The following is a 72,089-nucleotide window of genomic DNA, read 5'->3' as shown; positions in this document are numbered from 1 at the left end:
AAATTGATTCAGAGAGCACGTAGTGATTACTAGATGAACCAAAATTTTTATTTACAATCGGATAATGATCTAACAAACTACCCAACACACACATAGATTCATTGTTGTCTAGTTCTTTGAGAATTGGAATGATTTTGTAAACCCAAGAAATGCACTAGATGAAGTTGGTTTTTGACACAAAATTAGGTTGCCTTGAAATAGGAATCGGACGGATAATGGCAGTTGAATCAGCTAGAGAGATTCGGTGCAGTAGTGGTTGTTGTACAATAAATAAAGATAATGGACATTTGATTTGATTGGATTAGTTGTGGAAATTAACTAAATTAAATCTTGTATTATCACGCGGGTATGCGTTATTGACCGACGGGGATTAATAATAAGAAGTAGTCGGAGAAATCAATCAACGATAAAGTAGTTATCAGATTTTGACTTTTGTTCAGGCCTAGATTCATTGGTCTAACTTAATTCATTTTAATTATTATTATTGTTGTTGTTGTTGATTCTAGAGATTAATATTTAGGTGTATTTGTTTGTTGTCGGTCCCAACAAACAAACTAACTGGTAAGAGTCCCAACTTATATCATGTTTTCTTCCACAGACCCCGACTAAATGAGTACCAACTTCGTTAACTTCTTGCTGACATGTCATGTTTACGTGTCATAAAACCTCTTATGTGGAAAATTAGGTGGCATATCTTTTGACTTTAAACCTTATTACAAACCAAAAAAAAAAAACCTTTTGGTTGATTCATATCTTTTACTTATGTGAATCGAACCATTAGATGTATAAGGGCATTTGTTTTGGTTGCTGGGCAACCAACCCAAAGATATGTTAGCGATGGTTTATTGGTTTGCGTCTCCTCAATAAAAACTTTGTAACTAGATGATATATAAGTTGTGTTCAGATTCATTAATTCAACTCGTCAACTCATTAACCGGATGGATTGAAGCTGCCAATTGTTAAGAGAGAACGAAAACTAGAAAGAGAAGAAAATCAGATGCATTTCCTTCAAATTTAGAGGTGTTTTGGTTTACGAAATCCAGTGACATGAAATTTATATACCCCCTTCAATGGAAAACTCAACAAGAAACAAAAAAACTTGGTGCTGCAGTCTGCACTCTCCTGCCATTTAAATGGTTCTACAGGTTATTCAAATGTTTGACTTGCTAATAGGTTATTTTTAATGATTTCATTTGTAATGTATATCCAAACTTCCATACAATAAAACTGAAGGAAAATCATTACAATAACCTTTTCTATATGTGAACTTATTTTTTCCATTATCATGCATGTAAACATAGTTATCATATCCCATAATGTAATGTATGAGTGCTATTTCTAAACGATTTAGTATTGCTATTTAAAAGGAACCAACTTGCTCGCTTGTTTTCTGTGTCGATGCAAGCTTACTTTTTAATAAAATACATTTGATATAAAAAAAATTACTAAATAACCGTTGTGTCCAAGACTATATGAGCACGACAAATAATGAGATCGCGCCCATACATTGAGACAATGGCGTTTGTTAACTTCTAAGTTATGATAGGAGCATGCCATGCTTATAAGTGTAAAATCACACCGGCAAATGAATGACCCTTTTCGTCTGAAGAACAAAATGTGATGATTGACCCACCCACCCCTCATGCCTCAACTGAGAAAACCTCTTAGCACAACCGGAAACAAATTGCTTCACGTGTGACTCGAACCCATAACCTTGAACTCCTGCTAGATCAATTGCGTTTTGGTGACATGTTCCGATTGGGCGATTGTGATAGTTATTTATTAAATATAAAAGAATAGTCATATTAATATAGTACACACTTTGGTTTTTGGTCAAAGTGATTATTATGGATATGCCCATAAATTTAATGCAGTCTGTTATTTAATGTGAGTTTGTATAGTAATAATAATATATAAAATGGAAATGAGTTAGTGGAGTGGGGTTAATGATGGAAGAATTGACGGAAGCTAGTCCGGGTCGGGTAAAAGCATTATAAGCATGTGTGCATTATTGGAAAGAAGAAACCAACATAAACACACTTCCACCAACCAATGTCCCCATCTCCTTGTTTTTTTAATCTCATAATATACAAGTTTTTTGGTTAGACTTTGATAAAGAATACGTATGTTATAATCCTTAGTCTATAACAAAAGAATCCAGTGCACTTATATATAGTGTATATATAAAAGAGAACAATTAATAGTAGGTGAGAGAAACACAAGTTATAACATTACCTGATTATCGTATTGTGTATAATGGTCTCTTGATCTAGTGGCATCAAGTTTAAGTTTTTATCCCTACCAAATTGGTGCCATTCGAGTTTCACAAAGTGGACATTAGATTGATTTAGAAGTAGATTTTAGGGCAATGTGTAAAAAAGCATAACCGTGCCGTATATTGCAATTTTAAAAATAATAAATACAAATGCATTATGATTTTATTCCTAAAAGAAACACCACTATTATAGACGAAAGAATGACATAAATATCCATATTTATAACGTAGCGTATACAATATTTTTTTACTTATTTTATTTATGCGTACGTCTGTCGTTAAAAGAAAAACTATACGCACACATAATTTTTAAATCATAGAAAAAGGAAAACACATATCTAAAGATGTATTAATTTGCTTTTTTTAAATAAAAAAATTTACATAATAAACTTTTCATCTTGTTTCAAGGTAGCCACACAATCATAGAAACTCAACAAAATATGGCATATGCCCAAATATTATACAATATATATATGTAAAATAGGGCTATTGATTTTGAAAAGGCAATCTTTTCGAACTTAATTTATCTATGTTGTAAAATGGGTTATGTATTATGTTTGATAAGCACATTTGACCTAGAATTACCAAGGTGCTCACTAAAGTTGTAACTTAAAATAGTGATGGTTGGTTTATGTATTATGGTTGTTCAAAAATGTATAATTTATGAATAGAATTTAGTACGTGTACGTTTGATAGATATTGTAAAAATATGCATCATAATGCGTAAGCCTTTATAATAAAATAAAACTTTTATCTAAAACAATGGAAGAATTTAGGAAATAGCACATGCATATTGGTGATTTTATGCGGAAGAATGTTTGTGCTAGTTTAAATAAACTTAGTTGTATTAACAATATATATTGAAAGTTGGACACGCCATGCATGTAATGTATTAGACATATCTTTGTGATGGAGAAATTTCACGTGCATATCAAAAACTCATTAGAACGACAAAGCAGAACTGTCAAGGTGAATTGATAATCACAATAATAATGAATTGGACGTATCAGTATAAAACATTGTTGTAACAAAGTTAGATGTATCCATAAATGTTAAACGTTACATGCCTCTTCAAAAATATTGTTTTTAAAAGAAAGTATAGAAAAAACTAAATATATGTTCGAACAGAATAAGTGATGGATTTTATGACATAATTTCTTTAATAATAATAATGTATATTAAATAATTAGTTCAGGTTTTTAACTTCTTTTTGGTACACTAACAAGTAATAACACAAGATATTAATATTTTATTATTGGGTTTAAATTAATGTTTAACATAGGTAAACATGCTCAGGTACTTGGGTGGATACCACCTGCTAAAAAACTGACAATGCGATCTTTATTTTACAAATATAGTTGTACTACTGTATGATGAAGCTTTATTAGACTTAATTGAGTTAATGCAACATTTTTGTTATATAATGCGGCTGCTTCTTTCAAATGCAACATTTTCAAAAGGTTGTATTTGATTGTATTTTAAAGAAACAATTGCATCTTGCAACAAAAATGTTGTATTATCATACCCCGTATAAAATCCATGAAAATTTATAAAACTAATCCTAACTCGAATATCTTCTGAATATTTTGAATTGAATTCTGCCTAGTTTGCATCCCTGTTATAAGTACAGACTACTAGAAACATATCGTTTTTGTTATTTTATGTTTGTTAAAACACTTAACGAATATAACTATTTTACCAAAAATAATTGAGAAGAAAAGGATGAACCAGAGCAAGGTGGGTCCCACCTCCACGGGCGGCCTACCGTTGATACAGTTTAATCCATATTTTTCATGGAAATGAACCAACATTCTGAGGCTCCACTCACTCCTTTCTATTTATATGTTTTTTCCACTTTCAACCTCTTTTTCTTGTAGCACATATTTATGGATAAATAATAATTTTCAATAACACTACACGTATATTCGAACCTTTCATAGTTCTATCACTATATACTAATTAGTTGATATGTGTTGTGGGTCAAAACGAACACGATTCAACCCACGATAAAATAATTATATTGGGTATATGAGATGCTTTGCAAGTGTTCTTTCCACTAGGAGGTGTCGAGCAGACTAGTCTGGTTGTCATGTCATCGAGCTTTCGACCCTTTCAATTCCTCTTCATCCTATGACAATTAGACTCGTCCTCCTTTCACCTACGTACTCATTCATGTGCACAACGGTAGAATGACCTACAATACAACCGTCAAGTATAAGACAAAAACATGGAAAACCTAGTGTGTATCTTTCAAAACTGTTCAAATTACTCAAAAAGTAACTATTTTGAAGTTTGAACACATAGCGATCTTGTATCCTCCATGAAAGTTGATATTTGAAACTCACTTGTACTTGTCTCACCATTGAAGCCGAAATGTTGTTGCAACAATGACCCATCCAGTGTTTAAGGGGTGGAATAAGTGTAATAGGCTTGTGCACGTTCAAAGAATATACCAGTTAGCTTGTTATCAAGTGAAATATTTTTAATTAATGTGCGCAGCAAATGTGTATCATGACGTACTTTCATACCTGTGGGAGTTGTCTTGTCATCCCTTGTGGGACTCAACTTTTTTCTTTTTAAGCTTGAAGCTTCAGCCATAAGTAGTGTCGAACTTTTGAGTTTTCACTGGAGTTGGTTATTCTAGTGTTAAGATGTCTCTTACTCGATGCAAATTTTGATCCTTGTTGGTTAGGTTACATAAATATTTGATAACTTGTCTTTGCAACAAGTGTAATTAAGAGTTACCGTTTAGTTTTTTAGTCGATCATGACCATGAAAATATAATGTTTCATTCTTTATAACAATTTAAAAAGAATAACTAAAATATTTAATAAAATTCAATACTCTTGTTTGGTTCACTTTGTTTTTAAAATGAAAAATGTATAGTTTATATTTTATAAATTCTAAGAGTGTTCAAAACTCTCAGGGGTTGGCGTCCAAAAATCTTGGGATAGATTGAAAAACTGTTATACACATTACATATAGAAAAACTATGGCTTGATTGACCCACATCATATATACCGGTCCGTCCATAAATAAATGTCACAATCCCTGACGTATTAGTTGTACTAAGGGGGTGTTTGGATGAGTTTTTGAAATTGCTTTTTTGCTGATTTATTTTTTAAAAAGCAAAAGCAACTTTTGAAAAGCTTTAATTTGAAGCTTTGAAGGAGCCTTGCCAAACACATTTTGCGTTTCAACAAGCAAACAAGCAAGTTTTAAAAGCTCACTCAAACACCCACTAAGCATCATACAGTGATAACCGAGGATTTTTTTTATCATCTTTCAGTGATTTTAATGTGTTAATTTTTGTGTAAAAACATAACTCTTAGGGGGTGTTTGGTAGAGAGATTTGAGGGTGGAGAATTAGGTTTCTCTTGTTTGGGAGAATTAGGCGGAGAATTGGGCGGAGAATTGGTTTTCTCTGAGAATTGGGTGTAGGCAAAAAGTAGAGAAATCCAATTCTCTCCATTTGGAAGAGAAATGGAATTCTCTCTGCTTCTAAATCGCGTCTCTGCTCTACTCCGTTCGCGTATGATGATGATGATGCTCCGACCGGCGATGGTGATGATGATGCCGACGTCCGGCACGGCGGCCGACGCCGCAGCCACGTCCGTTCGCGTCTCTGAGCCAAAACGAAACCCTAAATCGCGAGGCGGTGTTGCGAGGCGGAACCCTAAATCGCGGTGTTGATGTTGCGCGGCGATGATGATGACGCTCTACTCCGTTCGCGGTGTTGCGACGCGTCTCTGAGCCACCATTTCTCCACCATGATGATGCCGAGGCGGAACCCTAATCACGTCTCTGCTCCCGTTTCTCCACCCATTTCTCTATTGTACCAAACAAAGGAAATGATTGTCAATTCTCCACCCATTTCTATTTCTCTCCAATTCCATTTCTCTCCCATTTCTATTTCCATTTCTTCCCATTCTTTTTCTCTGTACCAAACACCCCCTTATTAGAAAAATGCGATGATACTAAAAAATAAAATGTTTAGTCGTGCAGGGTCGTTTGATATGGGCTCTCGACAAAAGATGTTACAACGAAATCGTCTTTCGGACATTTTTTGGGCTGAATATGGATTAGGTAATTTTATGTTCGATTAGTTTAATCCATTAATTAAAGACCCAAAATCTGTTGGGCTTTCTTTCTGGGTCGTTCAAACACTTTTAAATTTAGCCCCAAGTTGATTCACTATTTTTGTATCCGTCGTCCTTTAAATTGATTATTATTATTATTATTATTATTATTATTATAAAACCGCTTGAATTTATTCGCGTCCCTATTCATATAATAAATAAAATCTAAGTAACAAACATAAACTATCTGATAAAATCTAATTTACATTCACTTTAATCATGTAACATATCTCGATCTTTCAAAAGATGAACGTTTATTAATTTACTCACATTTTAGGCTACTAGGTCAATGAGCTAATTAAGAAAGGATTATGGGCCTTAAGGAAGGTCATTAGTATAAATACATAGCCTTAAAATCAAGAAAAGCCCTTCACCATAATCCAATTTTCACCATCTTCAATACTTCATCTTTCAACAAAAGCTCAGATTAAAGTTTCTTGGAGCACAGGATCTTTCATATCACCCTCAGAATCATTCAGATATGGATTTCGGGTTTCATTAAAGGTATTGTACGTCTTGGTAAAAACCTTCACTTTTGATAGTAAAATTGTATGGAAAGCTCTATAGTAACTAATCAAACCCCCTAGATCATCACTAAGTATGAAATTTGATCCAAAACAAGACTTGGGACATAGTTTCGCAAAGAACCAAAACCAAGCAGACTTTTGGATTGCATTCTTAAATGATTCGCATAAAAGGTTGAGCCACAGAATAAGTACCTCACTTAGTGATTCGCATAAAAACTCGTATTTCGTATGTAGTAGTATTTCGCTAAAAAAATAGTAGTTTGCCTTTATTGTAGTTTGCATAGGTAGGTGATTCACATATGTATAGTGGTTCGCATAACCATCCATTCAAAAGGATGTCCATGTGGGGAGCCTTTATGCGAAGTACCTAACCATGCGAAGTGTCTAAAGTATGTGAAGTACATATCATGCGAAGTGTAAGTATCCTTTATGCAAAGTGTAAATCATGCGAGGTATCTTATATGCAATAAAGTACTCCGTTTCACATTTTATGTTAGCTTTAATATTTGAATCCGGGACAGTTGTTTAAGATTCCAATTCGTTCGAAGTAGACTAGTTGAAAAGTCTTTGCAGTCCAATTGAGTTATAGATCCCCACTTCTTTAAATGTTTTGGGGCTGATGTGCATATGTAAAAATAAGTTTTTTGTGTTAAAGCAATCAGTCTGTTTGTCATGTTTGGCCCTTATATGGGTACAATATAGACCCCTTGTATGGGTACCATGGTTAGGCCCTTGTATGGGCACAATATTGGCAGCACCTTTGTGGCGTGTGTCGGTAATTGCAACTGCATATGTGAGGAACTTGGGTCATGTCACGTTCAATGAAGGTTAGGATGATTGACAAATTAGATTGATTTACATGGCATAGGTAAGTTAAGTATCATTAGATACCAATGTTTTGTGTTTTGGGCACGTAACATGTGATATTATTATCTTTATAATAGTTGTTAGTGTAAGGATAGTAAGTTAGAACTCACTTAGTCAGTGGCGAAGTTTGGGCTTCGTTACGGGGGGACCGAAGTCACGGACCCAAAAATTTTCGGGTCGGGGATTCGGTTCGTGTCGGTGATTCAGTTCTGGTCGGATCAAATAATATGACATCTATATATCTATTTTTATGGCAATGGCAACGGGCGGTAGGCGGTGGACGTCGGATGGCAATGGCTAGTGGTTTCCGGTGGGAACAGGAGCGCAAGTGAAGTGAGGTAACAAGTTTATTAGTTTTCAAAATCCAAATCCTAATCAATCCACGTTTTTTTATGTTGTTTTTAAAAAAGGTTTTTATTTTTACAAATAGCTCCCTCCAATTTTGAGTTTTATAAAAACAAAGCTTTTTTACTTATTCGACTACTATTTTGTAACTTTTGTTTATAAAAACTACGATGTTTTATAAAAAAATCAAATGATGGGGTTTTATATATATAAAAAAATCAGTGGTGACCGTAAATTTTTGAAAAAATACCTCGGGGGTGACCACGGTTAATACCTAAAAAAATTAAAAAAAAATCGCAAAATTTATCCTACTAACCGAAAAAACGGCAGTGACCGGGACCACCCCGGGTCCCCAGAGAGCTTCGCCCATGCACTTAGCGATGCCGATATTTGTACACACATCAGGTTGATAGGTATGCTGAAGGTTTGAATATGGAATGGTTGGCCTTTGGATGGGTTATCCGAGCAAAAGATAAGTATCCAATTGAGTTGATTTTTAGTTTAGAATGTTTATTTTAAGACAAAGTACTTGTTGATGTTAAAGATTAACTTGTGTCCGAATTTCCGCTGCTTGTATGTTATTTTAAGACAAAGTACTTGTTGATGTTAACGATTAACTTAGCTTGCATGAGTAAAGCTAAGTTCTGAGACACCCTGGGTTCAAGACGTTTCATTTAACTTCAAATTTATTTAAGTTTTAATTAATTTTTCATATTCTAGTTTCATACATAAATTTTGTGAACCAGACGCCTTTGTTGTTAGACTCAAATTTCTTAAATGGGTTTACTAATTGGTATTTATTTTAACTAGACTTTTGTTTGCAATCGCATTAGGAAAATCTTATGGAAATCTTATGGTTAGCCTATTAAAAATGCAATGTATTAAGAGGATTAAAAATCTTGGGTATAAACTTGTGAGGTATTATCAAGAGCTGGACACACACAAGAAAACAACGGTGTTGGATACCGACAACTAATGCTCGAACAATTTCCCAATTTAACAAGGAGATGCCAAAGCTATTAAAAGAACACATAGGATGGTACAAATGTATAAAGTCGACATTTTGCACATTTATTTTGCTTTGGTTTGGTGGTTGAATAACTGGAAAGTACACATTTCACTTAATGGTGGGACCTGTAAATGACTTTTATCACCTTCTTGGTTTCTAACAAGTTAAAGGTGTTACATCTGAAAAAAGAGAATGATTACACTTACTAAACAAGGAATGTACCAATTGAACAAGAGTGGTACATGTTTTTCCAGGATGGACAGAAAATAAGAGACTGATATTAGTCAATAATGATGGACTTAGGTGGTGTTTTTTTTTGCTTAAAACATCTGCAGGAGGCTTATGTCTGCGGTCGCGCAGACATAAGCTTCTGAAGACTGTTTGTTTTTTTTTAAATAAGATCTTAAAACTACTTTTATAGTCTTAAAAAAGAAGCTATTGTTTAACTTCTTCACACTTCTTAATATCCTATCAACATCCAATGTCCAACACCACCACCATCCATCGTGCGCCGCAACCACCACCACCGTCCACCACCACCCACCATCCGCCACCACCACCCACCGTCCGCCACCATCACCGTCCATCACCACCACGTCCACCGCCACCACCACCGTCCATCACCACCACCACTCACTGTCCGCCACCACCACCGTCCACCGCCTACCACAACTATTTTACTAGTCTACAAACGTTAAATGACTTCTATCTACTGTGATATGTATGATAGGTAACTAATTTTCAGCTTATGGAGACGATACCCAGTTTATAAAACAAACAGTATTATATTTTCAGATTGCAGACCTTCAGACCACATCTTCAGTTGCAGACATGAAATCAGATTACAGACAGTTTTTGTCTTAAAAAACAAACAGCACCTTATTCTACTTTAGCTAGCGACTAGCTTAGTCTTTTAAAGGAAGTTGAACCGAGCAGAAGCACAAATCACAAAACTATAAACATATACTTGAAAATTGACAACCAGTTATTAACTACTGAAGTTAAATATGTAAATAAGTGCGTAAATTGAGACAATGAATGATTTAGGCGTTCTTACACCGAATGGAAAAAAAGATGGCAATTCCAAAAACTAACGAAAAACTTTTAGTGATGAAATCGGAGCCCCATATGATAAAATTTTATGGTCTGACAACTGAGTCTCGTAACTTCACTCATGGTCTAGTTTATACTACTAATTTTATATTGGGCCCCCATCAGTCTCGTTTCCCATGTCTCGCTAATTGCTTGTTATCAAACCAAAATAAATAAACCAACTAATAGTCTATTGTTCTGACCCAAAGCCGTTTTGACATTAGTTTTAACTTGTTAGCTAACCACCCAACCCATCTTACCATCTCTTATCATGTTGTCTCAATGAATTTAAAGATATTTGATGCATGGTACGGCTGCTACAGTCTAAGATCAAGGTGAAACAGTTGTCATGCAAAGATCAACACCAAATTCAACAGAAAATGATACAGTGAAAAATAAAGGCAAGTGCAGTAGCAGCTTTTTTATTTAAAAAACATGAGAAAAGATAGTGGCATAAGGTGGCCTTATATTTATATACCAAGAAACAAATATTCCTTCTGTGACTTATTTAGTGCGCTCATGATTAACATGTTACATTGTGCACATTTCAATTCAATAATAGGACTACTTATTACTTGTAGAAGTCAAATTCCCTCTTTCTTTTTTGCTACTAAAAGGAACAAAAAGAAAGTGAAAAAGTCTTTATCTTTTTCAGCATTTTGTGTGGATTGCTAGGTCTTATCAGGCTACCTAGACGCGTGCTAACACTACTCGGGTTTTGTTTTATTTAACGCGTCAAATGGGCAAAACGAAGAAACCTATCTAAAAGAAAACAATTAAATAGGCAGAAAGTAACGTAGTTTGATTGTATTTATAACTCATACAAATTTCTGTATAGTTGTATTCAAAATAATTTGACTGTTATATTGAATAATACGATTTTTGTAATTATAACTAATTATTTATGAAAAAAGATTTGGAAAAAAACAATTTAATCCGTTAACCAACCCGTACCACCGCTCCATAGTGATTCATATTTCGGGTTTGTGTTTTAGCTAATGGCTAAAGAATAGTAGCCTTTAAATGCTTCTTTGATTCCTTTTTGGTTCTTTGGTTGTGTATGATGGGATAGGTAGGAGTGGGAGAGTGATGGTTTTAAATAATTTGGCTTTTTTGTTGCTTTATTTGGTCACCTTCCTCAAGTTGGAGTTATTTATAAACTATATGACAATACATTCAAGTGCCCCAACTTTTCTAGATATGTTCCACTTGTTGAAGATGGGTTTTATGTAATTCATGGGCGGTTCAACAGTTTTGAGGTTTCTTATCGTGCCCCTTTGGACACAAAATAAATAAAACAATTTGCTGATGAGTTTGCAAACCTGTGGAAGTGAGGAAACTTTGCCGAGTCATTTCACTATAACTTTTAAACAAAGGGGAAGCATGGATGCAATGGAAAAGCATACTTATTCTTAGGAAATATGCCTAACTTTACACTATTGAAAATAAATAAACCTTTGTTATTTGTGTAAACAATATATAAATACTTATTACGTAAACGTAATGAATTCAAACCAATGTTAGCAGTTCCAAGAACCGAGCAAAATAAGAAGATTTAGTTGATTGGCACAATATGTTAGACACATGATTTTTAAAACAGATTTTACTTCTCTATACGGAGAACATTTTGTTTTTAAATGTACAACAATCATAACATTATTTGTGCTGTCGTAGATGAACTGATCACGACTTCAAGATAGAATCAAGGTCTTTGTGGTTGATCGTTTGTGGATAAAGGAGAATAAGTAGAGGGTTTCTCATGAATAAAAGACCTTGGGTTTGTGAAATGGAAAAAGAGAGTTTTTACCTCTATTTTCTTGAGTGTTATGCTTTATAGCCTCAAACTATAACCGTTCGATGGTTTTTAATATCATAATGCACTTTATTATGCAAGGAAATACATCCAAAGAAACCATCATATACAACACTTCATCATAGTTTTAGGTCATTCGAAGTTTTTTTTGATAAGAGTTAAGAGAAAAACAAAAATTATTAAGGTTACAAAGACCACCCGTAGTGGCCGTTCCCCCTCCCCCCCCCCATCCCTCCCCAAAAAAAATAAAAATGGGACCCTCTATGAAAACCGCCCCTCAAAGTTTTGGCCTTCAACGTTTTCTGTAAAACGCCCCACCTCTAATCCTCCAACCAATCAAATATTTATGTTGTTTATATTTAATTTAATTTATAATAAACGTGTAGTTATTACAAGACTTTTAACAACTATACCACTTTTTACAAAACTCTGCATTGCTGACTGGAACGCTACGCGTCGCATAACGCTCTTACATGGAAAGTTTTTATTACATATGGTCTGATCCTATTATAAGAATTTTTTCCTTCCATAAATGCCTTCCTTGAAGCATGTGCCGCGACACAAACTTAGCTTATGTTTTTCATAATAGTGAGTATATAGTAGTTATTTTCTTTCTAATTTACCCATTAACATTTTGAGAGTTCCATCGATGTACTTTATTATGAAAGAGGTTAAATTTTATTCTCACTTTGGTGTGTCATTAAAGTAATTATGGTGTGAAATAGAAGGTCAATTATTTAAACTTTACATAGTACAACATTTAGTCATTCAAAAATAAAAAAAAAATGAAAGGGATTGAATCCAAAGATAACTAGGACTTTAACTACTACGAAACCTACGTAAAATTGGTTTCACCCTTCTTCTTTGTTGATTAGACATGTGGCGCTTATTCGTATGTGAATTATCCGTCGCTAGGTTGTTTGTATTAATATCACCTCAATAACAGCTGGTTTTTCCGTATGTGAAATATAATCACTAATCTGACAGCAAAACTATCAATGATCCATTTGTGATGTATTTACACACAATCGGTTTCCCACAACCTTCATTCAGGGGCTACCAACAAATAAATTTGTAAACGAAAGATCTAATTTGTATGTACCCAGATTTGAGTTGTGTTGATCCCTAGGAGTCTAATACATCTTCGTATATTGCTTAATTATTAGGAAAATTCCTAAAATAGGCCATTTGAGGAGAGAGAGTCTCGAAATAGGCCACAAGTTTCAAAAACTTTCATTAATAATCCACCGAATCCATCTCCGTCGTGACATATGGTTTCCCGTCGATGATTTTCGTCACCCAATGAAATAGTGACACGTGTAAAGATGTTGACCACCACCCATAAGATTTCAAAGGAAATTCGTCTGATCCGTGAGATTTCAAAGAAAATCCTGTAGTGAGATTTCAAATCAAAACAGTCTCCTCTTTGAGTTTTTGAAAAAAATTAAATCCACCTCATTCCACCATTGATTCACCACCACCACCGCCACCTGCCGGAAAATGGAGAAGACGACGGAACCATTGATTCACCACCACCACCACCATCGCCACTTGCCGGTAACATGAGAGGATGACGGAACCATTGATTCACAACCACCAGCAGCACTGCCACTTGCCGGAAACCGGAGAAGACGACGTGATGCAGGTATGTTGATGTTGGAAGACGACGGAGTTGATTCACCACAAAATGGAGGCTAGCACGAAGACAACGGTGGCCGGATATGTTGATGTTGGATGGTGAAGGCGATGGTGGCCGGATATGATTGTAACATCTCGGATTTTTCGTATTTGTATAAACCAATTCGGGAACATAATTTGGATCTTTTAAACTATTTAAAACTTGTATTTGTTGGTATTTAACTTGGTTTAACTTATTTTATAATTTTATAACTTTCAATTGTGCCAAATAGCCCTTAGAAACCTTTAAAATCGCTTAAAACGGCTAAAAATCGCATTTTCGGGAACTACATGGACTAATTTTGCCAATTCTTTCTATTTTCGATTAAATTAAGAAAACTTAAACTCCAAGAAATGTTATAGCTGGTTCAATTTCGTTTTCTTGGTATCCAAGCCAAATTTTGTTAGTTATCATACTAGATTTTCTCATTATATAGCTTATTTTGTTCCCTAATTTGTTTTTAGCATCCAAATCGTTTATTTTTGGCATAAATCGAGTAAATTAAGGTCCAAGAAAAGGATTATAACCAAAATACAAGAACATACTCTTATATTACTGATCAAGAACGAATTTTCGATGATATTATATCGGTTTTCTCATTAAAACAGTATTTTGTAACTTAAACGAGTAAATCTTCCAAATATGGTTCGTTTTTGTAATCTCTATATAAACAAATCATAATTCTCTGCTGTAAACTTTAATCTAGCCCTAATACACCTCCTCCAGCCATCACCTACCTTTGGTCGTCCCTAAACCCTTTGGTTTTTGCATATTCGTTGAAGATACAAGACTTGTTCGTTGACTTTGCTTGCTTTAAGACCTTTGACTTCCGTTTCCCATCGATTCTTTCACTTTTCGGGTAAGTTGTAAATATAGGAATCATTCATATATATTCCTTAGTCAATAACCTTCAATCAATTTCAGTGGTTGAAGGGTGTTGACTGGTCAATTCGTTTAAAAATCGTTAAAGGGCAAAACAGTCAACAAGTTTGACTTTATGTTTTCTCATACTTCTGATCGGATTCAACATTCGGTCCAGAAGACTTTTATTTTCATAACGATATTTTAAGGCTACTGACCAAAACCCGACTTCCAACTCGCTGTTCGGATTCTGGTCAGTACCAGCTCACTTAAACGTTTAATTCAACATAACTAGAGTTCTGCTCACCCGTTTGGATTGATTCCAGCGGCATTAAGTTCGTTTTTATTTATAGTTTCATATCACAAAGTTTCAGGTTCTGATCACTAATCTCGTTTGACGGATATTGGACGACTCGCTTATCCGTTGACTCGTTTATTCTTAATTATACTCGCTTGCCTTTAAACTAAGGTGAGTTTTATCATTCCCCTATTTTACTCAGTTTCTAAAATGTTTTGGGGACATATGCGTATATCATACTATATATATATATATACCTATACATATATATCAACATATAGCAAACTTGTAATTGTGTGTAATTAATCAACTCTACTTGTTATGTGCTTATTTGTCTTTGTATGCAATCTTTTGACGTATGCCCTTGGAGAGGGTTCTCATTCTATTGACCACCGCCCGATTCGCTTGGCAACGGTTTTATTCTATTTATTTACTCATGGTTGATTTACCGGCGCCCGATTCGCTTGGCAATGGTTTAATCGACAATCTATTTGTTTATGGTTTGATTTCATTACCGCATTTATTACGTTTTGATTATTTATTATATTAACATTATTTTTGGTTTCAAAACTTGGTGATAAACTCACTCAACATGTTTGTTGACAAAACTTCATTTTCTATGCATATTCAGGTTGCCTAAGTTGAAGGATGGACACTTAGAAAGACCTTAGGGTTATTGAAGACAAACTTGAATTTAAATGATTGTACTTATTTACTTGAATGGTTTTGTTGTATTTGATTATTGTGTGTATCATTTGAACAAAATAATTAATTAGATATTGTCATTTATAATTATGATGGTATCTTCGAGTTGTGAGCAATCGGATCACACCCCGACATTTCCGCCTTAGGTTGGGGTGTGACAATGATGATGTTGGATGGTGATTACAACGGTGGCCGGAGATGGTGATGTTGGATGTTGAAGGACAGAGATGGTGACGAAGATTATTGAGATTATTTCAAAGAAATGAGGTGGTGGTGGTTGTAAATCATTGGGGGAAAGAGGTGAATTCAAACTTTTTCCAAATCTAACGGAGGAAATAGTTTTGGTATCAAAACTCACGGGTCAGACGGATTTGGCTTGAAATCTCACGGGTCAGACGGATTTGGCTTGAAAATCTCAATGGTCAGACCGATTTGGCTTGAAATCTCACGGATTTGGTGTCACAGCCCCGACCTCTATACACCGAGAGGGGAGCCCTGAACATCGAGTGATGGTATCGGTGTTTATTAAAATAATTTGCAGCATGATATTACATAAGAACCGTAGATTGGAAAAATGATCAAAGTTATAAAAACACCATGATTCTTATTTTATAAACCGGGATTAAAACCCATTTTTTATACAAACATAGGTTTTATAGGGATAAACCCTAATTTACAAAACACGTTTCTTTATTCTGGTGACAAGCCACTTCTTTAAGCTGGAAGCCCGCATGCATCATTCCCTTGTCTCTAACAAGTCATCTGAAACATGTTTAAAAATATTTGATCAGCAAGAAATACTGGTGAGTACATTCATTTGTAAATGACGGATTTGACAGTTACAGCATTAAGATGTTTTTACATTTTCATGATACAAATTACCGAAAGGTACTTATCACTCGACCGTATCTGTGACTGTGGTTATATTACTTATTGGCTAACACTTATTCAATAAGTAACGTGTAATAGCCCAGTAGGCAAGCCTTGTATACAAAACCCCACAATACCAGTAGTAACCATACCGTAAGTGTACAGAGACTTAATCATTGTAATGTACTTAAGATTCTTTAAAAATATATTTGAAAACATTTGGATTATCTGTCATGAGTTTAAAGGTGTTTAGAAAATCATCATGACAGTATTGGAAAATCAGTTGTATCACACAAATGTGAGTTGTATAAGAATTCGAATGTCTCACCTTAAAAGTTTATGATTAACACGCCTCCTGATATTAAGCACCTAGGTTAAGCACAATATAGTATATCTAAGTTAATATAAACCCCATAAGCATAGCGATAATCACGAGACTAGAAACTTTACACGATGACACAATGTCTTTCCTTGTTCAGGAAGAGCTTTCGGATTCGCGTATTAAAGATTCTTTCAATCGGAAAGGGGATCGTTAAGATTACTCGGGTATTATACTAGCTTCTAAATAAAAGAAAAGTGAGAGGAACATGAGAATTGTGTGAAGAAGGAAGTATGAATTTCAATCCTATTTATACATGAAATTGGGCTCGTTTGCGTAGCACGAAGTAAACCTAAACAATTGGTTCACGTAGCGCGAAGTAGATACAGGGTTGTCGAGTCAGCCCTAGATATACCACGTGACAGGGGACAAAGATTTTCTGGATAACTTCTATTGTTTCGCGTAGCGCGAAGAAACAAAAATACTAACGCGGCCACTTCGCCTGAGCCTGTGTGCGTCGGGTGCTTCGCATCTTCCGCTAGCACTACTGGGTGTGATTTGGCACATAAGAATATTATCATGTGAGCTCTCTTACTTATAAAGAACTTACAAGTTTTGTAATCTAGCGATGTAAGAAAATAATTCAAAATCTTATTTATATCATAGTGGAAACCTTACATTTTCTTTCCTCTACCAAAGTGAGATGAAATTTTTGCTTCTTTTATTTTTCTTCATTCTTCCTTTTGCTTAATTTATTTCTTTCTAATTGTTTATGGTTTGTTATATTTGGCACGAACCCAAATGCCACGGGTCAGACAGATTTGGTTTGAAATCTCACGAGTCAATAGATCATTATTAGATTTTCAAAATTGGCCTAAATTAGGAATCTCTCTTTTCACTTGGCCTATTTTGAAAATTTTCCCTTAATTATTCCTATGAACTAACTCGTAAACTACAAGCAAGTGTTAAATGTAATGTAAGTTCTTTTTAGAACGCACGTAAGCATAATTCGGTTGTAAGATAACTGTATAAATATATATTATACTTGAATGATTGATATGTTTTTGCGTTGTCATATAATATATTCATACTAAAGATACTGATAAAGCATTCACTTATAATATTTTAATAATTTCTTAAAAATAAAATTTCCTTTTTCTCTATACTTTTATGTACAACTTTTGATCTTTTATAATGTGATAAAAGCTAGATAACGATTTTCTAAATTCTTTTTTGATGACTATGTTTATTCATTGATTAATCCAATTAGTATGCTTTTCACCATTATCGTTATAATTATATATTTTAAACCTTGTGTGGGTCCTCAAAACGGGATCTCACAACGTGTTCTTAAATCAATCTTGGTTGTTGTTTAGCGAAAATTATCAATAACTTAACCAAGATCTCAAATCTTATATATGTTTTAGTTATTTGCAAATATGAAAACTTAAAAAGATGAGAGAGAGAGAGTGAGTTGGTGGGAGTTGATATTAGACAAAAGGTTATGTATGTATGAGAAACTTTTACTCATGCACCAATCTTTATTATCATCAGCCCAATAGGCTTGTTTACAAGAGGCATCGGGTTCAAACATATATACATAATAAAATGAAAGCTCACAAAATACAACCGCAAATAAACCTACAAATAGAGGTGCACAAATCAGGTTTTTCAATTACCCGGGTTCGGGTATGGAACCGGGTTCAGGTATGACCGGGTATTAGAAAATTAGGTATTAGAAATACCCGGGTTGGGCTTGGGTCCGGGTATTCTCTCTAAAAACCATACCCTATGCATCGGGTTCGGGTAGGGTATAGAACGGGGTATTCTAAAACGGGTATTTGAATACCCTATTTTTGGGTATTGAAAAAAACCCTATTTTTGGGTTTTTTTGGGCATTTTCCGGGTTTTTTTCCCAGATATAAATTGGATTTTTTTAAGGGATTACGATTTTTATGGGTATTTTCGGGTATTTTCAAGTTTTTTTCCGGGTAATTTCGGGTATTTGAAAAACCCAGCTTCGGGTATTAGAAAAACCCGATTCCGGGTATGGAACTGGTTCCAGTTTTTGGGTATTACCGGGTATAAATTGGGCCCGGTTCCGGGTACGGGTTTGGTATTGAAATGCATACTCTATCCATACCTTACGGGTAGGGTCGGGTATGGGTTCGGGTATTAAAAACCCGGGTATAAAAAAACCGGTTCTGGATATTTTTTCGGGTCCGTGTTCGGTTTTTTGTGCACCTCTACCCACAAATACAAAAGACTTAACACATCGAAATGGGCTCTACACATTGTTTAAAAACCCTCATTGTAAAATTTTTAGAGGATATTATGGAAATCAGTTGAAATGGACATATTTTATATAAACTCTTAGAAGGATATGCTAATGACTTGCCAAGATCACACGTTTCGTTTTTGTAGTGATGGTTGTGAATGAGACAAGTATGCTCGGGTTGGAGTAATAGGTGACCTAGGAATATTTTCACTCAGGCCAATAAAAAACAAAATCTGCGAGCTTCTTGTTTTTAAGCGGACAATATATATTAATTGGTTGATGTGTGTCAGATTTTATAAATGATATTAATGCTGATACTATTCTAATCTTTTTTTGATTGTTGACAAACTTCATTGGGACGATCATGAGTCCCAAAGGGGTCTTTGTAACACGTTGGGTAAATCTAATATCGTTTTATTTCTTTCTATACGGAACAGGTACTAAACCATACGAAGAAATAATAATAATAATAATCTTACAGAAAAATTGGTCAGCATCAGTTATAGTCGGATAAAATTGGTCCAAATTGCCCAACTGAGTGTCGGTCAAAATTGGTCGTAGTCTGCCCAACTCGGCCCAATATGTCCAAAAGCTTTTTAATAAAATCAGGCACAACAAAATCAGCCAAAATGCGCCTTGACCTAGATGACTAGACCAGAAGATTTTCAGTACTTGATTTGTTACATTAAAGGTTAAATGCTTGAATTTTAAACTATTTTGAAATATTGTATTCATATTGATCCCGCGCGCACGTGTGTATGTATGTATGTATATGAAAAACTACACATAAAAATTTCAACATGATTAATCCCTATCAATCATAGGCGGTATCCGGTTGCTCGACTGGCACCTATCGACTTTCTACAGCACCATGGTTAAGTGATTGGATGTAATGAGAATAAAACCAAACTAAATGACTAAAATGACAAAATAAACAAATAAATCTTTTGATTGAACTAAAAGCGAAAATCTTAGTAAATCACATAGACTAAAACGGTGCTTACCTTGATCGGTAAATTATTATAGAAACAAACAACATTCTACTAATAGTGCAATGAGGCTAACCCTAACCCTAATAATGCTATACTGAAAGAAAAAAAAAACCTCCTACTTAGTTTAACACCCTCAAATCAAGGAAACAACCAAACTGCATTTGTTTTGTACCAAAAACATTTTCCCCACCTTTTTTTGTGCCACACTTTTTTTGTAATACAGCTAAAAGCTAAAGAACAATATTGTATTTTATTACAGAAAACAAATAAATTATTAAACTAAAGAAAAGATATAGAACTTCCAACCCCACTGCTTCAAAATTTACTTTGTTGATAGAGACATATATTTAAGGGGTGGGGTAGAGACCAATTTAATCTCATCTAATCTGATATGAATCATGATGACTAGAAAGTAAAACAAAAACCCTAAGGCTTGTTAATTTTGATGGCTAATTAAACAAGGAAATTATTAAAGATTTTATGACAAAAGTTTTTTCTTTAAAGCAAAAGAACCCCTTAAAGAAGTTTTGTTTTTTTGTTTTCTTTAGACAAGGCATGAGGTTAATCTGTTATGTTTGTAACATCTAGTTTTTAAGAGAAAAAAACAGACATAAAAAGCCAAGAGAATCAGTGTGTTGGAGATGATGGGAGAAAACCCTAATTATTGGTGGAGCTTGAATGGGAAGCTGCAACCACCTCCCTCTCAGCAGGCAGCTTATACCCCAGCAGCTGCTACTTTCTTATCAACACCACCGTTACCTTTACCGTTGCCGTTGCAGCTGCCACCTCCATCTTCCATCTTGAATCCTCCATATCTCTTTGGATCTTCTCTACTTGTGCCTGCTGCTGCAAACCCTAATGCTTTGTCTGACCATCAGCATCATGAAAACCAAGATTTTCCAGTCTCATGGAGCCAACTACTTATGTAATATTCTCCTTTTCATCATCCTATTCATGCATGCTCCCCACCATATATTTTTAAAAGTAGTTACCAAGTAACTATGTAATGATTAAACAATATCTTTTTTTAAAACTCTGTTGATACGGAGTTTTAATTATTATTGATCCCTGACATGTTTTCAGGAATGGATTAGCTAATGATCAAGAACAGCACAACCTAAGATCAGCTGCACATGTTGGTGATCAAGTAAAGTATGGATATTTGGATACTAATCAACAAAGCAGACAACTTTATTACAGTAATATTAAAAATGATAATCATGGCAACACTAATACTGAGGAAGATCTACGAGCTTGTAGTTCTTCTTGGTCATCTCAACTTCCATCTGTTGGTTCATCTTCTACCATGAGTTTAAGCACCACCACTATGTTCGATTTCTCGAGTAAAATCGACAGCCAAAACCAACATGCTAACCAATATTCATCTCAGGTATGTAATTAATTGATTGATTACTAAACTTATATATAACCTAACCAAAAAGTGTATGTCAGCTCTTAACATTTGGTTTGATTTCTTTGTTAATTAATTTCTTATGTGGTCCTATATTATATATCAAAGTATGATGATACATCTACCAGCAGTGTATCGAAAAAGCCGAGGTTTCAATCATCTAATTCGACACGCCCTTCTTCCATGTTATGTAGAGCATCCAACTTGTTTTTACTTTCATGATTTGCTGTATACTACAAATATAGAAAGATAACTATTGATGAATTAACTTATTTCATGAAATTAAGGAGTGTAATGACACATTTACAAGTGGAACTTCTAAAAGAGTTAGACCTCAACACTCATCAACCCAAATCCCTCTAAAGGTGACAAATCTCTCTCTCTCATAGTTTCTAAAAATACATATAACTGCTTTTCATAGTGTTAATGTATTGATGGAGTTTTGTTATTCGAGGCTATATGTTATAATGGCTTTTACCTCACATGGTAGCATTTTTTTGTAACTACAAATTGAATCTTCTCCTACAATTAGATGTGTGGGACTGTGGTCCATGAACCTAGTAGGCTTTTCTATAAAGAAAGAGTCACTTGATCACAAGACTCTGTATATCTATCTATATATGCACATAAAGATGAAAAATCTTTATAAGTTTGTTTGATTACATGAGGTGATTAATTAATTAATCAAATAGCACTAACAATGGCTAGCTATACATATAACTAGGTGAGGAAGGAGAAATTGGGTGACAGAATATCAGCTTTGCACCAGCTTGTTTCGCCTTTCGGGAAGGTACATAAGCTCTTGCACGCGGACATTTTTATTGTATGCTAGTGTAAAATAACCCTTTAAATCTTGCATTAAACCTTTTAATTATACTTTAACAGATTTCTAGTTCCATTGAGCTTAGGACCTCTTATTTTGATAGCATAAAATTATAAAAGTACTATATATCTACGGTCTAACTGAGGACCATGTATGAAATGCAAGCATAAATGCTTTATTATTTAACTAATAAACAGTTAACTACTTAAGTTTTAAAGATTCAAAGCTGAAAAAAGAGATAATTGTGGGTGGGACTTTTTGCAGACTGACACAGCTTCTGTGTTGTTAGAGGCCACAGCTCATATCAGATTCCTTGAGGGTCAAATTGAGGTGACATTTTTTTTATCTTTTAATAAATTATTATAATAGAAATAATAATTATTATTATTCATAGCAGTAGGCTATGTTTTTACAGACACCATTTTAGAGACGAGCGTGCACTTAAAAGTAGTTACTTTTTTCAACATTCTTCAACTGAAAAATAACATGCAGGCACTTAGCTCACCGTACATGAACTTGGCCAATAATGTTTCAGGAGGCACGAGACACCAACATACTGCTGTAAGTTGCCCATGCTTTCATTTTCTCAAATACCAATGCACTCATATTAATTACTAATAAATTAATCAATGTCACCTTCTTAAACCAAATTAGCAGCTAATTTAAGTTTAGTCTTATGGGCTCCATGCGTTTTGAGCGCTAAACTAATCCGGTTAATCTAACATGTTCACGGTTCCACCCGTTAATTTTTACAATTTGTTTTAAAAGAATGTATTATATATATGTCATGCTTTACACCCTTTAGGTATTCACTTATCTCAAAAGTTAAAAGATAGATAAGAATCTCATTTTCATAATACAAGCATATTTGTCGTATAAACAGTATGCAAAAGTTCAGCCTAAACGGTCGTGAGCCGCATACGATCATGCCCGGTTTCAGTTTTATGTTCATGTTGCTTTTGAGCTTGTTTAGAATTTCTGGATTTGTGTCAACAAATTAGCCTATTCTAATGCCTAATATTAAATGGATAAAGAAAAGGAAAAAGAACGCAGCTATGTGTTTCGTGATGCTTTATTGGATCCATCACTTATTAGCCTATTTAAAGGATTATTCAACACAAAGTGGGAGACATGATTCTCTACTTTAATTTGATGATTAATATATTGAGAGGTTTACTTAATTACCTCGGGATTGCATCAATAAAAGTTGTTAATTATTGCTTAATTAATATAAATTTTCAACTAAGTCTTTGGTTGATCATCATTACATGAAAAGAATGGAGCTTAATGTCTTGCAACGTTATACGAACCAAACGCACCCTAAGTTTAATGTTTTTATATATAGGATGGGAAGGCACTACCAAATGATCTTGCGAGTAGAGGGCTTTGCTTGGTTCCGGTAGCTTGTATGGATCATATTGACACTTCCAACATGACCACAAATGGTGCTGAATTCTGGACTCCAGCACTTGGTGGTGGATTCTAAAAACTTGGTGATTTTTGAAGTCAAATACTGGTCAATGTGCAACTAGACCATGCACATTTCTTGTGTTTCTTCCAATTTGAAATGCCCGAAAAGGAAAGAACAGATCGAAGATTAATTCTCGCATGCATGTTAGTTATGTTGCGATTTTAGTTTCTTGTTCTTTTGTTTTCGGGCATTCCAGGCTGGTGAAGTTAGGGGAAAGCAAAGACTATATCTGGTACATGGATGTAAACTTGATTATGAAATATTTCTAGCTACGATCTGTGAAATTAATATGTGAAGTTTAGTGAGCAGAAATGGCCCATCCTTGTTACTAATTAACTTTGTTTAATCATCTTAAGTTGATGTTTAGCATGTCTTTTTGGTGTAATGATACTATATTTTTGTTGTTTAAATTTCAATGAAAGAACGCAAACCTTGAAAATATATTGAAACAAATACGGTGTTCTTATTTTGATAACAATATTGTCATGTTGATGATCTAGTTCAAAATTATAGTGTAATATTAATAATAATTAATTTAGTGATAGCATATGATTTACTTTAATGCTTCTTAATTACACAATATTTCACGTTAAAAGCTATATGCATTTACTCCTAACAATATATGTATTACATATTTACATTCGTATATATATAATTTGAAAATCAATAAGACACTAACAGAAAATCAAACGCAAGAAATTGTTGGTTCGTAAACCCTAGTTAAATACGAAAATGTTGATTGTATCTTACATGTTATAAAATAAACGAACTTATATTTCATAAAAATATTTCAATATATAGTTGAATACCTTGGTGTAACAAAAGAAGTGTTGGCGATATAAACTCATGATCATAGTCAAAACTAACCTATTGCGAAGCAAAATTCCTAAACATACAAGCTATATATTTATTTACTTGCTTAAATATATAATTCGTCATAAAATCTAATAATATCAAAGTTAGTGAGAAAGTGAAGTTTATTAGCTTGATTATCAACACGTACTCTTAGAATGCTTATTTGAGTGATAATTCCTACCGAGACGATCAAGTGTTGCTAATTACTATGTCATCTTAATTATGAATATTGCATACCTCTTGCAGTCTTGCAGAGTAATACAAGTTGCTATATTTTAAATGGAACCAAAGTACAAATTAAACTCAAAAAGTCTTTAGTTCATACTCTGTTTAGTTCACTAAGGTGGCAGTGATGATTACAGATACAAATGAGAGTTTATATGCAAGTCACTGCCTCACTTCCTGTCTCACTTAAATGATTTGTTAACAAGGTGAAGGTGAATAGGTGATCATTATCAATTTAGACGAGAAGTGGTGGAGTTGTGCTGGCTTAGAGATACATTAAATAGTGATGACGTGTTGGTAATTACCCGTCTAGGAGAAAAGACCCACTCACAAGTCGGTGAGTTTAGACGGCTGAGCCCGAACAATCTATTATTTGTGTTAATGGACTTTAAGGGGTTTTAATATTAGTTTTCTTGTTCATCAAGTTTTAAAGAGTCTTTACATATGTGTTTACCAAGTTACGGTTATTCGTATTAGAAGAGAAATTATAATCAAAGTTCGCAAGTTATATTTCCTTGATAATAATAATAATAATTATAATAATAATGAAAGTTATCTCGCGTATTCTTCTTGTTTTGTTTATCTATTCAATTCTTGATGAGGATCAACCGATCAACCAATTGAATTTTAATGGTTAAACATAACACGAATTCGACAAATTAACTTGAACAACTATGAATCTGGTGTCATGTTTCTTTTTCATGCACTTTGTTTTACTGTTAAATATTTAAATATTTAAGTTCTAAAAGGTGATTCATTGATTTTAATAAATACAAAAAGAACACAAAACATTGTGAATAATTACTCCCTCACACCTTAGGTGGGGGGAAAATGCGGTTGCTGAACCAAAATCAAATCACTCCAAAAATCGGTTTAAATGAAACTGATATGAAACTTGAAGAGGTATGTACCCGCCTCAACACCGAGCAAGGCGGGTCAACCCACAAGATAAAGACATTATGAAGGCACAAAGCCAAAACCTATGCGCATGGCGCATACAAAACATGCTCAGGCATCATATGCCCAGGCACACATATGCTCGCGCATCACATATGCGCGCAGCGCATCAGCGCGCGGCGCATATCACATGCTCGTGCATATCACATCTGCGCATGAAATATCTGCGCGTGAGAATAAAGAGAAGACCTCGCGCATCCTCAGGATTGGCGCATATCACACATGCACATAATCGACCTCGTCCTTATCCAAATCAGGATTAGGGCAACCTTGATTGTGCACGTCAGACAACCTTCCAGAAGGCATCTTTTTAAGGAGTAAGAATATGCTGATGTTGACAGCTGCCAAATGAAAGATCGACAACTCAGCATGACACTTGTGCTACCACGCGATTACAACCAACGAGAAAGCGCCAGGTGTCCCAGAGGACACGTGGCGCAGTGCGATTGGAGGAGGCCAACGAGGTTGAGCCCAATCAGTGGAAACCCTAGCACTATAAATACAGCATCAACTCCACTTTGATGGACACATTCATACTCAATCATTGACAGTTACAAGCAGTGATATCACATTCAATCATATTGAATTACATTCACTCACAGTCAGTTACAGAAAACACACAGTCACACAATCATACAGTATTCAGCTATTAAGCAATACTCTCCAGATTCCCTTACTCTCACATTATTATCTTCTCCACCATATACTTATTCTCACGCCGGAGGGTTACCCCAAAGAGGACCCCTCTGTCCCTTTCTGAGGGGTAAGTTAACGGCGTTGTTCATTTTGTAGGTGGAAGAACACAAATCCAGAAGAACCATCGGTGAAATAGTACAATCAGAACCCGAGGAAAGTAGATCTGCTACCAGTGAGTAGATCCACGTTTCTTCATTGGCGCCATGGTGGACACTGGAAGCGAATCTGACATTATGTATGAGCAATGTTTCAGAAAGTTAGACCCGGCAGACCAAGCGCGGCTCGAGATGGTGAACGCACCAATCTGTGGTGTTTCAAATGAAATCATCCATCCCCTAGGTCAAATTCAGTTTGAACTAACTATGGGGGATGATGAACACAAGCGAGCCGAAGTTGTCAACTTCTTGGTCTTGCCCACCACGTCATGCCACAATATGATCCTGGGTAGGGGAACGATTGCCCAATTTAATGCTATACCGTCGCCAGCGCACGGCGCATTGGGGTTCCCTACACCAACAGGCGTAACATTTGTTTACCGCGATCATTTGTGCGCAGTGACAAGTACGCCGCGGGAAGGGAGAATGAAACTTACAATGGCGGACAATGCGCCAGAGAAGTGGATTTTAAACCCAAAATTCCCAGAGCAAACGGTCACAATTGGCGCTACCATTTCAGACGAAACGAGATTGAGAATGAAAAGGTTGCTCACAAAATACACGTCGGTCTTCGCGTGGCAACACTCCGATATGACTGGGGTCCCGCGAGACTTGGCGCAACATTCTCTTAACACTTTCAAGTCGGTGGAGCCAATTGCTCAGAAAAAGAGAATCATGGGGGATGAAAAGGCGAAGGCCATGAATGAGCAAGTTGAGGACCTGTTGCGCGCAAACATTATCCGCCCAATCCGATACCAGGCGTGGGTAGCCAATCCTGTAATGGTAAAGAAAAGCAACGGGTCATGGAGGATGTGTATTGACTTCAAGGACCTCAACAAAGCATGTCCGAAAGACTGTTACCCCCTCCCAAACATCGACGCTAAGGTGGACTCCGTGGCGCCATTCAAGCTCAAATGTTTCCTGGATGCCTACAAAGGCTATCACCAGATTCAAATGGCACCACAAGACGAAGACAAGACTGCTTTCAGAACCGACAAGGGTGTTTTTTGTTACACAAAAATGCCCTTTGGTTTAAAGAATGCGGGCGCCACTTATCAGAGACTTATGGATTCGGTTTTCAGTGAACAAATCGGAAGAAATCTAGAGGTCTACGTTGATGATTTGGTGATCAAGAGCAGGGAGGAGAGACAAATGCTCAAAGACATCGAGGAAACTCTTCAGCGCCTAACGGAAGTCAACATGAAGCTCAACCCGAGCAAATGTACTTTCGGCGCGGAAGAGGGGAAGTTTCTTGGTGTAATGGTCACTAAGGATGGTTTCAAGGTGAACCCTGAAAAGGTGGAAGCCATCCTTGACATGCCTTCACCATCCACCATGAAAGAGGTTCAGAAGCTGAATGGTAGATTGGTGTCAATCAACAGGTTCCTAGCGAACCACGCCAGCAAATCTACTCCATTCGTTAACACTTTGAGGAACTGCTTGAAGAAGAGCCAATTCAAGTGGACGCCTGAGGCTGAGCAAGCTTTCAGTGAGATAAAAGAATGTCTCATAAAGCTGCCCGCGCTCACAGCTCCACTTCCTGGCGAAACCCTTACATTGTACTTGTCAGCTGGAGAACGCGCCATCGGCGCAGTATTATTGGTGGATCGCAAGGGGATCCAAACGCCAATATACTATGTGAGTCGGGTGCTGACAGACCCTGAGACGCGCTATTCCATCATGGAAAAGTTAGTTTTGTCACTAACACACGCGTCGCGAAAGCTTCATAGATACTTCAATGGTCATCCTATTGAAGTTCTGACAGGTTACAACATCTAGCAAGTCTTGCGACGCCCCGCGCTCTCCGGAAGACTGACAAAGTGGGCGCTGGAATTAGGTGAACACACGATCACCTATAAGCCCCGTCCAGCAATAAAGGGTCAAGTTTTAGCGGATTTCATCACGGAAATCCCAGAGGGAAAGATTGAAGAAGCTCAGCGCGAGGTAGAGCCTCCGCGAGCAAATGATGAAGAAGATGTTTGGAGGCTATTCACTGATGGAGCCTCCAACAGCGAAGGGTCCGGCGCAGGCCTCAAACTGGTGGACCCTGATAATCATGAATATACTTATGCTATTAGGTTGGACTTCAAGAGTACCAACAATGAGGCTGAGTATGAAGCCCTGCTGGCTGGTTTGCGCGTTGCGCGCAAGTTTGGAGTTAAAAGGCTAGAGGCCCATGTTGATTCTTACTTGGTAGCTGCACAGGTCAATGGCCTTTATGATGCCAAGGAGAACACCATGCCTCTATATCTAGAGCAGGCAAAAAAGCTCGTTGAGCAGTTTGACTTCTTCAAAATCATACACATCTCGCGCAGCGAAAACAAGCCCGCTGACGCGTTGAGTAAGATGGCATCAACTAATTTTGATCACTTTGGCAAAGATGTCAGGGTGGAAGTGATGAGCAACCCGTCAGTGCAAACGCAATCTGTCCTTGTAATTCATACAACCCCTTCATCCTGGATAACTCCAATAATGGAATTCCTGAAGGAGAGGAAGTTACCGGACGATCGCGCACAGGCGAGAAAGATAAGACACAAGGCGCAGAACTATGAACTGCTTGATGATACATTATATCGACGCTCTTATCTTGGACCGCTCATGAAATGCCTGGATGCTGAAGAAGCAAGATATGTGATTAGGGAGATTCACGAAGGAATCTGCGGAATACACGCTGGCCCGCGCATGGTGGTTGCCAAGGCAATGAGCTCAGGCTACTATTGGCCAGGCATGTACTTGGATGCGCTAAAAGAAATCCAAAAATGCAAGGCATGTCAGAGCTACGCGCCAAACACCATGCGGCCAAAGAACAACTTGATTCCAGTGACCTCCGCATGGCCTTTCCACAAATGGGCCATTGATATTGTGGGGCCCCTGCCGCAAGCGCAAGGGCGAGTGAAATTTTTGGTAGTGGCGGTAGACTATTTCACAAAATGGGTTGAGGCCAAGCCACTAGCAAAAATCACAGCTGAGGCGATGAAGCAATTTATCTGGAGCCACATCATTTGCCGTTTTGGCCTTCCTATGGAAATTGTGAGCGACAATGGCAAACAATTCACTGACAGGAAGATATCCAGCTGGCTCAAAGAATTGCACATCAACCAAATCTTCACTTCGGTCTACCACCCTCAGGGGAATGGCCAAGTGGAGCGCGCGAATCAAAGTTTGTTAAATGGGCTGAAGAAAAGGTTGGAGGGAGAATCCCATTCTTGGGTCGAAGAGTTACCTAATGTCCTGTGGGCGCACAGGACATTAAGCAAAACTAGCAATGGCGAATCCCCGTTCAGCCTAACCTATGGGACAGAGGCTATGATCCCAGCAGAAATTGGATGCCCATCTCATAGGGTGCTCATGATGAGCAAGACTGATAACGAGCGCGAAAGAAGATTGGACCTCAACTTGCTTGAAGGGCGCAGAGAAGCGGCTATCATCAATGAAGCCAAATACAAGAAAAAGCTGGAAAAATATTATAACCAGCGTGTTAAAGAATGCCACTTCAAGAAAAATGATTTTGTCCTTCGAAACAATGAAGCTAGCCGCGCAATACCCCCAGGAAAAATGTCCCCCAATTGGGAAGGACCTTATCAAATCTCAGAAGAATTGGGGAAAGCCGCGTACACTTTAAAAGATTTGAATGGAAAAAAGATACCGCGCGCGTGGAATGCAGCACAGCTTAGAAAATGCTTCATGTAAAAATTCAAATATGTAATCAAGGATTTTAAGCCATCATGAATGATGATTCGCGCTATCTTTCAATATTTGTTCTATTACCTTTGCATACATGTTTCACACTTCCTTTATCAATTTGGAGCAATATGACAACACTATATTGACTTCAAAACAAAATAAAACGAAGTAAAACATACATGCGCGAGCCTTAGCTCAAACGCGTTAACGAGTCTTAACTCTAAAACGTCAGGGCCTTAGCCCAAACCTATGAGCCTTATCTCAAACACGTTAACGAGTCTTAACTCTAAAAACGTCAGGGCCTTAGCCCAAAACAAAGAGCCTTAGCTCAAAACACTCACAAACATCCATCTTACATCCCGCGCAGCCTGATTATAAAAATCCCTAAACACAACTAAGGCAAAGTACATGCCAAATCATAGTTGTTAAGGTCTCAGGTCGAGGTCGCGCGCGGAATCATAGTGGATATCTGAGTAACACATGCTGACATGTAATGGCTAAAACTCATAATTCCATATAAAAAACGCGCGACAACGACGCGCAAAAAAGGAATAGTGAAAAGTCATCGCGCGTGTCAGCATAAACAAGATACTGCGAAACCACTTACAAAATAGGACTATGGTTAAGTAAATAATTTCCTTACAACCTTGTTCTTATTTTAACGTGCAAGCATATCTTATATCTATACAAGCAAACATGAAGAGATGAATGGAAACGCGCAAGATGTGAAAAAGGGAAAACAAATTTCATTCCATAGCATTGAAATTTACAAGTGTGATGAGTTACAAATTACAAGTATAACAAAAAACAAAAAAAAAAAAAATTAGAAAGATGAAGGGCTTCTCAAGTCTCCACGTCGACGTCAGCCACTTCTTCACCCTCATCATCTCCCGCAGCATCTGGCGCGGCCTGCTCCTCATCTCCAAACTGACCATAGTCAAGTCCTTCCTCCTCAATGGAGTCTTCTATCACGACGGTGTCAGGAGCAGATTCTTTCGCCGCGCCAGAGCCGCCGGCAGGGGCAACATCCCCCGCGCCACCATCATCGCCACCAGCCCCCTCGCATTCATCGAGCAACTTCTTTAGCGCGCCGAGGTCGGGCTGGTCAGCAAGCGCAGCTATCTGCAAATCATTAGAAAAGTATTAAGTACAAAACACTTGGAAAATTAATAAAGAAAAACTCATTAAGGTCAAGGTACCTGCACAAGGATGGGGATGGGAGTATTCATATACTTCTCCCCCACCGCGGCCATGTCCGCGCAGGCCGCGTGGCTCTTGTAAGGGTACTCGGATGGGTTCTTCTTCAACATCCTATATTCATACCCATCCGTAAACCCTTCAGCTCGACCCACCAAGCGTGCGGCAGCATTGCAGTCCATCACAAGGGCCTGAAACTCGCCGGAATATTTCATCGCCAAAGCGCAACGAGTCATGCCCTGTGACACCAGCCATTGGCGATCCTGCGCGAGGCCAGCAACAGACGTCTCGAGGGCAGGAACCTGGGAGTTTAATAACTCAACATTTCCTTGGTCTTTTTTAGCTCCTCCTTATCAGACGCTGCTGCCGCCAAAATTTTTTCTTTCTCCGCCTGCGCAGCAACAAGTGCTTCCTGGCTAGACGCTGCCGTCGCCAGGGCCTCATCTCTATCGGCCTGCGCGGCCGCCAAATACTTCTTCAGGCGCGCAACCTCGCTCTCCAGTGATGATTTCTCAGTGATATTCTGGACGATAGCTTGGTCACGCGCCTCCGCCTCCAGTTCCAAGTCACGCACTCTCCGCGCGTACTTGGCAACTTCGGCCTCCGCCACCTGCTGCTTCTCCCGCGCAGCTTGGAGCTCATGCCCGCGCTTAATAAAGGCGGTGTTGGCACTTGCTCGGTTTTCGCTGAGCTCCGCCTGGAGTTTCTCAGCTCGTGCGCGAGCATCAGAAAGGTTCCAGGCAGCCACCTTAGCCTCTTGCTGGGCTTCCACAAGAGCATCGCGTACTTTAATATAATCACGATGAAGCTCTTGGGAGGCAGAAAAGAAGGCCGACCCAGCGAAAATGTGATCGTTGAGCAAGTCAGCGCGGGTGCGCCCCTCCTGATACCTCCTTTCAGTAGGAGGCACGGCATGAGCCCAGAAGTCCTCGCATACACCCATGGATTGGAAGGAACTGTCTTCGTTAATATTCCATCTCGGGCGGTAAACGTGGTCACCTTCCTGCAAAACACAAGAAATGTTCTAAGTCATAAAAACATACTTATATGGAAGTACGCGCAGCGGAGCAACAAATTAAAACATACATGCGGGGATGAAGCAGAAAAGTCAGCGCCAGCCCCACCAGAAGTATGCGCTGCGAAGACTTGTGGCATCGCAGGGCTGGCACGGACTCCGAAGGAGTCTTCAGCTTGAGCTCCCTCATCCTCCTCATCTTCTTCAATCGGCCTCTTCTCCTGCGACCTGGAGGGCTCCAAACCAGCCACGCGGAGAGGGCTGCGCGTAGGAGGAGGCGAGGGAGGTCTCGACGCCGCCAGTTCGGCGCGCAATACGGCTTCCTGCTCCTTTGTAATCCCAATAAGGGGAGACTCAGCACTAGCAGGAGTAGGACCAGAACCAGCGGCGCCGGCAACGGCGCCAGGAGTGTCACCAGCAGCTTGTACGCCAGCTACAACTCCTATGAACAAATCAACAACAAAAAAGGGTTTATGATTTGATCAAAACAAAAAATTCAGAAGACAATGGCGCAAAACATACCTTCGCGCAATTCTGTTCGCGCGTTGAACATCGCCATAAAGTTCATTCTACCCTTTTCTGAGGGTAGAACAGGGGACTTCGAAGCAGCCCCCGGCGCAGCCTCAGCACCTTGTTGCGCCTGAGGTTGATCTGCTACCGTCGCCGGTCCTGCAAACATTCAAATGCGAAAAGATGTAATAAAAATTCAATCAGAATTATGGGTAAGCAAAGTATACCTTTCGCAGGCGCGACACTGCTTCTCTCTTCAGCCGCGCGAAGGGAGGAGGTCACGCCACCATACCTCAAGTGGACAGGAGGTCTGCCCACTTTCACAGGCAGGGAAGCTAAAGAAACCTTGGTGGTAAACACCTGGGTTTCCTCAGGTCCCTTCGTTTGAGCATGGGGATGAGCGACAGGGGTGTCATCTTTCTTCTGTCTCTTACTGCCCCCTGCGCCAGATTTCCCCTTAGCTTTGCGCTTCAGTACGGGCGCCTCCTCTTCCTCCTCCTCCTCTTCCGCGAGCTCCAGCTCGTAGTTTTCGAGCGCATCTGCAAATACAAGCAACAGAACTGTTAATAAACTTTGGTATTCTAAAGGAATAAGCATAAGTGCGAAGGCTTACCAGGCGCGTCGCTATCAAAGTCAAATTCCAGATCCACAGGGATGAACATGTCATCGAAGCGATCTGGGAAGCCCACCTCCCCAGCGCCCAGCGGGACGGAGCCACCCTCCACTTGATCGTCGTAGGCGGCGTGGACAAACTCCTTGGTTACTGCGCAAAAACAAGACAAATAATATCAGCAAAGGCAAATTTTATTAGCGCGGAAATAAAGCAATGCGATAACTTACGCAAGCCGTCCACTTGGATGACAGGCTCCGCCGCGCTGTCGGCCCACAGCTTACTCATGCCGACCCCCACCAGCGCCTCCTCGCGAATTTTCTTGGCGGGGGATGGTTCGGCGGTCAGCTTCTTAACCCAGGCGCCGGTTGGGTTCTTAATAACATCCGCATCCGCGGGCGCAGAATCGATTGCGCGCATCGTCATGCGGATTGGGATTACACCCGCCCTGATGTAGAAGAACCTCTCAGACCAGTCATGAAGGCTCTTGAATGACACGGTGCTGCACTTAACCTTCTGACTGCGAGGAATAAAGGAGATCCAAGAATCTTGGATCTTGGGCTTGTAAAAAAATTGAAAGCGACGAGGGGTAGGCTCCTCGCGCTGTGATTTGCACATGAACTCGAAATGAGTCATGCGCACAAGTCCAAACGGATGGACTTGGGATATATGTATCCCGAAAAAACGTAACACCGCGCCTACAAACCTTGTCATCGGAAGACGAAGGTTGCAGTGGGTGAAAAAATGGGTGTACAGTGAAATATAGCCGGGAGGCGGGTCCGCCGCCGTTTGCCCGGCCACAGGCAACATGCAGCCAAACACAGGGAGAAAACCCTGTGACGAGATGAGGCTGTCGAGATCGGCCTGCCTCAGTTTGCAGGGGATTTCATTCCACCTTTTCGTGGACTTGGTCCTCCCTACTTCCTCCGATGTGGTCTCAACAACCCTCTTCCCCTTGCCCTTTTGCTTCAATGTCGACATCACCACAGATTTCACACGACGTCTTCGAGAGGCAATAGAGGTGATTGAGGGGTTAGAGGAGTCTGAGCTATCAGACATACAATAACAACAGCAACAGATAGCAGGGTATTTGGAAGCAATAACCAGAAAATCGGAAAGATAGAAGCTTTGGAGTACACAACAATGAAGATGAAGATAAAAATTTTTGCTAAGGGCCTGCTTTTATAGGCCCAGGAGAGAGAAAAGTGGCAACTGATCGGATTTCACGCGCCCCCACTCGCAGGTGTAAGCCAACGAGGGCGCGGCACGTGTCCCTAACACTGTTGAGGGGACATAAAAACGTAACGGACCTGCCACGGAGCAGAGACGCGCCCCCACTCGCAGGTGCAAACCAATGCGAGCGCGACACGTGTTCCAGACAGCTGTGCGAGGGGACATGAAAGGCAACTGTAGCACCTCGAGCACACGAAACGTCTGACACGTTTACGGCGCACGTCACCACCAACCAACCACGTGTTTGGACCCTTCGTTTCAACCAAATGGATAGAACTTCGCGCAACGATGGAAACAACCAAGAAAACGACAAAACCCCATTAAAAAGACCAAATCAGTAAGTCTAATATCTATCTTACCGCGCTAGCGCGAGATAAGACACACATTAGACTGGGGGGGCTTGAAGAGGTATGTACCCGCCTCAACACCGAGCAAGGCGGGTCAACCCACAAGATAAAGACATTATGAAGGCACAAAGCCAAAACCTATGCGCATGGCGCATACAAAACATGCTCAGGCATCATATGCCCAGGCACACATATGCTCGCGCATCACATATGCGCGCGGCGCATCAGCGCGCGGCGCATATCACATGCTCGTGCATATCACATCTGCGCATGAAATATCTGCGCGTGAGAATAAAGAGAAGACCTCGCGCATCCTCAGGATTGGCGCATATCACACATGCACATAATCGACCTCGTCCTTATCCAAATCAGGATTAGGGCAACCTTGATTGTGCACGTCAGACAACCTTCCAGAAGGCATCTTTTTAAGGAGTAAGAATATGCTGATGTTGACAGCTGCCAAATGAAAGGTCGACAACTCAGCATGACACATGTGCTACCACGCGATTACAACCAACGAGAAAGCGCCAGGTGTCCCAGAGGACACGTGGCGCAGTGCGATTGGAGGAGGCCAACGAGGTTGAGCCCAATCAGTGGAAACCCTAGCACTATAAATACAGCATCAACTCCACTTTGATGGACACATTCATACTCAATCATTGACAGTTACAAGCAGTGATATCACATTCAATCATATTGAATTACATTCACTCACAGTCAGTTACAGAAAACACACAGTCACACAATCATACAGTATTCAGCTATTAAGCAATACTCTCCAGATTCCCTTACTCTCACATTATTATCTTCTCCACCATATACTTATTCTCACGCCGGAGGGTTACCCCAAAGAGGACCCCTCTGTCCCTTTCTGAGGGGTAAGTTAACGGCATTGTTCATTTTGTAGGTGGAAGAACACAAATCCAGAAGAACCATCGGTGAAATAGTACAATCAGAACCCGAGGAAAGTAGATCTGCTACCAGTGAGTAGATCCACGTTTCTTCAAAACTCAACCAAATCTCTAATTTCATATATGAGATTTGGTTAAAACCAAACCGAACAGTCTAAAATTCAGTTTCGAACCATACCAATGTTTTTCTACCAAGAAATCAGTTTCAAAATCAAGTCAGTGTAGGTTTACTTCCATGAGAACGAACCGGTTAATGCATCTCTATTCTTTTCTATATTTTATATGAGTGATGAGTGATGAGTGATGAGCATAATTATGTCTTTTTAGTACGATTCACATCTGACATGTTTTGGTGGCCCTTTTTATGGCTTCAATTTCGGCCTTATATATACCTTTTATTAGTTAGCATATTTCTAATTAATCATCAACCTATTCTAATAAAATAAAATAACTGAAGACACGTGCTACTGCGAGATTCATTTATATTCTAAATTTTTTGATCAAACTATTCTTCTATTATTAATAAAAACATATTTATGTTAGTGTAATCAAAACATATCAATTCATTTTCAACCAAATAACTCATTATCTAAATTATAAGGATTAAAAATATGCGGGTATTTATGTCAATATAATCAAAATATTTCTATCTTTAATGAAATCAAATCTATTCTTTTTTTTTTATCAAATTAATTTATATACACTTTTAAGTGTAGGAGATGAATGCGTTAAAATTCAAGAAACAATAGTTATAGGTCTAAAATGATAAAGACAAAAAGAAATATGAATGAATAACAATTTATTCTCATATTCATTCAACTTCCATGGATTCATGGAGTTTTCATTCATCTCATTCAAAACTGTAATACAAAAGCGTATTTTATTCATGCCAATTTTATATATAATGCTCTTTTTTTTGCTATTCATAATGAAACATTTTATCATCTTTTGTTAAAATTAGTTATTCCATTAAATAATGTAATTACAACTTATAAAAATCACTAGATGCATCCTTTTCGTGATTATTAAGAAATTCCGTGAGAATGCACCATGCATTCATATGAATATTTCATTAGAAAATATAGTTTTTTTTATGTAATCAATTAATTTTTATAACTTAATTGTATTTCTTGTAAGTAACCCGTCTGTCACACATGTTCTAAAACTAGTTAAGTATATAAGAAATAAAACGTTAACTCCTAAAAACTTGCTGAGGTGTGTATCAAATAATTACAAAGTTTTTGAATTGTTTTTTGATATAACTTTCATTTCTGAAAATATATTTTAAAATACTAAATAAGTTGGTTATTGGTATACTCATTTTGATGAACAATTCATTTCTTATAATACGGGCCTGGCCTTAGCAAGCATAAGGCCCAATTAAAAGTGCTAAACTACAGGCCTAGTTCTTTCAAACTAACCAACTTATGGAATATGGAGTTCCTCAAAATAATGCGCAGATAACAAGTTTAGCAACCGAAATACCCAATAGGCAATAACACCAATAGATTAAAGGGGGTTTGGCCAAACGGTATCTTTATGTGTTATAGCTCTTAAATATTTAACTCTTAACTTTGTGACTTAGGAATTACCATACAAATCATATCATATTTACGCTTTATTCTTGAGTTTTTTATTTAAGGTTTTAGAAAAAAAAAAGATAAGAAAATTTTTCTTGTTTCATTCTTGAGTTTTTTTATTAAAGGAAAAGAAAGAGAATAGAAAGAAAAGTTAAGCTTTTTTTCCTCCAAAACTTTCCTGTCAAATATGGCCGGATTGTGAAGGAAAAGTTTATTTATTACTAATTTACCCATCTTTTCCTTCCTATTTAACTCAAGAATGAAGGCATAATTGTAAAGTTACAATTCTTTTTCTTATCTTTTCCTTCCTATCTAACTTAAGACTGTAATTATCTCTTTCTCTTCTTTTCTTTTCTTTTAACTTGAAAATGTCTTTTAAGCATATAATTTCTTTTCTTTTCTTCTCTTATTCAATCTTATCATTTCTTTTCATTGTATTTTAAACCCGAGAATGCGGTGTTAGAAAACTAAACTAATTTGACCGACTTGTTAGCTTAAGTCCTTTCATATTAACCGATTTGTGAATACGGCCTAGAATTACCAACATCAGATAATTGATTTCAACCAATACTTCTACATGGGGGTATATGACCTTGAACTGAATTACTTACTGAATGTTGATAGAAAAACATCATGACTCCTCATTGAGGTAACAGAATGAACCAAACAACAAAACCGACGCACATTTTAGTAACCGATTGTCAAAACCAATCAATATCAATTTCTTTTAACGGAAGTATATGTTATGGTTTCGGTTAATCGGTTTTAGGTATTAACATAATCGAATCAACCCATATTTACCGGATACATCAACCAGTTATAACAGTGTGTTCAAAATCAAATGTGATTTAGCAGTTGCAACTAACAACACTGATCCTCACAGATGTTCACATATAGACAAAGATACATGAATAAAGATCCTAATAATTTTAATAGAAATTAAATTTGACTTTGTGATGACATCGTATTTGTTAAAGGATGCTTTTGTCATGGTTAGGCAGTCGAATCCTCCTTAACACTTTCTCAAGTCACATAAGCAATAATTAATATGCTTGTTAATTGGTAATGATTTGAATTAACCACCACATGATATGACGCAAATTAGAAGCTAAATGTCAATAATCAGTTGATGATGTCTAACCTATAAAAGGCATAAGTGATCCAATATGCATGAAGTTGGACTGATTATTCAAGGACTTTAATTTGGACACTAATTGTGTTTAGGATTTTTGGGATATAATGCTGGTAACTTGTACTTCACGTATAATAATAATTAGACTCAAATGAAGAACTTTTAAACAAATTGGAGCATGATTTAAAGTTGTTATATGATTTATTACAAATGTTTATAGTTAGCAATTTCTTTTAGCTTGGTTGCGAGAAATACTGAATATGTACGTGGACGAAACTACAAAGAATTTACTGTACTTCGATGCCGTCAAATTTGTTATCAGTAGTTTTATTTGTAGGTTAGTTTAGTGATCTCTTATGGTTTATTATTTTGAAGAGCCACGATCGCATGATTACAAAATTTTGATTCTACCACTGAAAATTTTCTTTCGACAAAAAGATTTGTTGGACAAGATTGACTAGTTATTTATTTTGAGTTCACTTTTAATAGTTTTTAATACGCAAGATCTAAGTATACCGTTAATTCGATAAAAAAGTTAGGATGAGTGTTTTTATAGTCAAATGTTACCATCAACAAAATGGTGTGGTTTTTTTGTTTTAACCGACAAGAATTGAATCCAAAACCTCTTATATAAATGAGTCTTTATCAACTATTCAGGAGAAGTATTCGCGTTGTAATTCTAACTATATTAACTAAACAAATACACTCCAAATTCATTTGTTCTCTTCTTGTATTTTAATTTCTTTAATTTTCTCTTAAGTTAATAACATACTTCTTTTATTCTTTCTAACATAATAACAACAACAACAATAATAATAATATAAGACTATGCGTAGTCAAAACTCTCCACCCTGGATATTTTACGACATATGGTATTCATTCAGCTTTTTAGAGTTTTGCAAAAATAGTAGCGTAATCAAAGCTCCACTCAAAACTTCGAGGTAATCGTTACACAATTATTATTATTATTTTTAATTCTTGAATATAAATAAAAACTTTGATTAGCTAAACCTTTCCTCCTCCTCAAAACTCTAAAAGGTTAATATAAATAAAAACTTTGATTAGCTAAACCTTTGAATAGGTATAAAACTATGAGTCTTATACCTGTTTGGGGGGGGGGGGGGTGTTTCTTCGGCGTTTTTGGTCCCAAAACACCAGACAACGTTGGAGGGTGAAAGGTTTAGCCAAGTAATTTTTTTTAATTTATATTAAAGATTTAAGAAACTAATAATTGTGTAACGATTGCTGCGAAGGTTTGAGAAAAGTTTGACTACGCTACTTTTTTTTATCAAAACTCTGCAAAGTTGACTAGATGTTGCATGACGTAAAACATCCCATGATAGAGAGTTTTGATTATGCATGGTCTAAGAAATATTAGGTAACAAGTCTTAGTTTTGGTTTGTTTTTCTCCCCTTATTAAATGCAGCCTGCGAAATTTAGGGAGTGAAAGTGGTCAATAATTAAGAGAGAGGATTGAATAGACACTACTAATTGGAGACATGATTACAAATGGGAGCATAATTGGGGTGGTGTACGGCGACGACGGTGTGGTGGCGGAGGGTGGTGGGGGACCATAATAAGTCATGATTGAGGTTGGCGTCCCTTTTGGTAGCAAAGAATTTCGTCCCACCATGTGCACACACCACGAATATTATCATTATTATCATTTTAAACCAAAGTTTATTGGTTTATAGCTAGCCTTTTAAACTGGCAGCATGGACTCTTGGTCCCACCTCCCTCCTTTTAATTGCTTTTAAAATTTTAATAAAATCTGCAGGAAGCCGCAAATACGTTAGCCTCATCATTGATTTTCATATTAGAGCCGGATCAAAAAGGAAATTAAGTAACAAAAGTAAAAAAGACAATTTGTGACTTTTTATCTAGTTTCATCATTTTTATTATATAATAAAAACTAATATTTATAATTTTACATATAATAAATAGTTAGAAGTTCATACATTAGTAAATTAATGTTTTTATGAACATACTTGTTAGCAATCAGACTAATAAGATCGACTTCAAAAACCAAATAATCATCGTATTAGGTTTAAGTTATTTAAAAACCTGGTATTCTTTTCTACATCATCAATGATCTATGTTACACATAGGCAATACAAATTAGAAAAATAAAATTTTACCTAGCACATTATTAATGATACCTCTTATTTAACAAGGAAAAAAATGGGGAATTCTGGGGACAACCCCTCCCCCTTTTTTTTTGCTAAAACACCCCTCAATATGCCTCATATATGGCTATAAGTGGCGTATTGGGCCCATATAGAGGTATATGATGTAACACAAAGTGTGCATCTTATTACATCGAATTATCTTCATATTTATCCCGAACTCTATGCAAATTCATTATTTTAGGTACTTATTTGAGTTATTTGTGAATTTGCAGGTCCGAGCGCCCGCCCGACAAAGAAAACATGAAAAGATGGCGTTTCGGAGGCAAAAACAGCAAACTGCCAAACCTGCACGCCCATGCCAGCCCGTGCATAGGACCGTGCCAACCAGGAAATGTGACAGTGCAAGCTAGTGCATGATCTAATGCTGAAAAAAGTCAAAATAACCAGCCCGTGCACTCCCGTGCCAGCCCGTGCCAAAACAGAGAAATCTGACTTTTTGGTCAGATTAAAGCCAATGGTTGACTTTCCACAAATAGGCACGGTCATGCGGGCCCGTGCACCTGCCCGTGCCAGACGTCTAGAATGCATAAATACACCTCCATTATCCTCATTTCAAGTGTGGAGTCTTGGGGATTTTCCCTCAATCAAGTGCAGCAATTTTAGGGGATTCTTGGAGGCTTCCACCAACATAAGATTCATCATTCCATCCTTCAATCCTTGCTTGATTTTGGTTTGCATTTCTATGTTTAATAGCATGTTTTGTAAGCTTATTTCTAGATTGATTGTAGTTGTATTAAGCCTTATGGGCTAAAAACATTTACTATCTAGACATTTTTTAAGTTTTTACTATTGTGATTTTTATCTATGTATGGTTATGGTAATTTGGTTTTCTTTCAAGGAAATGTTGAAGTTATGAGTTGATATTGATGGTGTTCATGCCTGTTAGAATTGCATACCTTGTTAGTCTTACAAATGTTTAGGCATTCATGTTGGAAAACTATGTTCTAGATGTTTGTTTGTAAACTTTGAATGTTCATGTTTCTTTATTTACATTGCTAAGTTAGGAATGACTAGTAAAGATTAGTTTGGTTATAATATTATTGATGAGCATGAAACCCTACACTTGATATTGGAAAATTGATGAGTGTTGTTATGATTCTTGACTTGGTGATGACTTGCTAGTTAGAGTTTCATAAGTTGATGTTTAATTCATGAGTTTAGCTAATTTAGTGTAATTTTAGGTGGTTAGAATGTTGTTCATGCTAGCTTTCCTTTGATTATGAGACTTTGTTGTTTTGACAAACAAGTTAGTCTATGTTTAATGCTTAATTGAAAACCCATCATGAAGATTAATTGTTAGTATTAGGTTGTTTGATTGTAATCTAGTATTTATGTTTAGATTCATGATGTTTACCATATTATTGCTATTTTATCACACTGGTAGAGTGGATGCATGTCTGGGTAGTTTTGTTGGATTGATTGTTTCTTGTATTTTTACTTGCTTTGTTGTATGCTAGTTTAGTTAGTTAAAAACTCAAATTAAGATTTCTTTGTGCGGTTAGTCATTTACAAAGATTTAGTACTATAAAATTACCGTATCCGTGGATTGACACTCGGTTCTTGCCAACACCTTATTACAAACAATAGGTACACTTGCCTTTCATGTGTGGTTTAGTTGTAGGAAAACCTATTTTTAAAACCCGATTTGTGTGAAACTTTTATCCAAATTTTTATATATATTCACACACGTCAGTATACGAGGCATATTAGGGGGTGTTTGGGTGTCATTAACAGGACCCAAACTAAAAAATTAAATTACACAAGATTGAAAAAGAAAATCAAAACTAAGTGACTAGAGAAAGAGAGAGGAAAAAAATAACTTTGTAGGGCTTAGCATAGAGAGGAAAACCTTGTAGCTATTTTATGAAATTTACAGGACCAAAACTAAAAAATTAAATTACACAAGATTGAAAAAGAAAATCAAAACTAAGGGGGTGTTTGGTAGAGGGATTTGATTGGGGAGAAATGGAATTAGAAATATTTCTTTTGTTTGTTTTTCACTTTTCATTTCTATTTCTCTTTCTATTTCTCTAAAACTAGAGAATTCCATTTCTCTTTAAAACAAAGAGAAATCCATTTCTCAGCAGCCTCTTCATAGCATGTCACCACCTCGTCTCCGGCCACCACCTCGTCTCTGACCACCACCTCGTCTCCGGCCGCCACCTCGTCTCCAAGTCTGCAACCGCCACCTCGTCTCCAAGTCTGCAACCACCCCCCCGTCTCCGCCGTTCGCAGTGGTGAACACAGAGATGGTAACCGGTTGTAGGTTGCAGGTGGTACGGGTGAACGGAGATTAGGGTTTCAAGTGGTGGTTCGTGGTAGGTTAGGGTTTTCAGATGGTCGGGTGATTGTGGTCGCAGGTGGGTGACAATGGTGGTGGAAATCGGCGGTGGTCGCAGGTGGCTTCTGATTATCATCATCATCATTGCCACCACAACCACCACCACAAAATCTCCAAAGAGGCAGTGATGACAGATCTGAGCCTCCTTTTTCTATATCTTATGTTCCAAAAATTTGAATCTTTTTAATTTCTTGTGTACTGTGGTTGAAGAAGGGGATTTGGTGGCGGCAGCCGGTGGTGGTGGGCTGTGGTTGAAGAAAAGGGCTGTGGTGGTGGTGTGGGGCTGTGGTGGTGGGGCTGGTGGGGCTGGTGGGGCTGTGGTGGTGGGGCTTTGGTGGTGGTGCTGGTGGTGGTGGGGCTGCAGTGGTGAGTGGTGTCAGGTTAGGTGGAGGTGGGGTTGGGTATGATAGAGTTCTCTGTTTATTTTCTCGTGTACCAAACAAGAGAAATGATTCTCATTCTCCATATCAATTTTCTTTCTCTACAATTCAATTTCCATTTCTATTTTCTCTCCTTTTCCATTCTCTGTACCAAACACCCCCTAAGTGACTAGAGAGAGAGAGAGGAAAAAAATAACTTTGTAGGGCTTAGCATAGAGAGGAAAACCTTGAAGCTATTTTATGAAATTTACAATAGAGCAAATATCATACAAAAATTCACAGTTTTGTTCAAATTTAGCTAAATGAATTTTGACATGCAAAAATCATTAAAGAACTCCTTGAGAGAAAAATAAAAAGTATGTCGTTCTTATGATATTAACCTGCTAAAATAATGTAAACTACTTATCTTTTGGTATGTATATGTGTTTTTCACAAAATATGAAATATGTAGTAAACATGAATATACAGAGCACTAATTTTATCCCTTGTATTATGGATTGTTTTATATTATTCGTTTATGATATTTATATGTTTTTTTATTTTAATTTTATTTATTGTAAGGAAGTTAATAACAAAAAATATACTTAGGATTTGATGATAAAATTGTTTCACAAATAAATGAGATGTTATAACCTAATTTAAAAGTTATCTGGGTTTGGTGAGACAGATGGTCCGTTTATTTTTTTTACTATAAAATTGTTTGTTAACTATAAATAATATATTTAAAAAAAACAGATACTAATTTTTAGTATATATAGGATTTTCATATTAAATATTTGTTAAGGTTAATGTTTAATTTAATTAGATGTTATAAACCGTTTAAGGGCTATATAGGTTTGGTGAGACCCATACCCGTGAATCCGAGTCAAATGCATGACAAGTATCCATTTACAAATAAAATAATCTGGTAGCTTGAGAGAATGTAGGGAGGTTTTGTTTATATATATTTAAGATTAGAGCCTCAAATATATTACCATATTGAATAGTTTTATTAATATTTTTAATTTTTATCAAACGACAAATTTACATACTTCTATATACTCCTATAAACTAATAAACTATCTATAACTACATTTTGTAGGATTTGAAACTTCACATTTAAAATAGAGGGGAGCTGCCTTGCTAAACATAAATATTTCAATAGTAAGTAAAATAATTATCTAATTTATTTTGGAGTGAAAGTAATCTAACTATTATATTAAATATGACATTTAACTAAGTTATCCACATAGGATTCCACCTCAACAATTTTTAAAATTATAATTTACACTTAATAAGCTATTTAATTTTAATACTATTATCATTTATATAATTACTAACAAAGTTACAAATATAACTTTAAATGTTGTATTAAATGACGTTTTTACATATTTATGAATTATAAATTTTACTTATCATTATTTATATTTTATGAATTCATAAGTTATGCTATTATGTCTATTATTAAATTTAATTTTTTTATTGTATTTTTTTAACCATGTATATTAACGGGCTATATCTTAATTTACAAGTGTAGGTAGTGTGCGAAGCTAAAGAGGGAAAATAGATATAGGGTGAGGGTAGCTAGGCAAGGAATGCACCAAGGTGGGTTAAAAAAGGTAACGTGGGGAGAAGGTCAAACAGGGAAAGACGATACATTATTATTATAGTGTATGGGCATGTCCCCCTTTTATCTACCTTTTCCTATTTACTTAATAATAGAAAAAAATAACATTAAATCTTATCTTATAGAGAGATCTTTCGGAGTTTGATGTGATATGCTTATGTATGTAAGGATGTGAGTTTGTGTGTGTTTATTCGCACGTTTTAATATGCATGTATGAGTTTGTGTGTGTTCTGCAGATTTGTATTCATCTTTAAGCATTTTTATGATATATTTGAAGTGGGTGTAGTATAGTTATAGAAGTGAATAGGCATTTTCAAATCGGTCGACTGGAGAGTCGCGAGTATATACTTGGTCTAGACGGGGAGTAATCAGACATGATAAATTATAAAAAAAAATAATTTTTGGAAAATCATATATATATGTCAAATATCATAAGTTTAATAATATTTATAACAAAATATGTTAATATCAATATAAATAAATAAAAAGATACATCTTTAAATAGCCAAGTATTCTAAAAGTTGATCATCATTGATTAAGAAAAATGATATTCATTATTCAACATTATAGCATAGGAATCATATTGTACTTTTTTATGTCAAAATCAGTTCGATTTAATTGACTAGATTCATTTTCTGGCTAACTTTGACCAATTTTGATCAATACCGAGTAATTAGGCTGAGCTAAAGTTAAAGAAAGTCGCTTCGGCATCATACCTTATAGAAATAACTTGGCTAGTACTCAGTCTTGTAGATCAATTTTACAAAATACCGTGGATAGTAAAAATCAAAATTATGATGTATATACTCCTTGCAAGTGAGTGTAGTAAAATCCTATATAAATCAAATTTGTTATATATATAATTCAAGTTTTTTTATCTTGCGTTAAATAAGGTTGGTTTTTTTTTTTTTTGAATGTTAATGCTTTTCCTCCTACTATTTACAATATACCACCATTGCCAGGAATCGAACCCTGGACCTCTCACCCAAAGGCCAAAGCCTTTACCATCCACCAAAGTGGAGATGGCATTAAATAAGGTTGGTGGAGGGTTATTTTGAACCCTACAAAAAAGCGTGTACGAAAACCCTGAGTTACCTACGCAGAGATCGTGTCAGAAACAAAAATATATGTTTGAATTTGAGTGTGAACTCTGACAGAGTAGAATAGAATAGGGTAGATTTTGGAAATAATTGAAGACTTGTAGCAGTGTGAAAAACCCTCAATTATTCCCATTTTCTACATCCATATATATATTCACTAATCACTATACTGTTTTGTTTCTCTTATTGGTCAAAACGTACCCAAAAAAAAAAAATTTGATTTCACAATTTGTGTTCATTTAAACTTGTTCAAACTTCAAACCATGATCATAAAAATCAACATCAACATTTATGACTAGGGATAGAAATAGTCAAATTTATTGTATATTTACAAGTTCTTGACTTTTTAAGAAGAAAGAAAAATCAAACATTGACTTGTGGGTTTGTGGCTGTACTTGTTCTTTTGGGAGTTACTTCTCATCTAAATCTAGTCTGGTTACTTGGTTTGTTGCTAGAATTGATCATCGGTGAGACTGATTATTTTATGGTAACTGATCATCAGTTATAACTATGATCAACATATTGTTTTGTTTAATATATCATATAAAACGTATTATATAAGGTATTGCGTAAAATATGCGTTTAAGATATCGTGGAATATGTCATGGTGTGTTTATATATTTTTCGCTTATTTCCAATGAAGAAAATCAAAAAATAATTAGGATAATAAAATAATTCATAAAATAGAGAGTATACATGTATTAAATATCTGTATTAAATATGAGAGAATAAAGTTAAGGACCCAATAAATATATGGTCAATCGCCTCTTCAATACATATGTTAATTATACATCGTCTAGTGGTATGGTGTTTGTCCATTAAAATATAAATGATGGGTTTAAACCCATACGATGCATGGTTAAAGGGATTTCAGGTGAAAGGCAACTAGGTAATTTCTTTAAAAAATCCAAAAGAAGAATCATGATTTATACATTAAAAAGAAAACATACACGCATTTATTGTAAGAGAAGAAATACAAGTTTGATGACTTTGAACTATTTATAAATGTACTTTGAAGGTGCTTGTGATAAAGATGTGAACTTGAATAAGTCTTCACAAGGGCTTCCCGTCATTGTAGGGTCTAATATCATGATTTTTTTAATGGTCATTTGGATCACTAACAGGTCTGATTCACCCGATCATCTTCATTTCATCCTTAGAAGAAAACCTATCATAAGTGAGAAAGCCTAACTGAAACCCCCTATTTTTATTGTCACGGGTGAGACTCGAACCCCTTTTATCAAATTGAGGTCTTTTAATGCCTCACTCAATGACTTGGAATGAAGATCATTGGCGTCTAATATCTTGGTTGAATTCACTTGTTTAGTTATTATTGCAAAACTTTTAATCACATCATTATATGACGACATGTATCTAAGCAAAATGAAGAATACAAGCACAAAAGACAACCTAAGGCTAGTTTGGATTAGTTAATTATATGATATTAAATCACCAACCTAACTAATCATTAGTTATTCGTGTAAGTTTAAATCGAATTATTAAACCTTAAATGCATATCATTATATAGTTTTATTTTCTTTCAAAACGCCTAGACTTTTGCTTTTAATTGAAAGGATCTACACATATTGGATTGGACTACTTGGACCCCATGACTTTGAGGTTATTTCTTATTCTAAATCATGATCAATAATATTTTATATGTAGTATACAATTATTACAATAATATTTTAAAATTCAAATAAAATAAGAGGACAAAAAGATAAAGAAAATGGAGTCATCCTCATAGCATTTCACGTGTGCTTTGGGTCCTCCTTTTAACTTGGTAACCAACTTGATTGAATCCGTTCATTGTTTCTCTTTCATTTCATTATGGTTTATAATACACTAAATTTTAATAATTGTTGTTATTTTAATGAGTTCAAAATTTTAAATTGTGCTCAACTATAAAACTCTTTTTACGGTTACGATGGACATATAATCTTCAAGAGGCCATGATAGAAATCCAATTAATGGAAGCAAGATTCGCACCTAAGACTTATACTAGAAGGAAATCAAATGCCCGTCATTACACCACCCTATAAGGTGTATTAAAATGTTTACTTAAATAATATGTGATTTCTACTAATCCTATAATGTTTTAGACTATATAAAATTTTAAACCTCGACATCAAGATTTGTTAAAAATAGAAGCGTTAAGAGACAACATCTGGGTTGGATGACCCCAAGGTTAAAAGGTTCAAAAGTTATTTTAAGTTTTATTTTGGCCTGTTCCATGTGTACTTCTTATGTCCCACTAATATACACTACTAAACTAGGAGTTCATCGAACGACACGAGTCTAGTTAGATGTACCAAACAAATACAAATTATTCAATCTTATAGCGATAAATAGACGGCACATAGTATAAGATCACATAGAATCATTGTTGGCCCATCATCTAACCTTAGTGATAGCAATGTGTGTGTGTGTGTGTGTATATGCAAATGGAACCGCACGAGCTAATGATGTTACTGATTTGTGTGATCACAAGGGTTTGCGTGTAGTGTCGTTGTTGTGAAGCCATACATCAGGATGTATACCAACAAATAACATAAAAGAAGTGGGAACCATGAAAAAGGATACGACTTCAATTGACCCAAGGATTGATGAGGGTTCAATAATGCAAGAATTGACCACGAAGAGCCGTGACACTCTAAATATGAAGTGACATCTTACCTAATCCTAGTTTTTTTTTTTTTTTTTGAATGCTTAAGCTTGCCTCCTACTATTTACAATAAACCGCCATTGCCAGGGATCGAACCCTGGACCTCTCACCCCAAAGGGCTAAGCCTTTACCATCCCACCAAAGTGGAGATGGCACCTAATCCTAGTGCTTTAGCATTTGTATCGATGTGTTTGGTTTCCTTTTCATTTCTTTTTACTCTTCATTTGGTAAATTTTTTTATCATATACACTGGTGTCAGGAGCCACAAGTCCTATTTGGTTCATATCTAAAACTACCCAGATAAGAAACGTGACATTTTATTTGTTGCATAAATATGTTTGATATGTATAAGTCATCAAACTTCAAGAATAAACCATGTCTTTAGTAAGTTTATGAGAAGCTGCATCACAAAAGAGGGAACATTCGACTAATCTTATTTGGATTGGGGACATGGTTTTCCACACTAACAAATGCCTATCAAGTTGTTGTCTCTCAAATCCGTATAGATTTTGCTAGAACGATAATCTAATCTACTCTTAACAATGTTATACCAATGTTTATTACGAGTCTCAAACTTTCGACCTCCGACGAAGAGAGCACATTATAATGAACCAAGACATCACCAAGGTAGAAGCCCTTTTGCCGTAGAGATTGTGTAAGGATGATTTTTTGTTAATGGACTGTCCTTAGCTCTCTTGCCATGTTAGTTTTCATCCAAAATGATTCCTAACCAGGAGTGTGATTTAAAAGAACAAAAATAGAATGATTAAGGTTTTTATGGGAGTAACATTGCTTAGGGCTCGTAATATTGTTTAGCTATAATTCTACCCTTTTTTTTTCTTTTGCTGTACCTGGTTAGATTTAAAAGTGTTGAATATGTGTGGTTTAAGTATTATTGGGCGTCATCAACAACATTTTTGCGCATATTACCTACAGTTATCGACATATAGCATTAAAATATATTATTATTATTATTATTATTATTATTATTATTATGTAGTTGCTCGTGATCTGTAGTTAACATACGCCGAATATTCGTCTCCATCAGCCTTCTCCTGGTTGGATTACCGATCAACTATCCAAAAATGATTTCCAACGACTCATCCATCAGATATAAGACACTTCAAAATAACACACCGTAAACAGTTAACTTTCTAGAAGGATTTCCTGTTTTTGTCGGTAGCATTGCCAACAGAAATTTATCGATTATGTTCTCTATTAATACCAACCTCAATTTGTTTCTAAAAACCGTAAACTCTATAAATATCCAACGTTGTACCATCGGAGATTTCAAGCCTATAAATGGCAAACTCTTGTTCTTTCAAAACAAAAAAAGATTGTTGTTTGTGCCTATGTGTGCCTAATCTCACGTTAGAATGTTAAATTGGACTGAAATTGATGGCAGGCCGAAAACTATCGGTCACTTTGAGCAATTGAAGTATGGGAACAATTTTGTGTTACACTTACCAACAATTTTCATCTAACTTGTAATATATGTAAATGTAATGTAAGTCATTAATAACTTACGCTACGAGTTTGTCGGTATGATAATAAAATAGCATGAAGTAAAAGTGTTTGCCTAGTATATATGAGCTATCATTGTCTAGACTTGCAAGTGGAAATGTGACATGAAGTTTTGGATTACACGAATATAAAATAAACAAGGCAAGCCAGTGTTATATAAAGTTTTAGATCTTTCGTTTTTTTAAAGGTAAAATGTCTGTAGTATTTAGATTAGCGGACCACATTTGCAGGTATATATAGAAGAAAAGGTGGAAACCTCTACAATATGTAAGAAAAATACTATTTATTTTTTAATATATATAGATTGCTAAAATAAACTAATAGTGGTGTACAAACTGTAGTAGTGGGTGGTGGTGGGTGGTGGAGGCGGACGGTGGTGGTGGCGGACGGTGGGTGGGTGGTGGATGTTGGTGGCGAACGATGGTGGATGGTGGTGGTGGCGAACAATGGGTGGTGGTGAAGGTGGATAGTGGGTGTTGCTAAGGTGTGATATTTTAACCCTCTGCAGATCTTAAAGGATCTCAGAAGTGGATGAGCCAAGTCTGCACCAGAAAGAGTTTGCGCAGACGTTTTTTAATGAAAGGTTTTTGAGAAACAAACTGTTTACAGATGATAATGTCTGCAAATGGTCTGTGCACGCAGACAAAAAAGCATCCAAAGACCCTTTTCAAAAAAACAAACAGTACCTTAGATGCCACAACTGCAGGATGCAAATGTAAGAGCATTCTCATCCAATCCTTTATATTATGTGGGGGGTGTTTTTATAATTTAGAGAGTGATTCAGGGTGTTGTGAGTGAAGAGTTTTTATATTTTAGAAAAAGTAGTGATTTTTCTGTATATTTGAAAAGTTACTGTTCATCCCATATAATTTTTTAATATATTTTAAAAATGATTGTGAGTGAAGGAAAGAGAAAAGGTAATGATAAAAGGTATAAAAAAATATTATTTAATTAAAATAAAGAGAGAAAATAAAGTAAGTTTTAGTGTAATTTTTTATTTGGACTTTGGATATAGAGGGTGGGATGAGAATGCTCTAACGCAATTTATCTGTCACCATTTGAAATGCAATGTAATTTAAATATAGCATGAATTAATTCTATATTATCTAACTATCTAAGCATAAAAATCCTTATAATCTGAAACAGAATTGGTTAATTACATTATTAATTAATTATTAATTAGTTATTCAATTAATTTAAAAAGTAACGCTGGTGTAGAAATAATAAGGTTTCATGTGTGCAAGATGGATTAGATAGCGCCTTATATAGGTAAAATATGCATGCAAAAAGAATGTGTGAAAAGAATAATTTGTAGACTTTTATGTGAAAGAATAACCGGTAGTGTGACGAATTATCTAGTAAAGTTTATTTTTCATCCGTGTACTTAACTGTTTCACATGAAATAACTATTTAACTTGTCAATAATATATCAGTAATCCAAGGGTTTATACACCCAAACCCTACACAAACATTAATAAAAGACTGTTTACTCCTTGATTTTTTCTAGAAATACCTCTTTTATCTTTTGCTTCGTAAATCCAGTAAAATTGTATAATCCATGCATTAAAAACGTTTCTATCATAATTAAACAACTAAATTCTATTGTATTTATTAGTAATTATTATATTTGAAATTGAAAACTAATTATTGAAGTGCAAATAACTGGAAATAAACCTAAAAGTACCAAAATAGTATTATTTAAATATAAATATTTGATTGAGTTCGAGGCATAAGGTGGTGGGGACTGGAGTATACGTACATGCACATGGATTCAATCCCATGTGTGACCCCACCAGCAAAATCTCATTTACTAGAAATTATATAAAACCATTATTATACAATAATAAATCATGCATAAAATAGTAAATCGATTTTAATCAGAACTCTTGTGCATATTTGTTTCAACAAAATCAAATGAATGATCAAAAACATCTTCGACTTTTGATTGAGAATTCGTCTTTACTGGAAAAGTTTTAGTACAATATGATATTTCACGTCATCGACTGATATCTCAATGTGACTTATCATTTTATTCGACGTTGGGTGTTACAACTTGATTTTTATCATCGACACCATCGTTGAAAAAACATCTTTTTGGTTTTTTCTTCTTGTTTCTTGAGTTTCAACCATTGAGTTCTTGAGTTTCAATTTGAGTTTGATTTGGCTTCTATCATTGAGTATTTGAGTTTTAATTCCTTAATTGTATTTATTTTTTTAATAACAACGGTACTTTGATCAATTTACAAAAGGTTGTCACTAAAAAATGTAACGAAGCTAGTACCAGGAGTTGAATCATAAAAAAAATAAAAACCACTTATGATCATAACTTGTAAAAAGAAAAAGAAATTGTAGCCAAATTAATAAAAATATTATTTTTGATAAACCATAGAAAAGATAACAGTAATTTACTCTAAATAAAATTATAAAAATGGAACCAAATTACAATATTATTTCACTAAAGTTACCCCTATGGCCCTAAAGCTTATTTTCTTATAAGAATCGTTTAAGCTACAACATTGTTTCATTGTTGTAACTTTTCTGAATGGTTAAAGACTTAAAAGTAAATCAGAAACAATGTATTACTATTTATGGATTTTCTTTTTCGTACAAGTAAAAGGCTGAAAACAATAAGTAGTAATTTAAGCTGTATAGTTGTTTCATTCAAGTTATTCACATTTATATAAAACTTCACATCAGCAAAACAATACTAAAATTATTTCTTTTATTTTAAATAGTTGAGTAATTTTCAATGATCTTTGGCTCGGTTGGCAAAATTTAGTCAGGTTAAGTGTGAGATAAGGGAATGTACCAAGGTTCGAACCACGCATGTGACAAGAATCTTGTAGTAACCCTCTAGGGGGTCCCGGTCCGACTCCAACCATGTCAGCAATAGAAAGAACACTGCTCTATACGAATGGTAAGCCTTTTAAAATCGCTTGCAATCAGTTACGCTAATGTCATTCAAAAAAAACAAAAAACTTATTTTCTTTCATTAAAAATAAACAAAGAAAAATTGAATCTTTCATCTTCTCATGACTCACTCACTCTTAAAAGTAGCAAGTGTTACTTGAGATTGGACTTTTAAGTTGAAAAATGAAAACCAACTAGTCTCTCATTGTTATACCAATTTTTTCAAATTAAAAAATCAACACTTTGTCCAATTATTTAACCAAAATAAATTGACCCATATCTAACACCTGTATATATATAAACTGAAAACCCACACATTCTTTGTCACAAGCATAATGGGTGAGCAAGTTGAACAACAATTGAACCATGACACGACAAGAAAGAAAGGTGGTCTAGTCACCATGCCTTTCATCATAGGTATGTAATATTGTAATAAATAATAATGTAATGTTGTGTCAAATATCAATCTTGAAACTTTTTGTGATTTTACATCATGGGTTGTTTAAATCTTGAAGTTTTGAGCTTAATCTGATCTGGGTGTTTGATCTTTTTGTTAAATCTTGAATCTTTCTGCAGCAAATGAGGCGTTTGAGAAGGTGGCCAGTTATGGGTTGGTGCCAAATATGATTCTTTATTTGATTAGTGGTTACAGGATTAGTGTTGCTAAAGGCACAAACATACTGTTTCTTTGGACTGCAGCTTCCAATTTTGCCCCTGTGTTGGGTGCATTTCTTTCAGATTCATATCTGGGTCGGTTTCTCACCATTGGCTTGGGTTCTTGCTTTTCACTTCTGGTAAAAATTCGAACTTTTTTATTATAAAGTTATCTTTTTAACTATCTGTTTGTAAATCTGAGCAAAAACCATCAAGAAACACAGTCTTGAAATACTTTTTGATGTTTGAATAGTGTTTTTGATGTTGACTTGCAAAAAGAATTTAGTTTGACTAGGTTGCTGAATCAGTAAGGCAGTTTGATTTATTAATTAATTAGGTCACAAATATTCAGTGAACTTAGAAATGCTTCTGCAGGCTGCAGCTTGTGGTCCACATGCACTTCCTCTTAAGATCTTGATTTCTGCACTCTTGTTTTATAGTTCCTGCCTTTATTAATCTTTTCCAGTTCTTCCAATTGATCCACATTAGTGCATAAAAAATCTTGAAAATTTTAGGTCTTTGTGTTTCTTGAAATAAAGTACCAAGAATTTTGAACCTAGGGGAATATTAGTCTTTCTTGAAATATATTATCAAAAATCTTGAAATTAGGTGAAAATTAGTCTTTCTTGAATTAGGGGAAAATTGGTCTTTCTTTACATAAAGTATCACAATCTTGAAATTAGGAGAATTTTAGAATTTTGAGCCAAAAAGTAGAATTTGGGCCTAATATTTTGTTGAAGCTTGACTTTACATACATATTTTGCAGAGTTTTTTTAATTTTAAGTTATTCTGTGGATTTCCATTATGTATCACTAATTAAGCATTCTTGCTCATAATTATCATAATAATCATATAACTAATTATCTTGTCAATTATTGTAACAACAGGGGATGTTCTTGCTTTGGTTAACCACAATGACCCCACATCTAAAACCGCCTCAATGCAACCCGTTAACTGAAACATGCAAACAAACGACACATTCTCAGTTTGCTTTCTTAATATTCGCTTTCGTATTCATCTCGATGGGTTCGGGTGGTGTAAGACCGTGTTCTTTGGCATTCGGGGCCGAACAAATAGACGATAAGAACAATGTTAACAACGAGAGAGCGTTAGAGAGCTTTTTCGGGTGGTATTATGCAGCCGGTGCAGCCGCAGTGTTAATTGCGTTTACGGGCATTGTTTATATTCAAGATCATGCAGGATGGAAGGTGGGATTTGGGGTTCCTGTAATTCTTATGCTGTTATCAACACTTTTGTTCTTTGTTGCTTCTAAACTTTATGTGAAAATGAAAGTTAAGAAGAGCATACTTACTAGCTTTCTGCAAGTGATCGTGGTTGCGTATAAGAACCGAAAACTCCCGTCTCAGCCACTGAATGCTGATGCGTGGCAGTATCATAAGGATTCGCCTGACGCTTTTCCTACCAAGAGATTAAGGTATCGTTTTTCTTTCGGCTGTGGTCGGTTTGGTCATAAATTAATCATATTGTAGGTTCGGGTCAAAACAGGTCACGTTGAAAGTAACTGAATCTAATATTTACAGTTATGCGAGTTTTGTTAAGTTGTGATCATTAAATCTTGGGGTGCATAGGTCGGTTTGGGCTTAAACCGAGCCAAAAATTGAAAATCTGGTTTTTGGGCTTTTGAAAATCTTTTGGTTTTAATAATGGGGTCGATTCGGTTTCATTTTTACGGTTTTGCCATTTGGACTTGGAATTCTTTGGGCTGAAAAAATGGTGTAAAATATTGAATTTGAGCCTACTACTTTGGGCATTAAATTTTGTTTTTTTGTTATATTATGATCCCTAAATTCAATAAAAGTTGGTTTTTATAGTTTTAACTTTTAGCAGGTGCGGTTCAGTTATAAAAGTTGGTGTGGTTTTATGGTTCGGTTCGGCTTTTTTAGTTTTCGGTACATGTAAAACCGAAACCAAACCGGAAATATGGTTTTTGAATAAAAGCACACCAGATCTTCAGTTTTGGGTTGGTTTCAGTTATTTCGGTTTCATGTACCACCCTATTTAAATCTTTATAATCTTTATGCAGGTTCTTGAACAAAGCTTGCATCATTCAGAACCCAAAAGACTTAACCCCAGATGGAGTTGCATCAGACCCATGGAGTTTATGCACCGTAGAACAAACCGAAGAACTAAAAGCACTAATCCGGGTCCTACCATTATGGTCATCGGGTATAATGATGTCGATAAACGTTAGCCAATCATCATTTCCAGTAATCCAAGCGAGCACCATGGACCGTCACATGGGCCCGCATTTCGAAATCCCCGCCGGGTCCTTCGCGTTCTTCACAATCGCAGTTATAGCCCTTTGGGTTGTGTTATACGACCGTGTCATAATCCCGTTGGCATCCAAGATTGTTGGAAAACCGGTTCATCTTGGTGTTAAGTTAAGAATGGGAATCGGGTTAGTTTTTTCCACGTTGGCAGTTGTGGTATCCGCGATAGTTGAACGGGCTAGAAGAGAACAAGCAGTGAAACAAGGGTTGTTAAACAACCCGCAAGCGGTTATTGCCATGTCAGCAATGTGGTTGGTCCCACAATACTGCTTACATGGACTAGCCGAGGCGTTTAGTGCGATTGGTCAAAATGAGTTTTATTATTCTGAGTTCCCGAAAAGCATGTCAAGCATTGCAGCTTCACTTTTCTTGTTGGGAATGGCGGTTGCTAACTTGTTAGCGAGTCTTATATTAAGCACGATTGAGCGGGTTACAAAAAACGACGGGAAACAAGGTTGGATCGCGAATAATATTAACCAAGGGCGATACGATAGTTATTATTGGGTTCTTGCCATTTTGAGCTTTGTGAATTTGTTCTACTTTGCGGTGTGCAGTTGGGCTTACGGGCCGTGTGTTGATGAAATGGAAAAAAAGGGGCCCGAAAGTAGTAACGGTGATGGCCCGATAGGCCCAATACAAAGAGCGAGATCTGTAACGGATGAAAAGCGGAGTCTTTTTAAAAGCTCGCCTTCGTAATTGAGTTCTTGAAAGGTTTATATTATTATGTAGGAGGATATGTTGTTTAGTTTCATTTGGTTGATGTGTGGTGTTGATAGGTTTTTGCTTTTAGATTTATGTTACATTACATTACATTGTCTTAATAGGTTCGGAAGTTGAATGTATACTTGTAAACATATATTATTATTATTTTAGTGTGTTTTTTTGTGCAATGTTACTTGGATGGTTGAAGTTGCAAAAAATGGCATTTTGGATTGTATTATTATGTTGTTAATAACAAAAAAAATTCACAGGTGTGAATCGGTAAATCAAGAACAAACAACTTGGATAACCAAATTGTAATCAAGTTTTTGAGTAAGTTTTCTTGATCAATAGAATTTGGGAGTTATCCAAGTTGGGTTTATATGACCTAACCAATCCTAGCTAGGCTCAAATTCCCTATTAGATACAAACACAAACTCATCTATATCTAAACGTTAAATTTGAGATAACCCTAGATTCTAATACACATTAATTAGTAATCCCTAAAAATCTAAAATACCCTTAATTCACCAAACTTGTAAATCAAGGAAATAACCCAACCCGGTTACCGAACTTGCAGCGGGTCGGGAATTAGTTAACGGGCCAACAATCACCCCCCCCCCCTAATTCCTGACTCGAATTAGTGAGGTCTTCTACTCCAAGAAGCTTTCGCATCTCTACGAACTTAATCTTCCCGAGTGCTTTAGTTAAGATATCGGCTCGTTGTTCTTTCCCGTTTATGTGTTGAACAGCAATCTCTTCTCGGTCAATGCATTCTCGAATAAAATGATATCGGGATTTTATATGTTTGGTTCAGCCATGAAACACGGGATTTTTCATGAGGGCTATAGCTGAAGTGTTATCGACCCTTAACACCACCTTGTGTAATTCCTTCCCGGTTACCTCGCTAACCAAATCTCTAAGCCACACGGCTTGACATGTGGCTGCACTTGCCGCCATATATTCTGCCTCACATGATGATAATGCCACAGTACCTTGTTTTTGTGAGCACCATGTGATCGGTGAAAGCCCGAGATAAAATACATGACCCGTTGTACTCCGCCCGTCATCCTCATCGATGTAATGACTACTATCCGAATACCCGTTCAACACCCTCCTATCCCGACAATATTTTATTCCATAACCTGTTGTTGCTTTCACGTACCTTAGAATCTGTTTGATTGCATTAGCATGGGACACCTTAGGAGCTTGCATGTACCGGCTAGCTACCCCGACAGAATACGCCAGATCGGGTCGGGTTTGGAGTAGGTACCGGAGACAACCGACCAGCTTTCGGTACTCCGTTGGATCTACATCATCCTCGTCTTCGGCTTTCGATAACTTCAGGTTCGGGTCCATTAGAACATAGGCCTTATTACAGTTTTCCATCTCGGCCTCTTTTAGGATTTTCCATGCATAAGCTTCTTGTTTAACCCAAATTCCGTCTTCATCTTAAGAAACTTCGATCCCAAGAAAATAGTTTAGCGAACCGAGATCAATCATCTCAAATTGGTTCTTCATCTCTTCTTTAAACCTTTTAATTTGAGCCACGTTCAATCCTGTTACGATTAGATCGTCGACATACACACCGCTAATTATGATCTCGTTATCGGTATGTCTCGTGTAGACAGCTTGTTCTTCAATGCATCTTTCATACCCGAGTTTCTTAAGCGTTCCGTCAAGCTTGAGATTCCAAGCCCGAGGGGCTTGTCGGAGTCCGTACAAGGCTTTCGCGAGACGGTAAACTTTGTCTTCTTTTCCTTTCTTTACGTAACCCTCCGGTTGAGACACGAATACGACTTCATTCAAGTTCCCGTGTAAAAACGCGGATTTAACGTCGAGATGGTGGACTTGCCATTTTTCTTGCGCGGCTAAGGCGAGTTGGACTCGTACGGTTTCGAGTCGAGCCACCGGAGCGAATACTTCGTCATAGTCGACATCGTATTGCACTGAATGTAGCCTTTAGCCACAAGCCTCGCTTTATATTTAATAATTTTCCCAGCCGCGTCTCGTTTTAATTTGTAAACCCACTTGAGCCTGATCGGTTTATGGCCCTTAGGTAGGTCCGTTAAAGTCCACGTACCGTTTTTTTCAATAGACTCCAACTCCACATCCGTTGCCTTTACCCAGTATTTGCTATCTTTTGCTTCCAAGTAATTCTTCGGTTTGTCCTCGGAGAGCAACATTAAAGCTTCTTCAAACTCTTCTTGTTCTCGGTTAACCCCATCATTTATTACGAAGTCCTTGAATCTTCGTGGTATCATATGGGTTCGGGCGGATCACCAGAGAGGTGTGATTAGTTCATTATCAGCAACTTGATCTGACTCGTTTGCAACTTGGTCTGACTCGTTTGTTGTTATTTGATTTTGCAGAGTTTGGCCCGTTTGATCATGGCTATATGCAGAATTAACAACCTGTTCTGCTGTTCTGGGCTCATTCTGGGTCTACTGCCCATTTTGGGCCTGTGTAGCTCGCTCGGTTTCGACCTGTTGATCAGCCCCTACTTCAATAATAAACTCTTTTGGGTCGGGTTCAGACCTGTAAATTGACCATTTCTAGCTCCTTTTCTCATCAAAAGTTACACTTCTGGAGACATGAATTTTCTTTTTAACCGGGTCGAACATTCGGTAAGCTTCTGATCCAGGTTCTGACTCAAAATAGACCATGGGTCGGCTCCTATTATCCAATTTTTTCAGGTTAACTTTAGGTTCGATTGCAAAACCCACACACCCGAAAACTTTTAGATGATCGATATTCGGCTTTCTCCCGAGCAACGCTTCATAAGGTGTTTTCGAATCGACGGCTTTTGTAGGAACCCGGTTCAGGATGTAAACACTGTGTATTGCCGCCTCTCCCCAATATTCTTGAGGAACCTTCATCGATTTTAATAAACACCGGACAGTCCCGATTACGGTTTGGTTTCGCCTTTCAACAACTCCATTTTGTTGAGGCGAATACGGGGCTGTCAATTGTCTTCGTAGGGCTTGTTTTTCACACCAATCATTGAACTCGATCGATGTAAATTCACCCCCACGATCAGTTCGTAGCGTTCCTACCTTGAGACCCGTGTCAATTTCGACCGCGTTCTTGAAACGTTTAAAGAACCCGAATGCTTGGTCCTTTGATTTAATAAATAACACCACGTGTATCGTGAATAATCGTCCACAAGCAAGAAGATATAGCAATTTCCAGCCGGGGTGCTCGGTGTTATCGGCCGGCACAAATCACCGTGAAGCATTTCGAGCGGTTTTATAGCCCGAAAGGAAGCTTGATTCGGGTATGGTTGTTGAGCCTGTTTTCCTACTAAACAACAGTCGCATATGTTAGTAGTATGAGAAATTTTAGGTATACCACGTACCATTCCTTTGGTGCTAAGAGACTTCATGGACTCGAAGTTAAGATGACCGAGACGGGCGTTCCACAACCATGCCGGGTCATCAAGCTTTGAAAGTAGGCAAACCGGTGTTCCAACTGTCAATTGGATTTTGTAAAGCCGGTTCTTCGTCCTTTGAACTTTCATAATTAATTTTCCTCCACTGTCATGTAGGAGAAGGTAGTCGGACCTCATATGGATATCACATCCGTACTCCGTGGCTTGTCCGAGGCTAATAATATTACTCTGTAGACTCGGTATGTAGTAGACGTCGGCTAGGAGTCGGTGTTCACCGGTTTTGCTTATGAACACAATTGACCCCTTTCCTCTTATTTCCACACACGAGTCGTCACCAAATCTTACTCGTCCTGAAACCCGCTCGTTTAACTCCGAAAAATACGACCGGTTTCCGGTCATGTGGTTTGACGCTCCGTTGTCAAGATACCACGTGTCAGCTGTTTCAGATTCAAATTGACTTGGAATCACTTTCTTTTCATCCAAGAATACACCGTTTTCGACTCGTGCCATGTATAGGTTCGGATCCAGTTCCTCGGTTTTCGCGAGATTAGCCTCCCGCTTGGCCCTCCTTCGTTCCGGACACGCGGATGCGAAGTGTCCGTATTCGTCACACCAAAAGCATTTGACTTGTGATCTGTCCTTCTTTGGTTTCGAGCTCGAACCCTCATCGGTTCGGTTTTGAGATGGGTTAGTTGAACCCTGACCATGACCTGATTCTTTCCCTCGTCCTCGACCCCTTAACCCGCCTCTACCGCGTCCCCTATTTGACTCGTAGGATCGGTTCTTGGCCCCGGTGTCATAATTATTGAACATTAATTTACTTTGATTCTCAGTTAGATCGTCTTCGTCTTTAATCCGTTCTTCGAACACCTTTAAACGACCTACAATATCATCAAAAGTAATTGTTTTTAAGTCAACAGTTTGCTCAATGGATGCTACCATGTGGATGAAGCGGCGTCTTGGTAGTCCATTGAGGAATTTCTTCACGAGTTTGGACTCTTCGATAACTTGACCGAGTGAGGCGGATTTTGCTGCAATACCAGATATTCTTGTTGCGAACTCATCGATCGAGCTTGAGTCTTTCATCTTTAACCCATCGAGCTCTGAGCTGAGTGTTTGAAGTCGCGCCTCCCTTACTCGTTCTGCCCCTTGATGTCGGATTTTAATGGCTTCCCACATCTTTTTGGCAGTAGTCAAGTTCCCGATTTGCATTACCAATTCTTCGGGGATCGATTGGAACAATAGTGCAATTGCCAGATTATTTTTCTTGGCACCGTCACCTGTCCCGGGTTCGATCATATTCCAAACATCGTGTACGTCGAAAATTGCCCTCATGTTCATGCCCCATATTGTGTAATTCGTTTGATTCAACATAGGGTAGTGAAGCGTGGCTGTGTTGGTCTCCTTAACCGTAACCCTAGCTTGGTTATTCGGTTCCCCCATCGATCCTCTTCTCCGTTGCCTTCTATACTTAAGAAGAGTAGATGGTTCAAGGTCCAGACCTTGGATCTTTTATCAAAACAGTTACAGTCTGATTGTTTTGAATTCTGCCGTGACCACCCTTTCTCAATTGCCAATTGATGATCAATTAGCGACTTCTAATCAATCCTCCTTGCAATTGAAGACCACGACTTGTGTTATCCCTTTCGTTTCTTGATGTCAACTCTGATACCAATTCACAGGTGTGAATCGGTAAATCAAGAACAAACAACTTGGATAACTCCCAAATTCTATTGATCAAGAAAACTTACTCAAAAACTTGATTACATGGGTTTATATAACCTAACCAATCCTAGCTAGGCTCAAATTCCCTATTAGATACAAACACAAACTCATCTAAACATTAAATTTGAGATAAACCTGGGTTCTAATACACATTAATTAGTAATCCCTAAAATACCCTTAATTCACCAAACTTGTAAATCAAGGAAATAACCCAACCCGGTTACCGAACTTACAGTGGGTCGGGAATTAGTTAACGGGCCAACACAAATTACATCCAAAGAAACCAATATACTCTTTTTTTTAAATTAAGTAATGCAATTTTCTTTTACAATAACCCTACACAAAATAATTAAATTTAAAAAAATATATATGTACATGATGCTAAGAGAAAGTGAGTCTCGCTTAGAAACAAAAATAAATATATGTCCAAAAATTGTGGGGTTAAGAAAGGGTGTTTATGTAAAAGAGAAAGTGTGATGGCTAATATTGTCCCCTTAAATTGGGGAGTTAACAGCTGTTTGAAAAACTTTATATATGGAATTTTGTTTTTTTTACTAGTGAAGAGATTTATATACATCTGAGTCTGAATTTGAACACTGTAAGACAAGATAGGAGATAGAAATATGGTTGTATATAATTTACGTTATCTTAATCCATATGTGGTACTGTTTTTTATTTGTTTATTTATTTTTAAATAAGGATATCTTCCCATGCTTAAGCTTTAAAAAATCTATACCTTTTATATTGAGATTTTATTCATAATAAACTTACTCGATATTAAAAAACAAATCTATAACACTCTTTAAACATCAAATAACCAAAAGTTAAATCATATGTCTATTCGAAAAAGAAGAGTGCCAACATCTAAATTCATATATCAAATCGGTTGCTAATTCAATTTGGAAATTAGAAAACTAAATAAATTATGTTCATTTGAATTGTAAGTTTTTTGAATACTAAACACCCATAATTGAATTATGCTAAAACAATCTCAAACATATTTGCGATTGAACTAGTGTATTGATAGAATGATCGGTTAATTGTCATGTCCAGTTTTCACGACGCACTATTTAATTGATTACACATCTCTCTATATTCACCTATTGAAATATAGTTTTTAACAGTAAAATATTGGAAACCTTACCATAGAAATAAAATTATTAATATCTTAATACAAAATAATGCCTTTGTAACTTAATGCCACATTTCCATTTGATTTGAAATATTGTTTATAACCAAACATCAAATGCATGCATTATTAATAATTGCAAGTCATTCCCTAATATGGGCTGGACATACTTCAAAGTTGAACCCACTTCTTTTGTCCCAAATAAAAACTAAACAGAACATCCATTCCTAAATTTAGCATGTGTGTCTATATGCTCTATTCTTATATTCCTAAAGTGTGTCGTATCGGCTATGCCAAACACCGCTATACCACATATCATGGAAGTTGAAAGGTACCTAACAGAGGCGAAAACAACAGGAAGTTTGTGACAGGTGGTGACCCTTCACTATTATCAAAGTTCTAAAAACAAATTCTGGTTCAATAACAAGATAATAATATTTATTTATAAAGTTATAACCAAAGTAAATAATTTGAATTTTAAGACAAATAGAGACACTGGCTTATTGTTCTTGAGCAGCCAGTTTCGTCTTCAGCTCCTTTTTGTTCACCTAAAATTTATAAACAAAATGACTAATTAGCTTTTTGGGTGCTTATAATTCATAAATTCATTTAAAACATATTATATTTTACCTTTCCCATGGCATTTCGAGGCAACGAGTCCCACAAGAATAGTCGAGTTGGTAGCTGGAGAAAGTAATATGAGATCAATAGGTTTTATACATGCTCATAAGTCATAAAACAATATAGTAAAATGAAAAATATACGAATAGTTAGTTTACCTTGTATGGTGCAAGTTTCTCTTTAGCCCATGAACGTAGTTCAGCTAACGTTATAGAGGGCTTCAAATCTTTCTCACGACTCGCTTTTATTTCCGTATTTGGTACAATTATTGCAGTTACAGCTTCGCCATAAGTTTTATCTGGTAACCCTAACACGCAACATTCTGAAATCACAGGATGCTGCGTACAGTTAACAATTAATTAAAATGATTTAAAATGCATTTCCTATGTTAATATTATTTAATGGATAAAAATTGGAGACGGAAACTTACTTCTAGAAGAATTGCCTCGATTTCTAATGCCGATAACTTGTATCCACCTACCTTCATTATATCAGCATTGGTACCTGAATTAAGGACATAAAATGATAAAAGTGCCACATGAGTATTCATAATGATATGAATAATAATTAGTAAGTATATGAATCTTACGTCCCAAAATTACATAATATCCATCTTCATCTACTTTAACAGCGTCACCAGTTTTGAAAAACCCACCATCTATAAACGATTCCTTGGTTACCTGATTGATAGGTAAGTGAATTCAGCATAAATAATATTAAATTTTTTACTTATTCATACAAAGAAATGAAAGTACCTCGGGGCGTTTCCAGTATTCCTTAAACGACGAAGGGCTTTTGATACAAAGTTCACCAACACCCTCATTACCATCGTTGTCGGCAAGAATCTTGACCTATAATTTAAAAAAAACAACAATAATAATAACAATAACTGTATATTTTATTAATTTTCAAAAAATCGCTAATTTAAAATATTTGCTAACCTGCACGCCTGGAAAGGGTTTGCCTACAGTGCCTCCTTTTCGTATTCCTCTTAATGGATTTGAAAGGGCCATGACAAACTGAAATGGTAAATAGTTATAATCACTAGAAAGATGACTACTAATTAACAACGACCTTTATAGTTCCTAAAGATTAGAATAATAAGAAAAAATTTCAGTTAACCTCTGTCATGCCGTATCTTTCCAATAGTTTATGTCCTGTAATGGCTTCCCATTGTTGCATGACGGGCAGGGGTAGGGCTGAGGAGCCACACATCTATTCAAATTGAGAAAATATAAATTTTGGAAATAAAATAAGAGGTCAAAACATTATGGGTATGTTTGGCAAACTAGCTGGTAGCTAGTAGCTAGAAGCTGGTAGCTGTTAGCTGTAGCTTTTTAGATATATTTAGGTGTTTGGCAGAGTAGCTGGAGCTTTTTAGATATATTTAGGTATTTGGCAGAGTAGCTGGAGCTTTTAATAAAACTAATTGGGTGCCAGCGCGGTGCGGCGGAGTGCGCGCGCAACCTGAGATCAACCGCATAATCAGTGTCGGTACGTGATTCACTTGATATTAGTGCACGCATAACCCGAATGCAGATGTGTACTTCGTGCAAAGGCAGCAAGCGTGTAATCGTGACGAAAATCAAGAAACAAAGCTAAAATATACAGTAATTTCAAATAGATAGTTTTTTAAACCAACCTCTTTTGATTTGAAACCCTTTCCGACCCGACACCGTTTTAATCTGAAACATGTTCTGACCTGGTCTCTTTCGACCCAAAACCGTACCGACACGAACCGAACTAAATTAACCCTTTTTTATCGACTCGTTCTGACCCTAATTTGGTCTTACACATGACCCGAGCTCGTCTGACTCAACTTGTTGCCAATCATAACCGGAAAAGAAGTATATCAATATCATACTCAAATTAAAGAGAATAAAATGCTCTTTTTTATGATGTAATGTGTTTAAAAAAATATTAACGTGTGAAAAAGTTATGGACTTTTAAAGAGTCATGGGGGTAGTTAGTTTTGAATAAGGGTAAAATATGTAACTATTATATAAATTAACAAAAGTTGATGAAAGTTCAAGTACCAAAATTGTAAATTCAAATGTAAAAGCTTGTAGTTTTTTCTCAAACGCTAGTAGTAGCGTTTAAAAAAAAAAGCTTTTTCTCGTAATATAAAAGCTTCAAGCCCATTGAACCAAACAAGGCTTGTTGTTAGGTAGGAGTTTTTTCTTAAAAGCTTGAAGCCCCTAAAAGCTCCAAAAAGCTCCTTGCCAAACATACCCTATATTCTTATGCACGCTTGTAGGTCAATGAATCACACACACACGCACACACACACATAGTCAGGATCATATACAAAGATATGTTAACCTAAAAAAGTAGGAAACGATATGGGTCCTTGACTCCTTGGTCAAATCTAGTCAATGGCTAAGATTAATTCAGTGGCAATCTGTAAATAATTGGAGGTTTGTAAAGGCTGGAAAGGGTAAAGAGAGATTTTGCCCCTTATTTTGACTTTTTTCATTAAATACTAGTTCCACCAATTTTTTTAAACTCAATTAACTTTTATATACTTCATGTTTTGAAAAAAAATGAACTTCCTTTAAGTGTAACACACTGCGCGAATAACTGTGTTGTTATACCATTTTACAGTGTTATACTGTGCAAGTTTGGATCGAATTTTTATTATGAAAGAATATGGTCCTGTTATCCCATTTTACACGGTGTTGTTTGTAACTGGACGCAAATGCCCTTGCCCATAAAATCCTCACGCACCCACATGCCTGCTCTTCATCGCTTCCAACGTTTTTAGGTTAACAAGTTTTTGTACAGAAACCAGACTCTCTCTCTCTCTCTCTCTCTATATATATATATATAGACGCAACTATATCCACAAAATAAGTAATTACCATTAGACGCAGCTTACTTCCTGCATAAGCAGATGCTGCTTGCAAGTCTGGATCCATAGCCTCATAGCCTTGTATCAGCCTGGTATACATTGTTGGAACCTAAAAATCAAAATGATTTCAGATAAGTAAACAGAATAGAAAGGTATATGAAATTTGTAAAAGAATGACATACCCCTGTAAATACAGTTGTTGCATCTTTAAGCTTAGCTCCGTCTTTGGGATATGATTCACGCCATCTTTTCCAGATACCGCTCACGCTAAACTTTGGCATGAATTCAACCTTAAAAACATACATATAGAAACTCAAAACTTTGGCCAATAAACTTAATTCAACAGATAATAACATAATATCTGTAATAACTAACCATGGAGCCAGCATAAAGAGGAGCAAACAATGCATTGAAGAGTCCATGCACATGTATTGATAAAATTAAGGATCAATCAAAAAAATCTGATAAATATTAATCAACAAGTATAACATATTAACATAATTTAATTAGAAATTTAGGATATGGTGTAATGGCAGGCAATGCAGAAAACAATCGCTTGGTGTGTACTCCCAAGCTGTTGATAATGTTTTAACCTGAAATTAAGCAGAAAAGAAATAATTACAATTCTACCTACAAGTTTTTTTCAAAAATAATAATTTGCGTTTTTTTATTAAAATTTCACAATAATGTGCACACAAAATTACCTGTGCTAAAATGCTGTTATGTGTATGAACAACCCCTTTAGGTTTCCCAGTTGTACCACTAGTATACAAAATCAATGCTGGATCATCACCTGCACCAAAAACAACAAACACAGAAAATAATAAAATAAACTGATATCATAATATTACATAACTAGAAATAGAGAATAATGCATGAAAACTGCAAATTTTCCACATTTTAGCAAGCAACTTCAAAAAATGACCTATTTTTATCTTTATGTATAAAAATAAATAAATGGTCAAATCACATGGCATGCACATATACACTAAAGTGACAAATTAGATTTAACTCGGTAGCTAAAATCACGTAATGTGAGTTAATCTCTACTTTGCGATTAATTTGAAGTTAACTGCTAAAATAGTGAGAAAGAATTAACTGATTAATTTCATTTCTGTTTCTTGCAGTTTTACCCCATGAAATTACACATTGATAAAACGAATAAATACCTTTTACTTTATCTGAGAATTGAATTTCTTTCTGAATTACACCATCATTTACATCATTACTAGGAACGTCAGGTATTAGAGAAAACCGAGCCGCAGTTTGAGCTGCAATTTTTTGCATAAGCTCACTATGATCCTCAGTACTCAAAATCATCGACACGTCCTATAAAAGCACGCTTCTCAAAAAATCATTCGATCATCAAAAAAAATGTCGGAGATACAAAATAAGACAAGAAAGTAGAAGTTGTTTTCTGAGCAAACCGAATCAGTCATGACATGTAATAGCTCAGCTTCCGGGTAGCTTAGTGCTAGTGGCACTGCTACACCGCCACTCAACCATACCGCTAGTACTCCCGCCACAAACTCAGCAGACGGTTTAGCCACCACACCAATTCTAGCTCCATTCAGACTCTTATTCTCTGTGGTTCCGTCAACCTGCAAAAATGATAAGTGATGGTAGTTTAGACAAGTTATAACTTATAGATATTCTTCAACACTCAAATCCAATAAATATTTTGAACTCACGATTTGTTGGTCATCGTTGGATAACAAATGAGATATTTTCCAAGCAGAAGAAACTAGATGATTGTAGCCATAACTTTTGTTATCAGCTTTAAGAGCAAGATTTTGATGAGACGTAGACCCGTTACTCGCAACCGCTTTAACAACCTCCATGAATGTTCTACAACCTGAAGCTATGAATTTATAAAACTCCATCAATTTGAACTCAAATGATCACTTATATAGCAATCAATTAGCAAGAAAGAATGATACAATTCGATAATCCCTAATGACTTTCAAATCATTCATGGAAAACACTTCAAAAACCTAGGTCTACTAAGTCGAGCACTTGGCGGTCGAATTAGAAATGCAACACTAAATCAACAATTTCGCATCTCAACCCCCAAATCCTTAACAATTACACTTGAAAGATCATGACCCAACATTCAGATGGTGGCAATCCTAAATCCATGTCAATTTTGAATTCTAATGTTCCAAATTAGACTTCAATTTTGTATGTATAAAACTTGATCAACGCGAACACAAAGGATCATTCATATAGCAAGCACGAAAGAATGAAACAATTCGATGATCCCTAATTAGTTTCGACTCAAGCAAGGCAAATACTTAAAAAAAAAAAAAAACTTTCAAAGACACAAGCTTGAGTCAGGCATTTAGTCGAACACTTGGCAGTCGAATTACAAATTGAACAGTAAACAAACAATAATTCTAAATGTTTAAGAATTACAGATGCAAGATGATGAAATAAAGGGCAACTTACTAGAGAATTGACGAAAGTGGGGAGCTGTAGCAGTAAATAGAGGGTAGTTGTGGGTGAAGATGGTGGTTATAAATGAGGAGCATCTGTTCATCGCTATTAGCGGTGAATTTATGGCACCCCCACCTGGACAAATATCAATAATAAAATATTAAGCCTTGACGAAAGATGGTTTCCCACGTTTGTTTCATCTAATCAGCCAGGGACGTAGTAGCAGTAGTAGTAGTTGTTACGACCAAAAACCAATTGGAACCCAGTGCACTTTGAATTTGAAGATTTACACCACGTGGCTTAACCAAAACAATTAAATTAATATGTCTTTAAAAAAAAATAAACTATTAATATAAGAAAACAACTGAAATTCACTCAATTTACAGGTTGATTCATCTATAAAATTAGTCATCCAGTAATCGACTAGTTCAAATGGACTCGACCGACCATGTCATGTAATCGCCTCCCTATCTGACTGGTTGGTGTTGATACTTCTTGGTTTCTTTACGTATGAAGCTGTGGAGGTACTTAGTCGTTGTCCAACAGATCATAAATTGTATTGTTATGATCTCTAGATCTATGAATTCATTTTTAAACAACGAGTTTTACTATCAAAAAAAGATCAGCGGCGTATCTTCTTGCCGTTTGCCTTCTATTTCAATGTGGGGGTAGGGGTGGTTTAAAAACCATAACTTGCAACCACCAATCACGGTGTGCCACCTCACCCCACCACTTTCCATCACTAGTGATGGAATTTTGGTGGGGGTGGTGGTGTGATTGGAATTTTTTTTTATTTTTTTTACAATAAATACTAAAACAAGGTTAAATTAAATAAAAAATAAAACAAGATTAATAAATATTACAAAGATAAATAAATTAAAAAAAACCGACAAAAAAAACCTACGGCGCTTCCCAACCCCACTTCTCACATAGCTCGCGTTTGCGTTGAAGTAGGATCGATCTAAAGGGTTCGTTAAGATGTTCGTGCGGTTGTACGATGAATGTTAAATCGGCGTTTTTTTGGTTTTCATTCAAATGGTTGATATACGCCTCGTCACGTTTTAATTTTGAAGCAAGAACTAGTTGCTTTCGCTCCTTCGTCTCGACCATTTCCGCCAACTTAGCCGACTTGTATTCGTTGAAGTCCTCGGCCACCGTTTCCTTTCCTAATCTTGACGATTCCCCACTTTTCTTGCAATGCGGCCGTGTGGGTGTGCCTTCGTCGGGATCGTCTCCGGGTTGATCGTTCAAGTTCATGTTCGGCGTGTTGCTTGACAAGCCGTCGTTAGACGTTGTGTAGTTCCCGGAATCGGAAGTTTTTGATCTTTTTGAAGAAAATCCATTTTTCCTTGGAGTCGTCGGTCCGTCCATGTCGACCATGGGAACCGGTTCCCACTTCGGGTGGTGTCTCGCAATGTGACATTTGTCAATTTCGGGTTATTTTATACTTTTATTCTTAATATAAACCCGACCCGTTTTGTATCCCGAACCTTTCGATATTATCAAAATGATGAATTGTATGTTAAATATTTGTTTTATAGTTGTTGGGTAAAAAAAACACCCTTTTCGGTTCTTAAAATTCCCCGAAAATGCTCAAAACGAACTCCAGGGACTAAAACTACCAAAATGGAGACTTGAATGACCCATTTGTAGTTTGTGCTTCTTGGGTCTATAACCAACCCATTTTCATGAAACACCCTTTATGAAAGACCCATTCAACTTACTCTATATATACACACCCATCTTCTTCATTTGTGCTTGCTCATTTCTTCATTTCTCTCTCAAATTCTTGAATTCTAAGGTTGTTCTTTATAAGCTAATCTTTCATTTTAACTAGCTTCTCAACACTTAAAGCTTGATGTTACAACATATATATAATATACACTCCTTGTTTACCTTCGGTCTTTCATTTCTCCGGTCTCTGCCGGTTGAAATGTCGGGCTAGTAAGGCAAGGTTACATGGAGGACTTTGTAGTCCTTGTTTATATATTTAACAAATCTAACCATATAACTTGTTATACTTGCTTAACTTCTACATATTTTAGTTTATTGTTCATATTTGTCAAGTTCCATGGTATTGGGTATGTGGTGACTAGCCTCGGTTTCATCCCGAGTTGAGAACCGAACCAAAAATCGAACTTTTGTTTAAAAGCATTATTGTTAACTTTTTGAATGTAAAACTTGAGTATTATTATTTATAAGTTATTTTACAAGTTCCATGGTAATTGGGTATGTGGTAACTATCCTCGGTCTTATTCCGAGTTGAGAACCGAACCAAAAACCGAACTTTTGTTTAAAAGCATTATTGTTAACTTTTTGAATGTAAAACTTGAGTATTATTATTTATAAGTTATTTTACAAGTTCCATGGTAATTGGGTATGTGGTAACCATCCTCGGTCTTATTCCGAGTCAAGGACCGAACCAAAAACCAAACTAAACCGAGTTCACTCGCTTAAGATACACAAGTGTGTTTTTAGCCACCAAAACTCATATTTTTCTTCAAGATTATATTTTAAATCAATTTCAGTTAATTTCTAAACATACTTGGCATGTCGGTAACCAACTTGATCTTATAACAAGTTCGAACCAATAAGGTCGTATACTCGCTTAACGAACGTTAGGGTTCTTCACAATAGAACTACATACTTGGTTAAGTCTATTTTGATTTTATTGAGTTATCTCATAACATTTATTAT

The 72,089-nt window shown here is 36.4% G+C and overlaps 3 protein-coding genes and 1 pseudogene across 5 annotated transcripts; 2 read left to right on the top strand and 2 right to left on the bottom strand.

Annotated features, from left to right (window-relative positions):
- Nucleotides 1-20,523: 20,523 nt before the first annotated feature.
- On the top strand, nucleotides 20,524-24,075 carry LOC143582794 (uncharacterized). 2 transcript variants are annotated; one of them, XM_077065283.1, is made up of 8 exons: nucleotides 20,524-20,993; nucleotides 21,152-21,458; nucleotides 21,588-21,665; nucleotides 21,767-21,844; nucleotides 22,204-22,269; nucleotides 22,567-22,632; nucleotides 22,795-22,863; nucleotides 23,648-24,075. In XM_077065283.1, exons 1-8 carry the CDS (start codon nucleotides 20,710-20,712, stop codon nucleotides 23,786-23,788), a joined length of 1,089 nt encoding a protein of 362 aa, XP_076921398.1. In that variant the 5' UTR covers nucleotides 20,524-20,709; the 3' UTR covers nucleotides 23,789-24,075. The 2 variants fall into 2 exon arrangements, with proteins under 2 accessions (XP_076921398.1, XP_076921399.1); XM_077065284.1 differs by lacking the exon at nucleotides 23,648-24,075 and having other exon boundaries at nucleotides 22,718-22,854.
- A 29,844-nt stretch (nucleotides 24,076-53,919) lies between these two features.
- Nucleotides 53,920-57,264, top strand: LOC143582787 (protein NRT1/ PTR FAMILY 1.2-like). 2 transcript variants are annotated; one of them, XM_077065277.1, is made up of 5 exons: nucleotides 53,920-54,012; nucleotides 54,172-54,205; nucleotides 54,295-54,389; nucleotides 55,137-55,684; nucleotides 56,294-57,264. In XM_077065277.1, the coding sequence occupies exons 2-5, from the start codon at nucleotides 54,175-54,177 to the stop codon at nucleotides 57,234-57,236; spliced, it is 1,617 nt and encodes a 538-aa protein (XP_076921392.1). In that variant the 5' UTR covers nucleotides 53,920-54,012; nucleotides 54,172-54,174; the 3' UTR covers nucleotides 57,237-57,264. The 2 variants fall into 2 exon arrangements, with proteins under 2 accessions (XP_076921392.1, XP_076921391.1); XM_077065276.1 differs by having other exon boundaries at nucleotides 53,926-54,012; nucleotides 54,172-54,389.
- Nucleotides 57,265-58,052: 788 nt separating this feature from the next.
- On the bottom strand, nucleotides 58,053-58,628 carry LOC143582799 (secreted RxLR effector protein 161 pseudogene; annotated as a pseudogene).
- Nucleotides 58,629-63,667: 5,039 nt separating this feature from the next.
- Nucleotides 63,668-69,495, bottom strand: LOC143582786 (putative CoA ligase CCL8). The gene is made up of 17 exons (XM_077065275.1): nucleotides 69,405-69,495; nucleotides 68,648-68,817; nucleotides 68,384-68,557; nucleotides 68,126-68,285; nucleotides 67,661-67,749; nucleotides 67,481-67,549; nucleotides 67,332-67,385; nucleotides 67,139-67,246; nucleotides 66,967-67,065; nucleotides 65,228-65,320; nucleotides 65,047-65,124; nucleotides 64,861-64,956; nucleotides 64,695-64,785; nucleotides 64,536-64,609; nucleotides 64,264-64,443; nucleotides 64,115-64,168; nucleotides 63,668-64,032 (listed from the first exon to the last, which is right to left on the bottom strand). The coding sequence occupies exons 1-17, from the start codon at nucleotides 69,493-69,495 to the stop codon at nucleotides 63,985-63,987; spliced, it is 1,728 nt and encodes a 575-aa protein (XP_076921390.1). The 3' UTR covers nucleotides 63,668-63,984.
- Nucleotides 69,496-72,089: the final 2,594 nt, after the last annotated feature.

This window comes from Bidens hawaiensis, unplaced genomic scaffold, assembly GCF_021521415.1.
Source record: "Bidens hawaiensis isolate Kalapana, Puna unplaced genomic scaffold, B.hawaiensis_p1.1 tig00031978_1, whole genome shotgun sequence".
Classification (NCBI taxonomy): Eukaryota; Viridiplantae; Streptophyta; class Magnoliopsida; order Asterales; family Asteraceae; genus Bidens; species Bidens hawaiensis.
The sequence above is the reverse complement of the archived record's forward strand: the minus strand, read 5'-3'. Positions and strand labels throughout refer to the sequence as shown.

Coding starts and splice junctions, on each gene's coding strand:
- LOC143582794 (XM_077065283.1), top strand. CDS start 20,710: ATGATGGGAGAAAACCCTAATTATTGGTGGAGCTTGAATGGGAAGCTG. Junction 20,994..21,151: donor TCATGGAGCCAACTACTTAT/GTAATATTCTCC, acceptor ACATGTTTTCAG/GAATGGATTAGCTAATGATC. Junction 21,459..21,587: donor CTAACCAATATTCATCTCAG/GTATGTAATTAA, acceptor TATATATCAAAG/TATGATGATACATCTACCAG.
- LOC143582787 (XM_077065276.1), top strand. CDS start 53,931: ATGGGTGAGCAAGTTGAACAACAATTGAACCATGACACGACAAGAAAG. Junction 54,013..54,171: donor CACCATGCCTTTCATCATAG/GTATGTAATATT, acceptor ATCTTTCTGCAG/CAAATGAGGCGTTTGAGAAG. Junction 54,390..55,136: donor GTTCTTGCTTTTCACTTCTG/GTAAAAATTCGA, acceptor TTGTAACAACAG/GGGATGTTCTTGCTTTGGTT.
- LOC143582786 (XM_077065275.1), bottom strand. CDS start 69,495: ATGAACAGATGCTCCTCATTTATAACCACCATCTTCACCCACAACTAC. Junction 68,818..69,404: donor CCACTTTCGTCAATTCTCTA/GTAAGTTGCCCT, acceptor ATAAATTCATAG/CTTCAGGTTGTAGAACATTC. Junction 64,444..64,535: donor TCGAGGCAATTCTTCTAGAA/GTAAGTTTCCGT, acceptor AACTGTACGCAG/CATCCTGTGATTTCAGAATG.